Source organism: Juglans microcarpa x Juglans regia, chromosome 7D, assembly GCF_004785595.1.
Source record: "Juglans microcarpa x Juglans regia isolate MS1-56 chromosome 7D, Jm3101_v1.0, whole genome shotgun sequence".
NCBI classification, from domain to species: Eukaryota; Viridiplantae; Streptophyta; class Magnoliopsida; order Fagales; family Juglandaceae; genus Juglans; species Juglans microcarpa x Juglans regia.
In genome coordinates, this window is record NC_054606.1 from 13,287,009 (window position 1) to 13,359,097 (window position 72,089).

The 72,089-nt window shown below is 38.8% G+C and overlaps 3 protein-coding genes across 13 annotated transcripts; 1 reads left to right on the forward strand and 2 right to left on the reverse strand.

The window, feature by feature from the left end:
- Positions 1-7,678: 7,678 nt before the first annotated feature.
- Positions 7,679-8,179, reverse strand: LOC121238139. Its single transcript, XM_041134982.1, has one exon. The coding sequence runs from the start codon at positions 8,177-8,179 to the stop codon at positions 7,679-7,681; it is 501 nt and encodes a 166-aa protein (XP_040990916.1).
- A 16,633-nt stretch (positions 8,180-24,812) lies between these two features.
- Positions 24,813-25,731, reverse strand: LOC121238140. Its single transcript, XM_041134983.1, has 2 exons — positions 25,602-25,731; positions 24,813-25,369 (listed from the first exon to the last, which is right to left on the reverse strand). Exons 1-2 carry the CDS (start codon positions 25,729-25,731, stop codon positions 24,813-24,815), a joined length of 687 nt encoding a protein of 228 aa, XP_040990917.1.
- Positions 25,732-37,983: 12,252 nt separating this feature from the next.
- On the forward strand, positions 37,984-58,981 carry LOC121239218 (OVARIAN TUMOR DOMAIN-containing deubiquitinating enzyme 12-like). Of its 11 annotated transcripts, none has more exons than XM_041136382.1 (13): positions 37,984-38,142; positions 38,297-38,408; positions 38,728-38,792; positions 38,881-39,359; positions 39,460-39,632; positions 40,310-40,383; positions 40,540-40,594; positions 41,583-41,657; positions 41,767-41,840; positions 41,921-41,969; positions 42,432-42,516; positions 43,659-43,715; positions 47,091-47,389. In XM_041136382.1, the coding sequence occupies exons 4-13, from the start codon at positions 39,032-39,034 to the stop codon at positions 47,171-47,173; spliced, it is 1,053 nt and encodes a 350-aa protein (XP_040992316.1). In that variant the 5' UTR covers positions 37,984-38,142; positions 38,297-38,408; positions 38,728-38,792; positions 38,881-39,031; the 3' UTR covers positions 47,174-47,389. The 11 variants fall into 11 exon arrangements, 10 of the variants coding, with proteins under 10 accessions (XP_040992316.1, XP_040992323.1, XP_040992317.1 ...); XM_041136390.1 differs by lacking the exon at positions 37,984-38,142 and having other exon boundaries at positions 38,151-38,408; positions 38,881-39,134; positions 39,258-39,359; XM_041136391.1 differs by lacking the exon at positions 37,984-38,142 and having other exon boundaries at positions 38,151-38,408; positions 38,881-39,134; positions 39,258-39,332.
- The last annotated feature ends 13,108 nt before the right edge of the window (positions 58,982-72,089 follow it).

A 72,089-nucleotide genomic window follows, 5' to 3' on the forward strand; every position in this document is an offset into this window, starting at 1 on the left:
CCTATATTATTCACCAAATGTAGCTAAGATCTTGCCAAGTATTCAAATAAAACTTTCTAACCTAATTTGGATATTTCACACTGTGATTTTGAAAACACTACACTTAGTGTTACTATAGAGGTTACTATTCACTCCGAAAAAGTGAAAAATAAATTTTGCACTGAAAAATCCTAAATAATCATACTTATCTGATAGTGCAAATATTTCATTAAAAATCAATTCCGAAATGCGTCGAAATAATCAAAATACGTTTTCCAACGAACGTTTCATCCAAAAACATAAAATGAATTTATTGCGTCATAAAATCCTAAATATTCAAACAAAACTAATGACATAGACCTTATCCAATTCTGACACTTCTAAATATCTCAAATAAATAAAAATCGCTCTTTTGGCACTAAAGTAAGTGGTAACACCTACGCGATTAATCGATTTGTGAAAACTTACGGAGTTTTTATGAGGTTCCTAAAGCCTATAGAAATTCCTCCATTGAATTTCTAGTAGGCTATTATAGCTTTGATTTTTTTTTCTTTTATTTTTCATTGAGTGATTGAAACATTTAATTGAACAGCATAATCTATTGCATGTAGGTGAATTATTTGAACACTGTATTTCCACGATTCCATCTCAAATCAAAATCTAAACTTTTTTTTTTTCACTTGACTGACAAAATCTATAATGCCCATTTCATAAACCTCTTTTTTTTTCTTTTTTTTCTTTTTTTTTTGCACTTGTAAGTTGTATTTTAATTTGTGATTTTCTATAAAACAATAAATATCCCAATTACTGTGAGAATTAAAAAAATATAAATAAAACTAGAAAATAATTTTTTAATGAAATAGAGATCATGTAACAGCTCGGTAGAAATTCTCTGGTGGAATTTCTATTGGCTGTAAGAATATTGTGGAAATCCCATAAGTTTTCACGAATCGACGAATCACATAAGTTTTAGTCTGTCAACGAAGTTAGTGTTATCACTCACTATGATGCCAGAAGTGCGATTTTAATTATTTGAGCTAGTTAGAAGTGTCAGAATGTATTATAGTCTATGCCACCAAACTTAGTTGATCATTTAGAATTTTGTGGCATAATAAGTCCATTTTCATATTTTCGGACGAAAAGCTTATTCGAAACTGTGAAATTATTTTTTAGGGGCACTTTGGTATTAAATTTTGGTAAAATATTCTCACTATAGGTTAATATGAATATTTATGATTTTTCAATACTAAGTTTATTATGTACTTTTTTAGAGTGAATAGTAATCTCAATAAGCGCATCAAGTGTAGTGTTTTCAAAATAACAGTGTGAAATGTCCAAATTAGGTTAGAGAAGTTTTATTTGGATACTTGGAAAGATCTCAGCCACACATAGTGAATAGTATTAGACACTTGACATCATGAGGAACGTTTGATAGACTTAAAGGAATCACGGTGTGAGATCATGCCACATAAGCAAAAACTCTATTCCATCGACCAATCAAATTGTACCAAACCAAAGAGGATTTACGCCCTAGTAAGACCCTATATGGTTGGAATCCAACTGAAAGTCCAAAAGCATGGTTGAAACCGAAATTCTAAACAATTTTATCCAATCCCTAAAGTTGACTTCCAAATCCTAATTGAATCGATTTCTAGCATTGTGTTTAATCACTTTATTTAATTTCTTCCACATGCTATTAATCCTTCAAATTTATGTTATGTCATCATTATCCAACCTTTTTAACCTTGGATATTTTGATTGGGCCAAGAGAAAGTGGATTTGGGCTTAATAGCAACCAAAACCCTCTTAAAACCCGAAATTGAGGCTCATTCGGTTTAGGCTCATTAAGGCCCACGAATTTCGCCACCTTAGCATTTCTTCTTGGCTAAGTAAATGCACCCCCACATGGTTGATCAGATTTGCTCAAGAGAGCCTAGAGGGTACTTGAACTGAATGGGTACAAGGCCACCTCACTCTTTTCATTCTACACTCCACCTAGAGGAAATATCTTGGGTTGATTTTTGTATATTTTATTGGGTAGAAAAGACAACCACTCAAGTTTCATTTCAGCCTTATCATCTTCCATAACTTGTGTAAGAAGCCCTCCAGCCCACTTTCCACGCAAATCATCTCTTCTTTACACTTTTTTTTTTGAAAGAACACAAAAAAAACTCTCGGGTAGCTTTTTGAGATCTTTTGCACACCTAATTCAAAGCTCTTGTAAGTATTTTCTCACAAATGTTCCTTCATGATAGTTGTTCCTAAGTGAGTCTAGTTTACATTGACACCTTATGTGTTCCATTTGAAGATCTTTTGGTTGGTAAGATGTTGTTTAAACTCCAGAAAGGTCAATCTGGATGATAAGCTGAAAAATGTGTTATATTTTTAAGTTTTGGGCCAAGCTAATAGATAGATCTTCATCTGAAATTTTTATGGAGTCCTGTTAACATATGTATATGATTATTGGTTGAGAATTTGTTGCATGATTAAAGTTTTTGATGAAAGATTTGCTTAGATCTAGAAACTTAGAAACTGGAAAAGGAAAAACAGTTTCTATTTTAAGAAAATTTGGATCTTTTATGATTTAAATGTATTCCAATGACCTTGATAATTTTATTGGAAGCTCCTAATCCTCTTATATACATGTTATAATATTATTTTGAATATATTCTATGTTTTATTCAAAGATATGAATTTTTATGTAAGGAGATAGTCAGATAGGTCAAAGAATTGATGTCCTTAGCTAAGTCCATGTTTTGGTTGATTTTTAGCCATATGATCTTGAGTTTAAAGCTTAAATATTTTTTAGGACACCTTTTTAAACCATGTAATATTTTGGTTTGAAGATCACATCTTTATAAGTCATGGATCAAAAAGTTGATCATTACTAGTTTAGAAACAAAAATCTATTTTTGAACTTAGAAAGAAACCGAAAATTTCAAGTATTGTTTTTAAGTGATTTTGATATTTTTGTTCATGATTTAAAATATTATTATTCTTAGGAATATGTTATGAGTATATTAGAAGAAAATTTTTGGTTGAATCATGAGTTTTGAAATTTGAATGAATTGCAACAAAAATAAGGGAAATAGCCTATATAAGTCTCAACCCCTATAGAGTTTTCACGGTTGTATTTAGTTTTAGATATTTTTTGAATTTATATTTGAGTTTAGAACAAAATTTTCATACCTCGAGTAAATTTTGATGATTTTTAGCGTTAGGATGAAAAATCCTTAAGTTAGGGTAAAATGGTCATTTTCCTACTTATAGAGGGTAAAATGGTAATTTTACTCTAAGTTAATATTTTTTCATATTTCTAATTATTATTGATTAAGTTTTAATTTTTAGAAATCATTATTTTCAGTTCCTCGTTATCGTGCTTGAGTTTTGCTTTGGAATACAAAGATCGAGGTAAGTTAGCTTTTAACTTATTATCAATTTAATGTATATGTGTGATGAGTAAACGAACTACAATATATGTATGTATATTATAATATGCGTCATGCCAAATCATTACATATTCATCTGTTAAACATAATTTATTCTTTCACGAATTGTTCTTTAGTTACGAAAGATATTCTATCACATTTTGCTTTACATTGTAGGTACGCCATGTTAAGTATACCATATGTTACATGTATATCATGTCATGTAATATTCATTGCTGCAAGTATGTCCTGCTAACTATATTGCTTGTTATATATTATGTCATGTTATGAAATATTGTCTGTTACAAGTTATGTCATGTTACGAAATATTTCTATCTAAAGTAAGTCATGTCTTTCTAGTTACGTTCAAGTCATGTTATGTTACATCAAGGATTCTGTCTTTTTGTATTCCAGTCACGTTTCATCTCGAATATAATTTGTGTATTTTGAGAACAGTCATATCAAGTTATTCATGTTAATCACAACCCTAAGTGTTCGTCTGATGATTGATGTGCTTAAACATCATTAGCAGCAACAAGTGCACATATCTAGACCTGAAGTTAGGGGTTGTCCGTATGAGAAGTTTTTTATTCACCATTACCCGAATGTTTTTGGTAATGAAGGGTCACTGAGAGCCGAGAAATGGATTATGGATCTTAAGAGGACGTACGAGATTTGTGGATGTACATAGGACCAGAAGGTCCTTTATGCTGGATACATATTTCAAGGAGAAACTGGAATATGGGAGCATACACGTAGGCAGCTTCTAGTTGGGGAACTAGGAAGTCTGGCTACATTGACTTGGGAGAGGTTCAAGGAAGAGCCAGATTCTATCAAATAGCTGAACGCGCAGGAGTGCGCATCTTTAACTCAAGGTAGTTTGATCGTAGGGCAGTATGCTGCTAAGTTTATGGTTTTAGGAAGGTTTGCACCACACTTGATTTCTACTCAAATAATGGAGGCACAAACGTTTCAAGCAGGACTGCAGCCTAGGATCCATACTCAAGTAGCTTGCCTAAGAATAGAGAATTACTAAGAGTTGGTAAATGTGGTCGCAATAGCAGAGACTGAGTAGAGAGGTTGGGCGATTCATAACATTATTGAACAGAAAAGGGCCATGTCATTTACTATAAGCATTAGTGCCGAGAAGAAGAGGTCATTTTCCACCCTGGCAAAAGGTAAGGGAATAGTGATCAGAGGGCAGATGCTGTCTTTTTATTCGACGTGCCTTAAGTGTGGAAGGTAGCATCCCAGAGAATGTCCTAGTGGTCTTGGAGCTGTTACCAATGCGGGAAACTTGGACATATGGTCAAAGACTGACCCAACGCCGTGCAAGGTAGTGTGGAGTTGGTGATCACAAGCCAAGGCCCCACATCTTGGCATGCGTATATGCAGTAACACCAAGTGATATCGATGCTGATGCATCTCAAATTGATGAAGCTAGCGTCATCCCTGGTATTTTCCTTTTAATGGTTATGCCCTTGTATTTAACAGGAATGTTAGAATTAGTATGTACTAATACTAGTCTTGTCTTTTACATTTTACTAGGAAACGTCAATCTGTTAAGGTTCATAGCTTGTGCACTATTCAATTTAGGTGCATCGTAGTCCTTTGTGTCTAAACCATTTGCACGAATTTGTAATTTGCAAACTAAGCTATTACCATGACGGGTTGAAGTGTTAATTCCTATCAGGAATACAATAGCTTGTACCTGCTTAGTTAAGGATTGTCATGTAGAGCTGGAAGGAAGGACGATGAAGGCTGACTTGCTAGTATTCGGTCAAGTGGAGTTTGACTTGATTTTGGGAATGGACTGGCTATTCAAGCACTACGCTAAGATAGATTATCAGAAACTAGAAATTGTGTTTGAACCCCCAAGTGGAAACATTATGAGTTATGCAGGACCATCAGTTAAAACCACCCCACAAGTGATTTCGGCTTTACAAGCCAGGAAGTGTATCGAGGATGGAGCCTCAACTTTTCTTTTGATGAATGTAGAGATGATAGTAAAAAAATGTAGGAATTCGGGGGATACCTGTGGTTGAAGACTTTCTCGAAGTTTTCTTCAACAAATTACCTGGTTTACCACTAGATTGAGAAGCAGAATTCGAGATAGAGTTGAAACCAGAGATAGCTCCGACTCACAAGGCATTGTATCGTACAGCCCCTAAGAAATTGAAGAAGCTTAAAGATTAGTTGGAGGAACTTTTGGAAAAGGATTTTATTTGCCCCAATTCTTTGCCATGGGGAGGGAGCACTTGTGCTACTTATGAAGAAAAAAGATGGATCTTTGAGGATGTGCATAGATTATAGAGAGTTAAACAAGGTGACTATTAAGAATAAGTATCCGTTACCTAGGATCGACGATTTGTTGGAGCAACTGCAAGGAGCAGTAGTGTTTTCAAAGATTAACTAAGATTCGGATATCAAATGCTGAAAGTCAAGGAACAGGATGTGCCGAAAACTATCTTTAGGACAAGGTACGACCACTTCGATTTTTTGGTGATACCTTTTGGGTTAACCAATGCTCCAGCCGCATTCATGGACATGATGAATAGAATATTCAGGCCCTATCTAGATATTTTTGTTATTGTATTCATAGATGACATCCTAATTTACTCAAGAAGCGAGGAGGAATACATAAATCGTCTAAGTATAGCTTTGACTATACTTAAGGACAAAAAGCTTTATGCCAAACTTAATAAGTGCGGTTCTGGCCTGAAGAACATAAGCTTTTAGGTCACATGATCTCTAGTGGAGGTGTAGCAGTGGACTCAAGCAAGATTGAAGCCGTAACGAACTGGCAGAGATCGACCAGTGTGCATGAGGTTTAAAGTTTCTTAGGACTGGATGGTTATTATAAGAGGTTTGTGGAAGGATTCTCTAGTTTTTCTGGAGCACTCACCGCCTTGACTAAGAAGAAGGTGAAGTTCTTTTGGAGCGATAAGTGCGAAATAAGTTTTATTGAGTAGAAGAAAAGACTTAAGACTGCATCGGTACTTATACTGCTGAAGCCTCTTAAGCCTTTTGTGGTGTATACTGACACATCTAAAGCAGGACTCTGATGTGTAAGAAGGGAAAATAGTTACTTATGCTTCACTAACAATGTGGAGAGCTACCTACAGTAGTTTTTGCTCTTAAGATTTGGGGACACTACTTGTACGACAAGAAGTGTAAAGTTTTAAGGATCACAAAAGCCTCAAGTATCTGTTTAAGCAGAAGAACCTTAATATGAGGCAGAGACGATGGTTGGAATTAATCAGTGACAAATGTCTTACCAACCTACTGTCCATCACTGGACGCCTCGTCACTGGTCGGATCTGGTGGTGGTGCATCGATGTCTATCGGCATGTGTTGCGGCGGCAAGTAGTAGAATGCATCCTCCTCTAAATCGTACGCCATATTGCCGTAGTAACCTGGGTTAGGAAGCTGCACGACTTCTTCATAGTCGTCGACTAATTCCAACCACCTTCTTTGCCTCATATTAAGATTCTTCCGCTTAAACAGATACTTAAGGCTTTTGTGATCCATGAAAACTTCACACTTCTCGCCATACAAGTAGTGTCTCCAAATCATAAGAGCAAAAACTACTGCAGCTAGCTTCAAATCGTGAGTAGGATAATTCTGCTCATGATCCTTCAAGTGACGTGAAGCATAAGCAACTACTTCCCCTTCTTGCATCAGCACACATCAGAGTCCTGCTTTAGATGTGTCGTTATAGACCACAAAAGGCTTAAGAGGCTTCGACAGTGTAAATACCGATGCAGTTGTAAGTCTTTTCTTCAACTCAATAAAATTTATTTCTCACTTATCACTCCAAATGAACTTCACCTTCTTCTTAGTCAAGGCGGTAAGTGCTCCAGAAAAACTAGAGAATCCTTCCACAAACCTCTTATAATAACCATCTAGTCCTAAGAAACTTTAAACCTCATGCACACTGGTCGATCTCTGCCAGTTCGTTATGGCTTCAATCTTGCTCGGGTCCACTGCTACTCCTCCATTAGAGATCATGTGACCTTAAAACTTCTATTCTTCAAGCTAGAACCGAACTTACTAAGTTTGGCATAAAGCTTTTGGTCCTTAAGTATAGTCAAAGCTATACTTAGACAATTTATGTAGTGCTCCTTGCTTTTTGAGTAAATTAGGATGTCATCTATGAATACGACAACAAAACTATCCAAGTAGGATCTGAATATTCTGTTCATCATGTCTATGAATGCGGCTGGAGCATTGGTTAACCCAAAAGGCATCAACAAAAACTCGAAGTGGTTCTACCTTGTCCTAAAGGCAATTTTCAGCACATCCTGTTCCTGCGTAACACATCCTGTCTTCTCTACATTCATCAAAAGAAAAGTCGAGGCTCCATCCTCGATACACTTCCTGGCTTGTAAAGTCGAAATCACTAGCGGGGTGGCTTTAACTGATGGTCCTGCGTAACTCATCCTGTTTTCACTTGGGGGTTTAAATACAACTTCTCGTTTCCGACAATCTATCTCAGCGTAATGCTTGAATAGCCAGTCCATCCCCAAAATCAGGTCAAACTCCATCTGACCAAATACTAGCAAGTTAGCCTTCAGCGCCCTTCCTTCCAGCTCTATAGGACAATTCTTAACCAAGCGGGTACAAGCTACTGTATTCCCGTCAGGAATTAACACTACAACTCGTCGTGGTAATAGCTCAGTTTGCAAACTACAAATTTGTGCAAACGCTGCAGGCATAAAGGACTGCAACGCCCCCGAATTGAATAATGCACAAGCAGTGAACCTTAACATATTAACGTTTCCTAATAAAATGTAAAATACAAGACTAGTATTAGTACTAATTCTAACATTCCTATTAAGTACAAGGGCATAACCACTAAAAGGAAAATACCAGTAATGATGCTAGCTTCATCAGTTTCAGGTGCGTCAGCATTGATATCACCTGGGGTTACTGCATATACGCGTGCCAAGATGCAGGGCCTTGGCTTATGATCACCAGCTCCACTACCTTGCGTGGCACTGGGCTAATCTCTGACCATATGTCCAGGTTTCCTGCATCGGTAACAGCCTCCAAGACCAGTGCAACATTCTTTGGGATGCTGCCTTCCATACATAGGGCATGGTAAATAAAAAGATGACATATGCTCTCTGGTCACTATTCCCTTGACTTTCGCCAGGCTGGAAAAAGACCTCTTCTTCTAGGCACTACCGCTTGCAGTTAACAGCATGGCCCTTTTCCGTTCAGTAAGGTTATGAATTTCCAAACCTCTCTGCTATCGCAACCGCATTTACCAACTCTTGGTAATTCTCTATTCTTAGGCAAGCTACTTGAGTACAAATCCTAGGCTACAGTCCTACTTGAAACTTATGTGCTTGCATCCTTTGAGTAGAAGTCAAGTGTGGTGCAAACCTTCCTAAAACCATAAACTTAGCGACGTACTGCCTTACGGTTGAACTGCCTTAAGTTAAAGACGTGAACTCCTACGCCTTTAGCTGTTTGACAGAATCTGGGTAGAATCTGTTGTTGAACTCTTCCCTGAACCTCTCCCATGTCAGTGCAACCAGACCTCCTAGTTCCCTAGCTAGAAGCTGCATACGTGTATCCCACCATATTTCAGCTTCTCCTTGGAATTGGTATCTAGCATAAAGGACCTTCTGGTCCTATATACATCTACAAATCTTGTACGTCCTCTTGAGATCCATAATCCATTTCTCGGCTCTCAGTGACCCTTCATTACAAGAAAAATTTGGGTAGCAGTGAATCAAAAACTTCTCATACAGACAACCCCTAACTTTAGGTCTGGGTATGTGCGCTTGTTGCTGCTGATGATGTCTAAGCACATCAGTCATCAGACGAATAACTTTAGTAAATCCTCCATCCATCGAGGGATTTTGATTCCCCTGATTGGTGCCTCCCTCAAGGTTCTAAGATATCCTACCACGAGCTATGTGTCCCTTCTTGAAACACACGACTACAAGTATTATAACCTCATACTACCTCTCATACTTCTAGAAATTCAAGCCTAATGAAGACTGAAATTTCAAACCTAACATTTGGTACATTTCCTAAGGGCATATGGAATTATAACCTAGAGACATTGTTCTTATATCACCCTATGACGCCCCCAAATTTCGTTTGAGATCGAACAGACATTTGAAGCGTAGAGACATGCAAAACAAGGCTACCTGCTCCCATTCAAGACATATAAGATGCAATATTCCTAATATACATTTAGCATTATGTAATATTTGCAACGGATAACTTTTTTCTTTAACAATACTATGCACCAAACTGAAAATTTCTCAAATACTTAAAACATACTTCATATATAATGACATACTAAACAACTGAGATTATAACGCTACTCCAAAATGACTGTGATCAAAAGAGTATTGGAGATTCAACTCCATAGTACAAGTAGTAATTTAAATTAACTACTATATTTTCATCGAAGTCACACTATCGCTTAGTCGACCATTTTCAGTTGGTCGATTCCTGGCTCTCCTTCAGATCCTGTAACAAGATCTACCAATCGGAGCGAATGGTAGTTGGGACTACCACAGTGAGATTTGATTACAAATCTCAGCAAATTAACAGAAAACCTCCACACAGGTTAATGATGCATGCATAGTAGTAAAAACATGAATGCATAATCAAATTCATAAGTAAGCATATCATAACTTGACATATAAGAGAGCATAACTGACATAACTTAAAGATGAACTGAACTTGACTTGCTTGACATGGACTTGATTTGAGACTTGACTTAACAGGAACTTGGAATCTTGTTCTTTAACTGACTAAACTTAACTTTATGGGTACTACATGGGTCCCCTAGAGCCACGTGTCCCTGTTGATTACAGCATCATAACATAGATATTAGAGCCAGCTATGAGTGCGTTGTATGTGTCACATTGACTGTGGATCCCACTTCGTGTGCCACACTGACTGTGGGCCCTACTAGAACTAAAATGTGGCTCTATCAGCGTTAGTACCTTACGTGCTCTGATGACCAACTAGTTAGGCCCTGCTCGCTATCCGTTGACAGTATTTTGTCAACTCAAGAAAGTTCACACCTATTTAGATACTCCAGCGTGAATAAAAGTGTTTTACTAGGATATTATCCCATCCTAGATCTTAGGGTTGTGATTGACATAAATAACTTGATATGACTGTTCTCGAGATACACAAATTGTATTCGAGATGAAATGTGACTGGAATACGAAAGGATAGAAGCCCTGACATAATACAACATTACTTGAATGTAAATCGGAAGACATGACTTACTTGAGATAGAAACATTTCGTAACATGATATAACATGTAACATACAATATTTCGTAACATGGCATAACATATAACAGACAAATACTTAACATGACATACTTACAACAATGAATATTACATGACATGACATACATGTAACATAGGACATACTTAATATGATGTACTTGCAATGTATAGCAATACGTGATAGAATATCTTGCATAACAGATGAACAATTTGTGACAAAATAAATTTTGTGTAATAAATGAATAAGTATTTTGTGTAATAAATGAATAAGTAATGACTTGGCATGTTACAAACTATAGATAAATTCTGTAGTTCCTTTACTCATCACACAAACATATTAAACTGATAGTAAGTTAAAAGCTAACTTACCTCGGTCTTCATGTTTCTAAGCAAAACTCAAGCGCGATCACGAGGAACTAAAAGTTTTGATTTCTAAAAGTTAGAACTTAATTGCTAATAGTTAGAAATATGGAAAATATTAACTTATAGTAAAATTACCATTTTACCCTCTACATGTGGAAAAATGACCATTTTATCTCTAACTTAAAGATTTTGCATCCTAATTTCAAAAATCATCAAAATTTACATGAGGTACGTAAATTTTGTCCTAATCTCAAATATCAATTCAGAAAAATTTAAAACCATAAAAACTCTATAGGGGCCGAAGCTTACATAGGCTATTTCCTTTTATTTTTGTTGCAATTCTTTTAAATTTCAAAACTCATGACTAAACCAAAAATTTTCTTCTAATGTACTCATAACATATTCCTAAAAATAATAATTTTTTGAATCATGAACAAAAATAATCAAAATCACTTAAAACGATACTTGAAATTTTCGGTTTCTTTCTAAGTTCAAAACCTATTTTTGTTTCTAAACTAGTTTTGATCAACCTTTTGATCCATGACTTATAAAGATTTGATCTTGAAAATAAAACATCACATGGTTTAAAAATGTGTCTTAAAAAATATCTAAGCTTTAAGTTCAAGATCACATGGTTACAAATCAGCCAAAACATAGATTTAGCTAAGGACATCAATTCTTTGACTTATCCGAATATCTCCTTGCATAAAAAAAGCATATCTTTGAATATAACATCAAATATCTTCAAACTAATATTCTAACATATATATAAGAGGTTTAGGATCCTCCAATAAAATTATCAAAGTCATTGGAATAGGTTTAAATCACAAAATATCCAAACTTTCTTAAAACATAAATTGTTTTTCCTCTTCCAGCTTCTAGTTCTAAGAAAATCTTTCATCAAAACCTTTAATCATGTAACAAATCCTCAAATAATAATCATATACACGTGTTAAAAGTACTCCATAAAAATTTTGAACCAAAATCTATCCATTAGCTACTCCAAAATATAACACTCTAGTTTATCGCCAAGAATGATGTTTCTGGGGTTTAAACATCATTTGACTGATTAAACGATCTTCAAATGGAACAATTAAGGTATCCATATAAACTAGACTCATAAAAGAACAACTTTCATGAAAGCAACTTTGTGAGAAAATACTTACAAGAACTTTGAATCAAATGTGTAAAAGAGCTCAAAAAAGCTGCTCAAGAGTGTCTTTTGTGTTCTTTCAAAGAAAAGTGTAAAGAAGAGATGGTTTACGTGAAAAGTGGGCTGGAGGGCTTCTTACACAAGTTATGGAAGATGATAAGGCTGAAATGAAACATGAGTGTTTGTCTTTTCTACCCAATACAATATACAAAAAATTAGCCCAAGATGTTTCCTCTAGGTGGAGTGTAGAATGAAAAGAGTGATGTGGCATGATCTCACACCTTATTTCCTTTAAATCCATCAAATGTTCCTCATGGTGCTAAGTGTCTAATACTATTCACTGTGTGTGCTAAGATTTTGCCAAATGTCTAAATAAAACCTTTCAAACCCAATTTGGATATTCCATACTATGATTTTGAAAACATTGCACTTGGTACGCTTATTGAGGTTACCATTCACTCTAAAAAGGTGCATAATAAACTTAGTACTGAAAAATTTCAAATATTCATATTAATTTACAGTGAAAATCGTTTATTAAAATTCAACCCTGAAGTGCTCCTAAAAAATAATTTCATAGTTTCGTCTGAAAAATATGAAAATGAATTTCTTGGCCATAAAATTCTAAATGATCAACTAAGTCTAATGGCGTAGACCATAATGCATTCTGACACTTCTAACTACCTAAAATAATTAAAATCACACTAATTACAGTTTGAGGTAGTTAAAAAAATTGATCGCAAAAAATTAGAGTTAAAAAAAGGACACCAAACTAGAGTTAAAAAAATGGAGTAAAAATCGAATCAAATTACAATCCGATTATCCGGATCTAAAATCATATACCTGTCGGGGTTGTAACCGATTTTACCTAATTGGATATCCGCCCAATTTTAAAAATCTGGATATGAATCCGAATAGTCCTAGATATTTGGATCCGTGTCAGAATGCATAGCCCTACAAACTCATGGACAGTCCCCACTTATGGTCATAGGACCTCCCATGAATTTGAAGGGGGTGTTAAGATAAGTGATCAAATTACTACAGATCAATTGCCACTTGAGTAGTAAGAGTTCTTGTCCAAGATTGTTGTTGGTTCTACTGCTTGTACTAATCGAATGTTGAAGCGTAGGAATGCTTTATGCAGAACACTTTAGTTAGCTCTTTTAATTTTCTCGGTTTTCTATTTGTGTTCAAGTATCTATCTCTTTGTAACAAAGTCCAAATATATACTATGATGACTGTCTGTCTTTTTGTAATATGGTCCAAGTATACTATGATGCCTATAAGAGTTGGTTTTGATAATAAGATGAGATGAGATGGTTTTAGGTGAGTTGAATAAAATATTATTAGAATATTATTTTTTAATATTATTATTATTTTAGAATTTGAAAAGAATGAATTGTTTATTACATTTTGTATGAGAATTTCAAAAAATTGAATTGTTTATTATGTTTTGTATGAGAATTTTAAAAAATTGTAATAATGAGATGAGGTGAGATGAGATTGGTTGAGAGTGTTTATGTATTCAAACGTGGCCTAAATCTTCTTAATGTCCTCACGTATCAAATTCTATAAATACAATTACAGGTAGGTAGATTTGGTATCGTTTTCATTTTCTTTCTCATCGAACAAAATAGGGAGACTTCCCAAAACATGCCAATCAAAACGACCAAAAACCGCTCTTCCATTCACAGGCTCTTTGCATAGCCAAGGCATTTTAGACAAAAATGACTTACAAAGAAAATTATATTCATCATCTCCAAACACCACACATTTTTTTTTTATTTTTTTTATTTTTAGTGCTTACCAAATGTGTGATATATGGATGACAAATAGAAGAATTCAACAAGTTTAAGAAGAATAAAACCAAAAAAAAAAAAAGAATTAAAAAAAATATGGTGTGTGGGAATGATAAATAGCAAAGCTCACTTACAAAAGATGCACGTAAGGTCGATACTTGCTCTTATATTACAGTTAATAGATAGAAGTAGGAAACTAGAATCTTCGGTCAACGTCCTCCATTAACCACAGTCCCTCGCCATCCAACAAGAGCATCCTCATTCGCATATCACCAACATCCATTGTCACCACCAAAGCTTCGAGTGTATACATCTTTCTATGCAATGGTATTGAAGTCTATGTTGGTTTTTTGGGTGTTTTTTTGTGAAAATTGTCGCTCTTCCTTTACTCTCAATAATGATTTATGAAAAGAGAGTTGTTGGGGAAATCAACACAGCGGAAGGAATAAAAGCGGAAATAAAAAAGTACACCCACGTACTCAGTGACACCAAGAATTTAACGTGGTTCAGCAACTGCCTACATCCACAAAAAAGAGCTTCACTAATAAATAGTAAAACACAAGAAAATATTACAGAGGATGAGGATTACACTCGACTCAACTCAACTCTCTTCTTTTCTCTCAGAGCCCTCTCGGCTCTCTCTCTTTTCTTTTCTTCCTTGGATGTGTCTTAGACTCTCACTGGGAGCCTCAATTTATAGGCGAATATCAGTATCGCCTCACATATGAATGCATTTATTTGCATTCAATAGGTAACTGCTGGGCGTTGGACACTGAGTGCTGAGCAGTCAACAATGACTACTCAGGGCATGGACTTCAACAATTCTTCCCCTCCATGCCCATTTACCTAGATGCTATCCATCACAGCTATGTCTCTGCATAGCTCAAGCTTCTCACTTGTAACCACCTTCATCAGCATGTCTGCTGGATTCTCTTTCGTATGGATCTTCACAAGCTTCAACAACTATTGTTCTATCACTTCACATATCCAATTATAGTGGATGTCAATATGCTTGGTGCCGGAATGATAGAATTCTTGCTCAAGTCTAGAGCACTTTGACTATCACAATGTACCTTGTAGTCTTCTTGACTAACCCCTAGTTCTTGGAGAAAATGCTTCATCTACAACATTTCCCAGCTTCCGCTGCGGCAATGTATTCTGCCTCTGTTGTAGATAAAGCAACACACTTTTACAATTTGGACTGCCAAGAGACAACTCCTCCTGCGAAGGTGAAGAGAAATCCCGAAGTAGATTTCCTGCTATCCATTTCTCCTATCATATATGAATCTATATAGCCTTCCAAAATTGGTTTAGCTCCCCTAAAACACAAGTACATCTTCGATGTACCTTTTTAGGTACTTGAGAATCTACTTGACTGCTTCCCAATGATCATTTCCTGGATTTGAAAGGAATATGCTCATCATGCCTACAACATGAGCAATATCTGGTCTGGTACAAACCATTGCATACATCAGGCTTCCTACTGCTGAAGAGTAGGGACTGCTTCCATTTCTTCAATCTATTTCTTTGAAGAAGGACATGAACTCTTACTCAACTTGAAGTGGTTAGCAAGTAGAGTATTGATTGGCTTAGCATCTCCCATGTTGAAACGTCTGATAACCCGTTCAACATATTTTTATTGAGATAGCCACATCCTTTTGGCTTTTCTATCATGAACAATCTTCATGCCCAAAATTTGTTGTGTTGGGCATAAGTCCTTCATGTCAAATGACTTGGATAGTTCCTTATTTAATTTGTTAATCATGGACCTATCCTCACCAACAATTAACATATCATCAACGTAAAGAATGAGTATGACAAACTTGTCATCCTGGAATCTTCTAATATAGACACACTGATCTGCAACAAGTCTCTTGTAACCATGACTCATCATGAATGAGTCAAACTTCTTGTACCATTGTCTCGACGCTTGCTTGAGGCCATAGAGACTCTTTTTTAGCTTGCAAACTAAGTGATCTTTCCCTGGAGGTTCAAACCCTTCTGTTGCTCCATATAGATTTCCTCCTCCAAATCTCCATGGAGAAAGGTTGTCTTCACATCCATCTATTTGAATTTCAAATTCAAGTTGGCTACCAATCAGACTCGGATTGACATCATTTTCACCACCAGAGAAAATATCTAGTAAAAGTCGATTCCCTTCTTCTGCTGGAATCATTTGACAACCAATCTGGCCTTCTACTTTATCAGCTTTCCTTGGCCATCTTTCTTCAACTTGAACACCCATTTATTCTTTAGGGCTTTCTTTCCTTCAGGAAATTTTACCAACTCATATGTCTGATTTTTCTGCAAAGAACTCATATTTTCTTGCATTGCCTGCACCCATAGGCTTCTATCAACATGAGTTTGAACTTCCTGGAAGCTCTCCGGCTCCCCTTCATCAGTAAGCAGAATATAGTCTGATTCAGAATATCTCCTCGACGGAATCAATAGGCGGCCTCTTGCCGATCTTTTTGGTTGAGCTTCATCAACCAAAGGAGGTTCATCAACATCTAACCCTTGTGGAAGTACACCAGCTATCGGTGGAGAGGGTTCTTGCTCCCTTTACTTGACACCCTAAGCTTCTTCTTTTGCTTCTGGATCTCGATCCTGCATATCTTCATTATCTGTGGCAAACTATAATGGTGCAGGATGTGGAGTATAGGAACTAAGCTCTACTGACATCGAGGAAGCTTCAGTTCCTATATGTTGGTTTTCATAAAACACAACGTCCCTACTTCTAACAATTCTCTTTGTCACTGGATCCCATAGCTTTATCCGAATTCTTCATCTCCATATCCAACAAAGATACATAGAGTTGACTTGACATCGAGCTTCTGTCTCAGCTCCTTGGATACGTGTGCAAAGGCTTTACATCCAAACACTCTCAGGTGAGAGTAAGAGACATCTTTTCTAGACCAAACCTTCCAAGGAACTTCAAATTCTAGTGTTGCATAAGGTAATCTGTTAATCAGGTAATAGGCAGCACGAACAGCTTCACCCCAGAACGGTTTTGGTAACTTGGTCATACTGAGCATGCATCTTGTTCTTTTAATAATGGTCCAATTCATTCTTTCGGCTACAACATTGTGCTGAGGGGTATAAGGGATCGTTTTCTCATGTCGAATTCCGCAATTAGCGAAATATGTAACGAACCTTTTGGAAATATATTCTCCTACATTGTCCGTTCGCATGCACTTCAACTTTTTTCCCGTCTCTCTTTCCACTAGGGTGTGGAAATTCTTGAAGTGCTTGAAGACCTGATCCTTTGATTTCAAAACATATACCTAGACCTTTCGTGAAGCATCATCAGTGAATGTCATGAAATATCTGTTACCTCCCAATGACTCTTCTTCTATGGGACCCAATACATCAGAGTGTACTAGACTCAACAACTCTGATCTTTTCTTCGTAGAGGAATTAAAAGAGACTCTGCATTGTTTGCCCAACAAACAGTACTCACAAGGTTTAACGCTGTTCATTAGGCAACTTTGATGAGTGCCTTCTTCACAAGCGTATCCAACCCTTTTTCACCCATGTGTCCGAGTCTCTTGTACCACAGATTCGGTCATGCCTCATCTTCCACTGCATTGAGGCTATCAGAACCAATCTTCACATGGGTCTTGTACAACGTACCGCAAATATGTCCTCAGGCGACAACCGTGATACCTTGTGACAGTTTCCAAGTACCTTTGCTGAAGTAACTATCATAGCCTTGTCGATCAAGGGCTGCTCCCGAAATCAGGTTGAGTCGAAGGTCAGGAATGTGTCAAACATTTTTCAATACCATGGTGCAACCAACGATGGTTTTTATATGCACTTCGCCAACTCCCACGATCTTCGAGGAACTGACATTCCCCATCCTTACCGTACCAAAGTTTTCTACTTTGTACATAATGAAGAATTCACTATGGGAAATGGCATGTATGATCCTATTGTGTCTACCACCCATTCAACATCATGGCTTGTAATGTGCAGACACGTCTCTTCACTGGTGGAGAGTATTGCCACATCTCTCGAAAGAGTAATAAGGGTTTTACCATATTCTTTCTTCAGCTTACTGCTTTGACCTTACTCCCTTAAAAACTTGAGGTAGTTTTTCCTCATGTGGCCTTCTTTGCCACAATGGTAACACTTCATGTTACCCGTCTGCTGGTTCTTGCTACTGCAGGACCTTCCACATGGTTGAGACTTCTCTCTGTTTCTGCCTCCACTTCTCCCTCTATCATTACCTTGAGGCCTTTCTCTACTCTCGGTGACAAGCGCATGATATTGATTCATGCTCGTCTCTTTCGTCTGGCCTCCTCATTAAACAGGGTATCCTTAACCATCGTCATGGTAAGTTTGCCATCTAGAGCAAAGTTACTTAGGGAGACCACTAGTGTCTCCCAACTGTTTGGTAATGAACTGAGAAGTAGCAGGGCTTGTTCTTCATCACCAAGATTCAGCTTGACGGACCCGAGCTGGTTAACTAGGTTTTGAAACTGGCTATTGTGCTCGGCAACAGAGGTGTCACTCTTCAACATCAAGTTAACATGTCGTCTCATCAAGAAGGCCTTGTTTCGAGCAGTCTTAGCTTGATACATATCCTGTAACTTTTTTCAAAGGTTATATGTATCTGTCTCTTGGGCCACGTGGTGAAAGACACTATGGTCAATCCATTGCCTGATCTAACTGATAGTCTTCTTGTGCATCTTTTTCCACACTTGATCCGTAAATTCATCTGGCTTCTTCCCTTCATTTTCTAAGGGATCAGACAAATCTTTACAGGTCAAGAGATCCTCCATCCGAGGTCTCCAAAGACTGTAGTTTGAGGTAGTCAGCTTTATCATATCGCCTGATGCTAAATCCTTCATGGATTTAGACTAATTCCAAATACAAAATGCAAGTACAAGATCTTCAAGGTGGAATATCGCAAAACGGACATCACTGTTGTATCCGGAATGCCTGATTTTGTTGGAAACAAGTCTTATTTTGTCAAAATCAGACTCAGATAGCACAAGGAATAAGAAAAAGAACCAAAACAGGAACTCTGTTGCGCATGCGACATGAAGCCAAACATCTCTGGAACGCGTGGGATTCACGTGCTAGAACCTCTGGAGTGCGTGCGGCACGTGGGTGCTCGTGGTTTTCATGCGCTAAGCACCTCTGGAGCGCGTACGGCGCGAGGGGGAACTTGGAGGCATGTAATGAGTGCCGAGTGGGCTCACTCTCCGATCTTCAGGAGGCGTGTGGAGGCGCATGCAGCCTCCGTTGGGCCTCTAGTTTTCACCGCTTTCCTTGTCTCGATGAGACGAACATAGTAGTATGCTCAAATTTACAAACTGAGCAGTACACTAAAAACGAGTTTTCTGTAAAAAAAAAAAAAAAAAAAAAAAAAAAAAAAAAAAAAAAAAAAAAAAAAAAAAAAACTCCTTCCAACAACCGCTCTGATACCACTTGTTGGGGAAATCAAGACAGTGGAAAGAATAAAAGTGAAAATAAAATAGTGCACCCTAGCACTCAGTGACACCAAGAATTTAACGTGGTTCGACAACTGTCTACATCTACAGAAAAGAGTTTCACTAATAAATAGTAGAACACAAGAAAATATTACAGAGGAGGAGGATTACACTCAACTCAACTCAACTATCTTTTTTTTTTCTCTTAGAGCTCTCTCGGTTCTCTCTATTTTCTTTTCTTCCTTGGGTGTGTCTGAAACTCTCGTTGGGAGCCTCAATTTATAGGTGAATATCAGTATCGCCTCACGTATGAAAGTATTTATTTGCATTCAATAGGTAACTGTTGGGTGTTGGGCGCTAAGCGCTGAGAGCTGAGCGCTGAGTAGTCAACAATGATTGCTCAGGGCATGGACATCAACAAAAGTATGGGTTCACCATGAGCGTTTTCATAACTTAAATAGGTGTTGGTTGAAATTGAAATTGAAATTCAGTTTTATTAAAGTGACGTGTCTCGATTGGTTGATTGTAAAATAATTATAGGTATATCATTACCTTAAAAAAAAAAAGTCAATGTCAATTTCAATGGAAGAGTTAGTATATCATTATGTTAGAAAAATAGTCAATGTGAATTGCAATGGAGGAGTTTATGGGTAGGGAAGCATTTGATGATACAAAGAGAGACATAGGAACATTCAGAAATTTGGCCCAGAGCGATGCAAGATGAGACAAAGAAAAGATAGCATCTGATGAACTGGCAATACATCACTTTGATACTTCTGAAATTTGGAACGTAAAACGTGTGGCAGCACTCATAACCCACATTTCTTTCCCAAATCATTTCTTTTCTAACGAGCAGCTTATGCCAAGTATCTTAGCTTTTGAGGCACAGGTTAGTTTGGATGTGATGATGTTGTGTTTTGCAGCCCAAACAGTTCCACAAAGCCCAAGCTTCCAGGTACCTGCTACTAAGAAGAAGATGAGGCTCTTGTGGCCTCCGATATCACTATGATTTCTAAGTCAGTGATTGTTCTGTGGAGAAGGAAAAATGTAATGCAGAATAAGAGTTGCACAAATTGAATCGAGGTTCTCCCGTAAGAAGGTTACCCTCTATTTGTACCTGAGTCAGGTCCCTCAGTCGCGGGAGATCGTGGCGCGTCAGATGCCAGGCCTGCCACCATTCATTCTTCGTCGCCTTAGTGGGGCCTAGTCTGCGGCCTTGCGAGGGATCGCACGGTGTCTACTATCCTACGTCTGTGCGGCCACCACCTCTCTGTCATGCCAGGAGATGTCAGTTTACGGGTGAGCCGTCCTTGGCTAGTGGGACACTCCATTGTTCGTCGGATTTCTTGACATTGATCTGGGTTGGCTCGTGCCTAGGATTTGATACCATGGGGTCTGGGGTATGATGATGCGTTGTCCGCGGGGCCCGGTAACTCAATTTTACAGACCCCGATCCTCCCAAACCCTGAATGAACAGGCCCGGATAGGTCGGATGGATAGGCCCAGATAGACCGGTCCTGTGCTTATTCGACTTCCCAACCCTCTTGTCCTAGGTCTTTGGCCCCTACTCGGGCCTGGACTTCGCGGTTCAACCTTCCTAGGCCTGGACCCTTCAGGAATGGGCCTCGGCTTTCTTAGGCATGGCCCCCCCTGGGAGCGGGCTTTCCCTCATAGTACCCCACGAATTCCTACTACGGACATGTGGTGGGAATTCCATCTTTCCTCATCCCGGTCGATTCCTCTGGTTCCCGTCACTTCGGGTCTTCTGAAGCCCTTCTCCCACTATTTCTTGGAGACAACTCGGTGTCTGCCGAATCCTCTTCTCGAGGTTGGTGGAAAGGTGCGGGTGGCTCGTCATTCCTGAGGGTTAGTAAATGTGCCTCTTCGCCTCTGTAACCGTTTCGCTTCTCAAGGCTCGATGAGACGTGCGGACTGCGCCTCTAACGGCCCTAACACCTTTTTGGTGCGTGTCTGGTATCCCTTCGCCCCTCCGACTGCCGTTTATGCCGCGTGGCGCTATCGAAAGTACTGACCCTGGTGTTGTTTCGCTTCCCTAACTTCCTCCCACTTGTTTCTTCGCTATTTAAGCCGCTCTTCCTCCCCCAGTCTCCCTTCCTTCTACTCTTGCCTTCCCGCCCGCTACTTCTTCTTCTTCCTTCGCTCTTAGTTTCCCAGCCACTCTCTCCTTCTTCTTATTCCTTTTGTTCGACAACTTCTCCTCACACACTCGATGGCTTCCATGGACGTCGCTACTTCGCTCTTAGGGGGGAGACATTGGGTATCCTCCACCACTGGCTCTGACCTTAGGGTGTTTCGCTCTAAGTACGGGATTCCCTCCTCCGTGGTTTTGGAGATGCCACGGAGTGAACACGTAGTGGGTTCCAACGACACTGCAATGAGGGTTGCTTTGTTCCAGTTGATGTTCGCCAATGGTCTCCACCTCCCATTCTGCCGCCCTGTGCGGGAAGTTTTGAACTTCATTGGGTTGGCCCCAGCGCAGCTGCACCCCAATGCGTGGTGCCTCTTGATCTCAAGTTGCATCATCTACAGGATGGTGCTGAGCAAGACCCCTAAGAGTATCCCAATTTGATGCCGATGGAATTCTTCTATGTGTACCGGCTCGTCACCGCCTTGGCAACAAATTCAGCTTCCAAGCCCCTTTCGCTCACAGCTTCACTCGAGCAACGTCACTCGAGAATCAAAGAGTGGTCGTGTAAGTTCTTTCTCGTGTCTGGACCAGGCTGGGAGTACCCTGAAGGAGAAGCCCTTCACAAAGAGTTCCATGTTCAGGCATGTTGGGGGTACCCTCCATCAGCCGAGAGTTTGGAGCTTACCCTCAATTGAAAGGAGGAGGCCCAGTACGAGTTGGTCATAGCCTGGGTGAGGGCCCATCCCGGAGAATCGAACACTGATGTCATTCTCTCTGACTAAAACATCCGTGGGTACTTGTTGTCCCCCAACCGTTTGTACGCCGTAAGAAGGAATTTTTTGGGCAGTGTCCCTCCTCCAGACACCTGCCCCTGGCCAAGCGGCCGCGGGTGCAGCATAACTCTCCCCCGCCGAGCAGCATTGCCAGGGGTTCTACTCAATCCTCGAGTTGGGGGTGCGCGCCCGCTCATCTCAAAGGTAGGGATCTACCCTAGCAGGTTGATCCTCCAGTCATCGATCTTAGTGATGACGAGGAGTCCCCGATTTTGACTCCAGTGGCGCCCGGGCCCTGCAATGAGACTTGGGAATCTCTTCCCAATTTTTCTTGGCAATTGGTGACTGCCAGCCCCTCATCCACTTATGGAGCGGAAGGCTCTTTGCCTCTACCCTCAGGTCTGGATCAAGCCCAGGCCGAGGCTACCGAGCGAGTTAGCCACATGCTGAGGTCTTTACTTGCCCAGGTACACTTGTTCTTTGCAAATTTGCTTCATTGCTGGCTACATTTATGATGTCTTGTGACTGAGTCCCCCCCCCCCCCCCTTTTTTTATGTTTCCTGTCTTCGTAGGTTGCTGACCAACTTGCTGGCTTGATCGGCAGCGAGCTGGGGGAGCTAGAAGAGGCCAACCGAGGCCTCTGTTCCTTGGGTCACTTCGTTACTTTAAGCTGAAGTAGGCAACCCGGCAGATAAAGGAGCTAAAAACAGAGCGGAAGGACTTGCTGAAGGAGATAATGCTCCTTAAGGACTATAACTGGGACTTGGAGGTCGTTGTCGAAAGGCAGAAGGACAAAAAGATGAGGTTGAAAGGCCTCATTCACGACGCCGAGCTGGAACTGTCTCACGAGACTTCAGAGAAAAAAGGACTTGAGGAGGCCCGCCTCTCCTCCGAAGACGCCCTGATCACCCAGGAAGCTGAGCTAAGTGCTTCCCAAGCTCAACTGGGGTCGGTTCGGGAAGAGCTATTGAAGACTAGGGATGAGGCAGAATCCCTTCAGAATGAGGTCAAAAAGTTTCGCCAGGCTCGAGCCTTAACGGTCAAGCAACGTTTGAGGTTGATGTTCGAGACCTTTAGGCATTCTCACGAAGCCCGACACCTGAGAGATCAGTTGCGACGGGCGACAGCTCGGGTCGGTGAGCTAGCACAGTCCAGGATCCAGAAGAATCTCGACTTTTTGTAGCACGACAAGGAGATTGCCAACTTAAAGTCTCAGCTAGGGGACGTCGACCTGTTTTCCAAAGAGATCTGGTCCTGGATCGCGAATACTAAAGCCATTCGTGACGTCCCTTGGTCCTACGGTTACAGCGACAGCTTGAAGAGAATGCAGCAACATTTGCTACAACATCCCGAGCTGGACCTACGCACCTTATCCTTGGCGTCTTTCCCTCCCGGTCTTGAGGAGCAGGCATTCGTTAGGAATTTCAAGAAGCCAGAATACCCTCCGTTCCTCCCCGGGTTCCCTCAGACCCTCCATCTTAGCGATTAGGCTTTCCGAGCATCTCTTGTAATAGTTAAATATGTACTCTTTTTTGTTTTTTGTTTGACGGGCACAACCCTTGTACTCTGTATATTTTGATAATGCAAAGGACTTTGTGATCCATTTCTTTTATACTTTTTTCGTATTTCCTTTTTCCTTGTAAGGACTCGACTTAGCTAGGACGGGGTCTAGTTTCGAGTCCTGGGACACAGAAGTTACCTCGCCGCTTTTACCGAGTCAAGGGACCTGTCTTCTTGCGAGTGTAAGGACTCAACTTTTTATCGAGTCAAGAAACCCATCTTCTTGCGAGTGTAAGGACTCGGCTTAGTTGGGGCAGGGTCCCGTTCCCAGTCCTTAGACTCAGAAGGTATCTCGCAGCTTTATCGAGTCAGGGGACCCGTCTTCTTGCGAGTGTAAGGACTCGACTTATTATCGAGTCAAGGGACCCGTCTTTTTGCGAGTGTAAAGACTCGACTTTTTATCGAGTCAAAGGACCCGTCTTCTTGCGAGTGTAAGGACTCGACTTTTTATCGAGTCAAGGGACCCGTCTTCTTGCGAGTGTAAGGACTCGGCTTAGTTGGGGCGGGGTCTGGTTCCGAGTCCTTGGACTCGGAAGGTACCCCGCAGTTTTATCGAGTCAAAGGACCCATCTTCTTGGAGTGTAAGGACTCAACTTTTTATTGAGTTAAGGGACCTGTCTTCTTGCAAGTGTAAGAACTCGATTTTTTATTGAGTCAAGGGACTCATCTTCTTGCAAGTGTAAGGACTGGGCTTAGTCGGGGCAAGGTTTGGTTTCGAGTCCTGGGACTCGGAAGGTACCCCGCAGCTTTACCGAGTCAAGGGACCCGTCTTCTTGCGAGTGTTAGGACTCATCTTTTTTGTTTGTACAATAGGAGTTTTGCAAAAGGAACATTTCATCATTTTCATTCATTAGCAATTGCCCGTACATGTTGTCGCCATATATGGGGCGTGGTAAAGTCTATATATAGAACTTTTTCAAGTGTTCAGCGTTCCAGGGGTGAGGCAGGTCACGTCCTTCACTGTCTTTAAGGCGGTAGGAACCGGGTCGGTTACTTGCCATGACTACATAAGGCCCCTCCCATCGGGCTCCCAACTTCCCTTCTTCCGGGGTGATTACTCCCGCCTCTCGTAACACCATGTCACCTACTTTAAAGGACCGTGGCCTGACCCGTTTGTTGAAATATTGCTCTACCTTTCGTTTGTTGTTTGTCGTCTGGATAGCCGCTTCCTCCTTTCTCTCTTCTAGGATATCCAGGTTCTCTGCTACCTTTTCATCGTTCGTGACTGGGTCGAAATGCTGGACACGGAAGGTGGGCATCCCGACCTCTACAAGAATCACAGCTTCACTCTCGTAAGTGAGAGCAAAGGGTGTTTCGCCAGTGAGGGTTCGGACAATGGTTCGATATGCCCAAAGCCCGCTCGGGAGTTCTTTAGCCCATGCCCTTTGTGTGCCCCGATCCTTTTCTTGAGGGTGGAGAGGAGAGTCTTGTTGGTTGCCTCGGCCTGTCCGTTGGCCTGGGGGTGACCCGGGGAGGAGTATTTTACCTTAATCCCAAGTTCTGCACATCACTCTCGGTAGTATGTGCAATCGAACTGTTTCCCATTGTCTGAGATAAAGCTTTGTGGTATGCCAAATCGACAGACTACCAACTTCCACAAGAACTTCGTTATGACCCCGGAGGTGATGCTTGCGAGTGCTTCCACCTCCACCCATTTGGTGAAGTAGTCGACCGAGACCATGACAAACCTGCCCCTCCCCTCTTACCACCGGGAAGGGGCCAATCAGGTCCAGGCCCCATTGGGCGAAAGGCCACGGGGCCGTGATTGAGGTCAATTCCTATGCAAAACAGTGTAGGATCGACATGTGCTCTTGGCATTTTTTACATTTTCTGGCGAATTCCTCAGCATCTCTGAGGGCACGGGGCCAGTAATATCCGGCTCGAGTCACTCTTGCAGCTAGCGCTCTTCCTTCCGAATGGCTACCACAAATACCTTCGTGGATTTCGGCCAATACATACTAGGCTTCGTCGGGTGAGATGTACCTAAGGAATGGCTTGGAGAAAACCCTTTTGTACAGTACTCCTTCGAACAGCATGAATCGGGCTACCCGGTTCTTGACCTTCGACGCTTCCTCTGGGTTGCCGGGCAATTGTCCTTCTTGTAAGAATCTTTGGATGTCTGTTGCCCATTCGGGGGAAGGGGGTTGGGGTCGTAACTGATACTTCTTTTCCAATGGATGGAGCTTCGACCATCTTGGTCACGATGTGCTCCGGCAGTTGGAGTTCCTCTTGCCCTGACGCAGCCCTGGCCAGACGGTCTGCTTCCTGATTCTCCGTTCTTGGAATCTGCCGGAGGTTAAAGTAGCAAAAATGATCCCGCTCGTTACCGACCAACTGGAGATATTTCTTCAACCTTTCCCCCTTGGAAGCGAACTACCCTAGGACCTAGCTGACCACAACTTGGGAATTAGCTCTAACTTCTATCTCTTCGGCCCTAAATAGCAGTGCAACTGTCATTCCAGTCAGAAGTGCCTCATATTTAGCTTCATTATTTGTTACCTTGAAGGCCAGCTTGATCGCATAACTGTGTTCCTTTCCCTGTTTGGTGACGATGTGCACTCCTGTTCCCTCTCCAGACCGGCAGGACGACCCATCAACATAGACCTACTAGGGTTTTCCTCATGGTGCACTCGAGACAAAATCTGCCAATATATGTCCTTTGGTCGCCACCCTGGGTTGGTACTCTATGTCGAACTCATTGAGCTTGATTGCCCACTTGGCTAGTCGTCCCGACGTGTCTGGTTTTTGGGGTACCTATTTGAGGGGGTGGTCAGTAAGTACTCTGATCGGGTATGCTTGAAAATACAGCCTTAATCTCCGGGCTACAACAATAAGGCAGAATAACAGTATTTCCATTCGGGGATATCTCACTTCTACGCCTCAGAAGGTTCTTCTCATGTAGTATACATGACGCTGCCCTCCTCCTATTTCTTGAGCCAATGCTGTCGATGCTGCATGTGGCGACACCGCCAAGTACACCGTCAAGGTCTCTTTTTGTCTCGTCTGACTTAACACAGTCGGTGAATGCTTCCTCACACGCCTCATCCCATTTTTGTGCCTTCCTCAGTACCTTGAAGAAAGGTAAGCATCGGTCGGTGGATCGGGCAATGAACCGGTTCAAGGCCGCCACCCTCCTAGCTAACTTCTAGACTTCATGGACACTACGTGGTGAAGGCATTGTCATCACCTCTTCTATTTTTTCAGGATTCACTTTGGTCCCTCTTTCTGAGACCATATATCCAAAAAATGTACCTGTCTCCACCCCGGACGGGCACTTCAGCTGGTTAAGCTTCATCCGGTATTGTCAGAGGACGGAGAACGCTTCTCGCAGATCGGCCAAATGCTTCTCGGTTTCTTTGCTCTTTACCAGTAGGTCGTCCACGTATACTTCCATGTTGCGGCCAATTTGTTGTTTAAACATTCGGTTGACCAGCCGTTGGTAGGTGGCCCCGACGTTTTTTAGTCCAAAGAGCATTGCCCTGTAGCAGTAGAGCCCTCGATCGGTGATGAACCTTGTTTTCTCTTCATCGTCCGGGTTCATCCTGATTTGATTGTATCCAGAATACGCATCCATAAAGTTGAGGAGTGGATGTCCTGCCATTGAATCCACTGTCAGATCCATGCACGGCAAAGGGAAGCTATCTTTTGGATAGACCTTGTTTAGGTCAGTGAAGTCTACACACATTCACCACTTGCCATTGAGCTTTTTCACCAGAACCACATTCGACAGCCATTCTGGGTATTGGACTTCCTGGATAAATCCCGCAGCGAGGAGTCTGTCCACTTCTTCTGCTATTGCCCCGTATTTCTCAGTGTTGAAGCTGCGGCGTTTCTGTTTTACTCTCTGGGCAGTCGGGTTGACACAAAGTTGGTGCTCGATGATGGAGTTGTCAATCCTGGGCATGTCCTCGTGGCTCCAAGCGAACACATCTCGGTGTTCGACCAGGAGAGATATTAGCGTTGCCCTCATACCTAGGCCCATCCTAGTGCCGGTTTGGACTTGCCGCCCGGGCTCCTATTAGTCTACTACTACAAGTTCAAGTGGTTCGTAGGGCGTGGCTTGTCTGAGAGCCTGCTAGTCATAGATTTTCCCGTCCCACTCGGTTAGGACCAGGGGTAACCCAGGTGTAGGGGCCTCCTTTGGTGCTTCTATGGCAGCTATGACTCGCGCCTCATGTCTCATCTCCCTGTCCTAGCATTCCCAGGCTAGGACCTGTTCACTGCAGATTTTGCCGACCACCGAGTCGGTGGGGAACTTCACCTTTAGGTGAAAGGTAGATGACACCCTTCGGGTGAACGACATCTCCCGTGAAACCCTTGAGTGGCATCGAGGCCGGGCGCAACCGATCTGGATCGATACCCATCTTGATGAAAGCGTTCCAAAACAGGATGTCAGTCGAACTGCCGTTGTCTATCAAGATTCTCCGAGTCCGAAAGTTCACAATCTGCATCGTCACCACCAATGCATCATCGTGAGGGTGGAGAATGCCTTCCACATCTCTTTCGTCGAAGGTTATCACGACACTTCTGGTACGTCGTTGTGGTTTGCTTACTCCCTTTACCGCACTGAAGACTTCCTTGTAACGTGCCTTTCGGGCATGCGCCCTTCGAGTCGACGAGGTGACTCCTCCTCCTGCGTACCCTATGTGATAGTGCTTATTTCTCTAAGCGGCCTATCCTCCAAGGTGGGGCTTCTTCGCCTGCCATCCCTCACATCCTGTCTTCTCGGGACTTCCCCCTGTTGGAAGTTTGGGCACCTTTCTTCGGTTCAATTCTTCTGCTCTTCTTCTTTAATCTTCTTTAGGGTGTAGCAGTCGCGCGTGCTGTGTCAGTTGTTCATGTGATACTCACAACACCGGTGGCCCTCCACCCCATGGGGGTGCTCTCCTTGGTGTTCCGCACGAGCGTTTCCCTCTACTGCCAAGTTTGCGTGGGCGCGGCTCTCTCCCTGAGTCCGAGTCGGTGCTTCTCTCTTTCTCTTCACATCTGGTGGTCCTCGCCACTCTCCTCCACGGTTATCACGGTTAAGACGTTGCGCCGGTGCCTTTATCTCGGCTCGTTCCATCTCAGCCTCCAAAGTATCTTCCGCATTAATAAACTCATCTGCCCGGTCCATAAATTCTCTCAACATAATGGGGGTCTTCCGTGCTATCTCGGTCATGAATGGATTCAGTGGCCAGATACCCCTCCAGTAGTGTTGCTAATGTGATCTTCTCATCCTAGTCGTCAGTGGTCATGTGTTCCCAATTGAACCGCGAGAGATACGAGTTCAAATTCTCGCCGTCTTGCTTCTTGACCGTTAGGGGGTAGGCCGCTGGGAGTCTCCTCTTGCGGCTAGCCAGAAATTGTGTCATGAAGAGGCACGCAAGCTCCTCAAAGGTTCCTATCGTTCCTAACGTCAGCCCCCCGAACCAGGTCCGGGCCGCTCCCTTCAGTGTTAGGGGGAAGGCCCGGCAGGCGACCTCTCCCGTGAAGTCATGTAAAGTCATATGGGCCTTGAAAGTTTTTAGGTGTTCCAATGGATCTTTGGACCCGTCATAGGCTTCCATCTGGGGAACTTTGAATTTGGGAGGAAGGGGCATAGCCAAGATTTCTTCACTGTAAGAGGTGTCCATCTTCTTTTCCATTTCTGTACATTTGTCTCCCAACTCTCGAATTTTGAGGTGCATTTCGTGCCTTTCTTCTTCCGCCTCAGTGTCCGCCGGGATTCTTAGCGAACCCTCTTGCTCGTTGCCACTCGGCTCTGCGCCTCCCACCAGTTCCTCACAAAGTTGAGGCCCGCGTTTTCTTGGTGAAGCGTTTCGGCCTCCTCAGTTAGCTTCCTGATGGCCTCCTCAAGTCGTGTTTCTTCCTCGCGGTCTTCCCTTCTCGTAGCCTGGGACCACATTGATGCCGGCATGCGAAGTACACGTCGTTATGGAAAACTTATCCCACAGACGGCGCCACTGTTAATGTCGTGTTTCGCAGCCCAAACAGTTCCACAAAGCCCAAGCTTCCAAGTACCTACAACTAAGAAGAAGATGAGGCTCTCGTGGCCTTCGAGATCACTCTGATGCCTAAGTCAGTGATTATTCTGTGGAGAAGGAAAAATGTAATGCAGAATAAGAGTTGTACAAATTGAATCGAGGTTCTCCCGTAAGAAATTTACCCCCTATATATACTTGAGTCGGGTCCCCCAGTCGCGGGAGATTGTGGCACGTCAGATGCCAGGTCTGCCACCACTCATTCGTTGTCACCTTAGTGGGGGCTAGTCTGCGGCCTTGCGAGGGATCACACTGTGTCTACTGTCCTACGTCTGTGCGGTCGCCACCTCTCTGTCATGCTAGGAGATGTCAGATTGCGGGTGAGCCATTCTTGGCTCGTGGGATGCTCCACTGTGCACCAGATTTCCTGACATTGATCTGGGTTGGCTTGTGCCTGGGATTTGATACCCTGGGGTCGGGGGTATGACGATGCATTGCCCGCTGGGCCTCATAACTCGATTTTGCATACCCCAATCCTCCTGAATCCTGAATGAATAGGCCCATATAGGCCGGATGGACAAGCCCGAATAGACCGGTCCCGTGCTTACTTGACTTCCTGACCCTCTTGCCCCGAGTCTTCAGCCCCTACTCAGGCCCGAACTTCGCAGTTCAGCCTTCCTAGGCTTGGACCCTTCAGGAATGGGCCTCGGCTTTCTTAGGCATGGCCCCCACGGGAGCGGGCTTTCCCTCACAGGATGCTAAGGTGATTTCAAATCATCTTAATTTAGATAGTTTAGTACCGATGAATATACTTTTAGGAAAAATATTTATTGCAGCCTACTGTGTGCTGTAGCCGCAGCACACCATGTGTTGAGTTTTAAAAAAAAAAAAATCTCACATAAAGTGTGCGGAGAGAGTGCGGCTGATGAGCAAATTACCTCATACTTTTAATTCAAATACACAATTTATTTTATCTGCAATAACCTCATTTTTTAATCTTAATTCAGCACTGTTCAATGATAAGCTTTTTATCATGCAAAATAATATTATGTCGCCTAAGTTTGGCCTTTCAATTTGACCATTTATGTATTTTATTTTATTATTATTTTTTTACTTAATGATTAAGGAAGTGATTATTAATCTATGAGAAATTATATTTATAGTCATAGAGTGAGCAAGTATCACGTATTCTTTTTGGAAAAAATTAGTAAATATGAGATTGATATGAAAAAATTAATTTTTTAATAGTGGACCAGATTCTTTTTTAAAAAGAGTGCACATTACTTACACAATCTATAATTGTATTTAGCATTATTAAAAAAAATAGAATTTGTACTACCGGCACACCAAGTGGACAAACTTGGATGGCTTAATATTACTACATTTTTATTATTATTTAATTACTATAATAACAAACCAATCATTAATAAGATCTATTACTTTTTTAATTTCTTATAAAAAATTAAATATATTTTAATATATTTTATACATTCAAATACATCTCAATTTAATCTATAAAATTTACTCAAATATCTTAACATTTAAATAATATGAGCAAGTTTTGACTTTTCAAACAAGCCATGCAGGCTGATTGAGAAGTGAAGGGTGAAGGGATGGTAAATAAATTGATTCCTTTTTATAAATGAAAAAAATTCCATAATCAATATGGTGTTAATCAAGCCCTTTACATCCTTAAATGAAGAGCTGAGACATCATCTTCTCGTTATAGGGTACAATGAGCTCACTCGTATCAGATTAGAAATTCTAAAAATTAAAATAAATAAATTTTAAAAAATAAAAAAAATAGTAAATCGCATGGGTGATTCAGCCAGCCCACATGAGGTGGCCGGCAGCCATCTCCGACACTGAGAAGGTGTCTAATCTGCAGTATTCGACTCCAAAAGGCACTAATTCAGTGCCAATGGCCCAATACAGATCCAGTGCCTCCCCATTGTCGAATGGCAGAAAATTTCCAAATCGTCAGACATGGTGGCGGCGACCACCAATGCTGGTGGCTGCTTAATTGGAAGGTGCAAAATTTAAGCATTATACAAAGTGCTGGCAGCAGCTACACCCTTTTTTAATTGTTAGCCATGGCCGGACAAAGATCATCCCCATCATGTGAATCACTTAGGCCTGCTATAGATAGTGAGATGAGATGAGATGATCTGTAAATAATAATAAAATAGTTTAAATTAATATGTTTTATGAGATTTTGGTATGGGAGAGAAAAAATTGAATAAAATTATTATCAAATCAAAATATTATTATAATATAATTTTTTTAATATAATTTTTATTTTAAAATTTGAAAAAATTGATTTATTTTTTGTATTTTGTTTGAAAGTTTAGAAAAATTGTAATGATTAGATGAAAAAATTAAAAATTGTAAAATATTTATATTTATAGTGTTTAAATATTAAGATGAGATGTGATAAGTTGGGAGAACTTTATTATCTTAAAAAGATATAAGATTTGAGATTTCTTCTATTTAACACTAAATGGATACCATCCATTTCACTTAAAATGGAGAAGTTCCTATACCACTATGATCAAAATAAAGTTTTTTTTTTTAGTTCACTGTACGAAATTAAAAAAAAAAATCTAGATCCATCAAAATTATAATTCATCATCATATGGTTGACAAATTGCTAAAAAAATTTAACTTATTTAACTTAGATCTATTTATTATTATATACTACGTACGAAAAATAAAATAGAGTAGTGTTATATATACTTACAATTTTTACTTATACTTTTATTTATGAGACTCATTTTATCAGTTTTGTTTTGAAATTTAAATTTTGAATTTCAAATTTCATAATTTTCAGCATATCAATAACTGACACTTGAAAAAGTAATTTTTTCTTAAATGCAAATAGCATTTTTCAATAAAATAATTAGACTAGTGTTTACTCTGGAACAATCTTTTTTACTTAGCCTTCTTCTCCAATGAATTTTAATCCTATTAAACTGTTTTTGTTCTAGTTTATTCTTAATACAGTTGGATCTAGACACTTAAAATGTGAGTTGATTTCGTATTTGTGCTCTTTGGAGTTTTGGACTCGATCGGCTTAAAAATATACATATTTTATGTTGTTTTTAATAAAATGCAAATATTGTTTATATTTTTTTAAGAAACTTGTCACCATTCATTCATTAGAGAAACTTACATCTAGGGGTATAATCCGTCCGGTCCGGTCCGGTTTTAGACAAAATTAAGATTGAACCGGAATGTACCAATTTTATATTTTTCAAAATCGATTACGCACCGGTTATCCTCCTAAACTGATACCTCTGGTTTGATCGGTTTCTGGTCTGATCCGGTTTGCTCCAATTTTCTGGTTTTAACAACATGCAAATTTCTCATAAAAAATCTGTTTATAAACAAAAATTGCTTTAAAAAAATATTTTTATTAAAAATATGTTACTATTTATAAAATCTACTTTATAAAAAAAATCTGTTATGTAAAAGAAACTTTGCTATAAAAAATCTGGTTTATAAAAAAAATCTGTTATGTAAAAAAAAAAAGTATTCTATAAAAAAACTGCTATAAAACAAAAATTGAAACAAGAAATCTGCTTAATAAAACAAATATGCTATAAGTCTATAAATATAATTACTACAAAAATTGGAAAAAAAAAAGATCTGCAATAAAAAGAAAATTCTACTATGAAATAAAATAAATTCAAAAGTGTAAATTACAAGTCTAAAAGTCTAACAAATTATAAGTACAATACTATATACTATACATTATGGAATATATATTATATATTATATATAATAATACATTGATACTAAATTATTACTAATACTATATACTATACTAATAATGATATTAATACTATATAATAATATATGGTCATAGCGATAATATATAATAACTTATAATATATAATTATAATTTATATTATTATATATAATTAAAATTTATATTATTTTATGTGGTATAAAAATATTATATATAATATTAAATAAATTAATTTAAATATACATTATAGTAAACCGGTCCGGTCCGGTCCTAAAAATCATAGAATTGGAACTGGACTGGTTTCAACTGGTTTTGTCATTTTAGAAATCGGTTTCAGACCAGACAGGACCGAACCGAGTTTTCAGTTAAAATTTACACCCTTACTTACATCTATGAGCGAATATATTCTGAGATGTCTGTATATCAAATATGACATCATAAATCAAAATGATGTATTTGGAGCTTCACCAATACACTATTTCTTTTTGTGACTGATCTGATATTCACTATTGTTGATACTTTATATAGACAAACATCCAAGAGACAGCACTCTCTGTCGAAACAGAAACTCAACCTTACTCTTCATAAAGAGAGAGGACTTACCTCTATAGACAAACGTCCCAGAGACGAACTATTTTTTTTTATTTTAATTAATAATAAGGAAACAAAAAAGGAAAGCAGTAAGATAAATGAGAAAATTGACGAATTACAGTTTGAACCAACTCTAATAGACTTTGGAATCTGTGATGGTCCATAAAGGCAATACACTTATCTCTTTTCAGCTACAAATGTCAGATTTGAAAATACTGATGGTGGCGAGTTCGGTGATTTGGTGCGTATATCGGGAAGAGTTTCCAGAAAGGGTGGCATGTGATGACCACAAGCAGATGTGGGCGGCCCGTGAGAACCACGACGGTGATTTTCGCAAAATCACCACTTTCCTCCGAACGATTTTCAATTTGTGAATTTGTTTGTACTGCACGTGTCTCTTGGAAGTTATTAGAAAGTTGTAGACTTGTCCTTCTCAGCCTTGAAGAAAACAAAATAAAACTAAATACAAGAAATCTTGATAGACAAGGCAGGTGGATGGAAGAAGAAGGGAATGAAAGGGAGGAAGAGGAGGAGGAGGAAGTCCTCCTCTGACAAAAATTAGATTTGGAGCCATTGATTTTTTACAAGAGAAAGGGGGAAGGGGGCGCATATGATTTTTTTTATGTAGTCATCTTTATTAAATATTGTTTATAGTTTAAAACTTGTAAAGAGAAACTAGATAATAGTTTCATCTTCAAAGATAAATATTCTCACCCAAATTTAGACACTATTATTTCCTACTTTTTTATTTTTCGACTCGAAATAGGGTAATAGATTGTTGGTCTCAACCCCATTTCGCCTCCAGAACAAGAAATTCTGGTTTTGTCCCTAGCAGCGTTAGTAAATTGAACAAAAAATTGATGGAATGATAGTGTAATACGATTGTGAAAGTTTGGAAATCGAAGGAGTAAAACATTAAAAAGTTAGAAATTGATAGATACTTCTTGTATAAGTTGTGTATAAAATTAATTAGATATTTATTTTACAGTTAACCCTAAAAATAATAGCACGACACGATCAATAATTTACAGCTTTGATCCCCATGTTGTGTCGGGATATCAGTTATAGGAGTCATGTCTATTGATGTCGGTTAAAAACTCATTCCACACAATACAAAACACCGTTACCATCAATGAAAGACTCACAACAAAGGTTTCGAGCTCATTGCACTTGCGCAACATGTTTAGATGTTGAGAAGTAGAGAAAAAGTTTTATTTTTGTATTATTATTATTATTTTTTTTTTAATATTGAGATGAAGCTTATGATTTTTTTTTAAATTTATTTAAATTTGAAGTTTCAAAGGAGCAAAAGTTCGAAAATCAAAGGAGTAAGACATTAAATGGTTTAATTTATAGAGTTTTACATTTAATCTTTTGAGCCAGCCCACCAAAAAATTCCACCTCAATTCCCCTATACTAGATCCATGAATTCCGAACACCTACAATAGCAACAAGGATGAGACCTTTATGGTATTCTTTGTTGGACTAACTCGCCCTAATCAATGTGCGGGGGAGGGGCAAAGAAACTCAAATCAACTACTAGAGATAGTCGGAGATGAGCAATGGACGAGCAAGAGCTAGGGATGTACTCGACGATTAAAGGCATTTTCAAAACTACTAAAAACCTCTCTTCGTAGCCCATCTAGCCAAAACCGTGATAACCCATTTATCTCTATCTAGAGTTTTTTTCGCGATTATTTATATTGTTTTCTGACTATAGAACGAAGATGGGCTGGTTTATTACCTTCCAGCCACTCACGACTAATACGTGCTGGTCCACAAGATTCCCCGACAGCTAACCCTTCGACCTGTAAGAGAAGATGATAAAAAAGAGCAGCACATGTGGCTTACACGTGGCTTAAACCGTGTGTGCCATCCATACACTGCTTAATTAAGAGATTTTTGCCGCCATGCACGTCACTGGTGTAATTAGCAGCCTTGGGTCTTTGAGATTAGGTTAAACTCCTCTCTCCCCCATTGGCGCGTGGCCTCCAATTGGCGTCAATACAACTACTGACAGTCGTTTGCCGGCAATTTATACAGTATGTCGCATGCTATTTTTCTATATTCTCACTTTTATTCATATATAGAGAGAAAAAAGAAATGATACTCACATTCAATCAATCCATACCAACAAACTGCAATACAAATCAATCCATCACGACTTTTGGTTGTGGTACCACATTTTGACATCCGGAATGTATCAGAAGTGCTCCAAGTCCAAGTGGCTCTCCCTTGTAAGTAATGGAGATGAATGCCAAGTCATTGGGCCAAAACCCCACATTTTTATTTTTAATTTTTATGTTGTATTAGCTGAATTGAAATTATTGTTGGGACCTCTAATCTATTTGACTATATCCTCTAATCTATTTGACTATATCATCTTGTAACTATTATATATATATTTATATTGTAATATGCTCACTTAAAAAAGGGAAATTTTAGCTTTCATATTCTTTAAAAAAATAAATTAGAGCCTATGCTTTGTTGGTATATCTGGTTAAATGAGTCATGTCCGTTGATATTTGTTAAAGGGCGGTGCTACTCCCACTGCTAGGAGTTCTACTGAGGCTCTCGCTAGTGGTTTTGAGATTTTTTTTAATTTTTTTATATGTATTTTTTTAATACATTTCAATATTTTTTTTAAAATAAAAAAATTCATAATATTATTAAAAAATACTTTCTTAATTATTAAGTAAAAAATAATAATAATAAAAAAATAAAAAAACTCACGACAGTAAAAATTAATTGTAGAAACAAATGATAAAAATGATATTTTCCTTTATTAAAAAACCACCATCATCTTTCAAAGGTTGATCTCCACTATTTGGTTGATATTCTTTAATATGGTCGTCTCGTGTATGTTGCGTTTAAATGTTAAATTGAGTTAAGTTGAGATGATAAAATATTGTTAAAATATTATTTTTTAATATTATTATTATTTTAAAATTTAAAAAAATTAAATTATTTATTATATTTTATGTTAAGATTTAAAAAAATTATAATAATAAATTTAGATAAATTAAGATAAATTTAACTCCCGAATCTATTTTAACTATTACAGTCCCATAAAATCACTTCACTTTTTTTCACTTAATTTTTTTTTTTTTTTTGGGGTTTTGGAGTCACATTATTCGTACGAATATTTTGCACAGATTTGCTTGCAGGTTTTTGGAAGTTGTTGTGTACTGCGTACAGTTCATGCACATGGCGTTTTGAAAGTATCTATGATAATTGGAGTACTTTTTATTCTCCATTGATAGGGCCTTCCCGCCGTAGCAGTCCCAGAGAGAGAGAGAGCGAAAACCGGACGGCGAATCTCTCTGTCTTGTGTATATTTGTAAGTTTGTGAATCGGTCAACGTCAGGGTCTTCAAGATTCGCTCCCCAGACTCTCTGAAACACTGATCGAAACCTCGTGACGTTCGTCACTTTTGCCGTTTTGGCCCTTTTCACTCGTTCGCTACCGACGAATACTCGGTGCTTAAAAATATTCTCCCTATTGATGGATTATTCCGTGGCGTCTCGAACCCGCTTTCCCAAATTATTCATATAATATAACCAAATTCTCTTTAATTATAAAATATTTTTGTTAAGCTTGATCTTAATTAAATAATTCTCTCTGTTTTGTTTTTGTTTTTTTGTAAGAAAAAAAATAATGTTATTGTTTCTTTCTTCAACATTTGGATCTTTTCTTGCTGGGTCTCGATCAGCGTTACAGACATGATCTGGATGTTATTCGATTCGGATAGATAGAAGGTGAATCGCTTCTTCATTAATTGAGATTCCATTGGATTGAACTCTATTTGTTTTTTTCTCTCTTTTTTATTTGCGATGTGGAGTGAAGATTTGTTTGACGAAATGCAATGTGAAGTTGAAGATTCCTTTGATGAAAAGTAATGCTGTGTTTGCTTGCCGAGAACTTGTAGGAAAGAAGATGAATTATATATTTGCTATTGATTTTTTCAGTATTTATTTTTATTTCAGTTTGATAACTCAGGACTTAATCTCTTTTACGTTCGTATTGAAGATCATTTATGTTTTGGTTTTGATTTTGTTCTTACTTTTACTTTGTTAAGGGCATTCCGATAGAGATATTTGGAAAGCTCCATTTCGATCCCGTGACCAGTAACTTGTTTTAGTGGTTACTTCAACTCGACCGGCTTTCTGGAACCCGGCGGATCTATATAGGTATGACCATTTTATATACCAATGAGCTGCTTTGAATACTTAGATCCTGTGGTTTCTTTCTTGTTCTTTCCTTTTATTTGTTTATGCCCGTCACTATGCATGCTCAAGTGCATGTAAGGATTATAACTTATCAAGTGGAATACTTTGGCGGAAACTTTTTACCTGATGAATCTTGGGATGCAAGTCTCTGCCTTTGTGATGTGCCTTTTTGCCTCGCACAAACAGATGATATACTTACTGGTTTCGTACAATTCTCTTCATTGCCATTCTTGATGGACAGAAATTTTATTCTGAACGTGTATCTGATAACATCTTGCAGGTAAAAGGGCATCTTGTATTTCCCAGTACACCAAAAGAAAAGAATTGTGGATGACCATAGAATCTGTTGGTAAATATTTTTATTCTTTTATATTTGTTAAAGCAATTCTTTTGATTTCTTGCTGTAAAAAGTGTTTTGTGATGTTTGTTTCAGAGGAAAATGTCTATGACGCAACTTACAATGGATTACCATTGCCTATAAGTAAAGGTTACGCTATTAACCTCTAATTTCGAGGTTGTTTTTGGGATTAGACCTTTCTGGTTGGTTTGACACAATCGGAGCTAAGAGCCTACATACATTGCATATGACAACATACGAGCAAGATCCTGATGTTCTTCAGTGGGGTCTACAGCTCTTTGACAGTGATCCATACTCTAGTTGTGGATATTATGGCACCATTATTCAAGGTGATGTGGATCATTATCATGGACATTATTTTGAGGAAGATAATTATGATACAGAATGTAGCAATATAGAAAATGATGAGCTTATTGCCCAAGCTCTTCAAGAAGAACTATCACAACTTGCAGTTGTAGAAGCACCTGGATCTCCAGATGAAGAATTGGAGCGTTTGCAATTATCTTCTATCTCACAGGATTGGCTTGGTCAGTCTATGAAAAACTGTGGCTCTGGTATTGCTAAGTTCAATCATTTGAAGCTAATTATCTGATTCGTTTGTGGGTTGTGTGCCTTGCTGTTGTATATTGTGCTTATATTATTTGGGAATTTTAGGTCACGAATGTGGCCAGGAAGAGGATGATACTATGAGACCTTCTACTTCATGTTCTAGCCCTGATGAAAACTCATACTGTGGGGATGAGCGGTCATATTCACTAGAGTTGATGGATGAGTATGCTTTTGATGGAGAAGTGGGAAAAAGGTTGACTCTGATGGTTCCTGTTCCTGTAAGTGTAGCATATATAGGAGTTGTAGTTATCTTTTTCTTCCTGCCGAATATTTGAGGGCTTTATGAGACTTGCAATTTATGCTACTGCTGCTATTTTGATTTACATAGTTAGCTTCTATGTCATATGAAGAATCCTTTGGTCTTGCATGTTGATTTTGTAAAGCTACTAAGTTCTGACCAGTTGTAATACAGGTTTTTTGCACGTGTTGAGTTAGACACTGTCTGGGAATAATATATTCTGCTGTTTCATATCTCTTAATTTCAGTGACCATATAGTGGAATGATGACTATTGACCCCTTACAAATGAATGCACTAAGGTTATATTTATTTGTCATTATGACCAAATGACATCTTCCCCCCAAAGCAAGGGTTTGACAGTGAGGTCACGAATTCAATCCCTTAAAATTTTTCAGGGGTATTTACATAATAAAAATTGCTACTGGATGTATCAACTGCATATATATGCAGACTTTTCTCTCTCTCTTTTTTTTTTTTTTTGGGGGGGGTAGGGGGGGGGGTTGGTTATTGCATATAAGATTAAATCGAAGACTCCTTCATGGTGACATACTTCTTTTTTCCAGCCTGAAGGTAGGCAATGGGTACATACTAAAACAGGCCGTATATAGTTTATACTCTTAAATCTTGTCTTTATTCTTTATTTTTTATTTTTGCAGCATGTACCAAGAATTAATGGGGAAATACCCTCAGTTGATGAAGAAACATTAGATCATCAAAGGCTACTGGACAGGTATTCTGTGTTTATTATATATATGGGTGCTTTCTTCTTCTATCTCCCCCCCTCCCCCCCTAAATTTATAGGAGCTTCTTGCGTCTGGTTTTGCAGATAAGTTTTCTATGCGAAACTAATCTGGAAATATTTTCCACCTCCTCCCCTTTTTTTTAGATTGCAGTTATATGATTTGGTTGAGCATAAAGTTCAAGGTGATGGTAACTGTCAGGTTAGCTTGTTCTGCCATGGCAAGCATGCTTTAGTTTGTATGTTATTGTGATGTCTTATGTCTGATTTTACCAAAGGCTTTGTTTACATTACCTTAGAAAGTAGAGTGGTGAGTTATGGTTCTGAATTTCTATTTCTTTTTACATTTGTTTTGGAATTTTATGAGAACATGTTACGAAATTTACTTCAACTGTCTTGGATAAGTATAATCTAATATGTTGAGTTCTGTTTTACTTTCATTCTCATCATTGACCTGTATACTGGTGTTTTTACATTTCTTTTTGCAAATTGATGATTTGGCTTTTATTCTTCACTACCGATGTTTATACAAATAATTATATGTGTAAAAACTAATTGCTTGTGTCTTGTCTTACAAAAGAACTGATTTATTTTATATGGTTTTTGTTGGTATCAATATAAAGTCCTAAATGATATTAATATGCTGGACTTTGTTATTACGGACTGATAGAATCCATGGTGTCTCTAGAAGTTCACATGATAAAAGGAAAGATTACCTGTCTATCCAAACTTTTGCATTAGTTGCATCTTGTCCTTGCTCTATGAGTTTGCTTACCATAAAAAAAGTGCTTCTGGATTTTTAAATTCCTTCGTACTTCATTCATATGAATTCCAGTTTAAAACTGAATGAAAATATTTTATGTTTTCTGTTAGCACGGCAGTAAATGATGCGATTTTTGTGCCCAATTATATTTGCTGTCTTTTTTATTCATGTATAGGCCTTCAAGTGGGCTGATGATTTATTAGCTTTATTGCACTACGATTCACTTCTAATATATTGAGCCCCATCAGTGATTTACGAACCAAATTTGACAAGTATCAATTCAGAACGTCTACCAAAATGCATGTCTCATTTTACACTTGCTTGTTCTTTAGTTCATTTTAAGCCTATTATAGTCAAACCTGAATACTTATTTATTATGGTGGCTGATTACTTAGATGATGTCCCTTACATTCCTTGATATTTCCAGTTCCGAGCTTTATCGGATCAATTTTATCGAACTCCTGAGCACCACAAATTTGTGAGAGAGCAAGTTATAAATCAGGTTGGCCATTATAGTAGTTAATTGGTTTTGAAAGCATGAGTTAGAGTTTATTGGGTTAAACTATTGTTGCGATACATATTTATGTTGTGATATATTTTGAATGATACAGCTTAAATCTTACCTGGAGATTTATGAGGGATATGTTCCCATGGCTTATGATGACTATCTGGAGAAGATGTCCAAGTATTTTCTTCTCCTTTAAGTTGACTTTCTGATTTGTTCTAGAATATATTTTGACATTCCTTTCACTTGGATGAAAATAGGAGTGGTGAATGGGGTGATCATGTAACTTTGCAGGCTGCTGCAGATTCGGTATGCTTGAATGACTTAACATTTATTGTAGTTATGATGGATTTGTCTTTTTTTTTTTTTTTTTTTTTTTGCCGTTTCTTCTTATTCCTTCGCCTTCCTTTCCTTATAGATGTTACAATTGATCTAGCTTGCATTGTTTTGCTTTTGTCTTTCAACTTTATTCCAACCTAATATTGTAAACTGGTATGTTGAAATTTGCCTTGGGTCCATTATGGAGGTCAATTTACCCCATGTACTTGTTGTATCTGGAAATCCTATTTCTCCCTGCTAAACAAATTACACTTCAATTTCTTTTGATTATATGAAATTGTATGCCTTTTATTAGTTACTTTAAATCTTTAAACATTGAGTCCGTTGGGCTTTAAATTGTTTCTGCTTGTTTTAGAATTTCAATTATGGGCATAGTGCTCACCGTTTGAGTAGATATGCTTCTGTCTAATGCATTTAGTGATCTACTTGCAGTATGGTGTTAAAATATTTGTGATAACATCTTTCAAGGACACCTGCTACATTGAGATTCTTCCTAATGTTGAGAGATCAAAGCGAGGTACCCTTCATGGAGTTTTCAAATTCCAATTGTAAATATTAGAAAGTAGGAATAAATCTATATTGGTGCACTGCTTCAATGATAAAGTGGACAAATGGTGATAGATATCTAACAGTACGTATAATGTTTCGAAGTAATGTATAATAATGTCACTGTAGTCGAGAATGATATTTGCTGGACCAACCTGAGATCCTAGTATGTTCCTATGACCTCCCCTTGCCATAGACCTTTCTAGATAATTATTAGCAATGCCGACCATGAATTTTTATTTTCCATTCTGTTTTCCCATTAAAAGGAAACGGATGTGGTATCTCCCTAATTACTAAAATTTTCAAACTGTTTCGGGCACCATGTGTTGGAGTCCATGGTTTGCTTTTGGTATGAAGGTAAAACAAATTTCTTTGGGACACCATACCTTGTTGGAACACTGACTTTGCATTTGTGACTTGCCTCCCTTCAGCCATACACATGGGCAATGCTCACCCCAGTGGGAATTATGTTGTCAATGCCCTATGCCTTGTGCACTTCCATTGCTCATTCATGGGCTCCTTGCCATATGTCAGCCCTTTTGCTCTACAGGAAAAGATATTTCATCATTTCAATTGTATATTCTCTGAAGGAATGCTAACTGAGAAGGATGTGGATGGGTTTAGGCTCCATTTTAGCAGTGTGGAAGTAATTTCTCGAGAGATTTTCTTAACTAAGAAAACTTACTACTATACAATGGTGTATTAACCTTTTTTTCTAATGAACCTTTCCTTCGAGTCAAAGGAATATTGTAAACAGAAGCAGGTGTGTCAATATAGTTATCATCATTTCATCCAATGATTTATCATGTTTTCCTAACAGAAAACTATATCCAATGCTGCAAATAGATTCTTTGTTTGATGGACCAGCCATATTTTTTTTTTGTTTCTTTCTCCCGACTTCTCAATTGCCGAGTTTAATTTCATGTGCGAGAAACCCTTCTGAGCAGTTTTCGCATTCTTTTGATTTTTCCCTTTTTATTTTTGTTTCAACTTAGAATTTCCAAATGGCTAAAAAATTAAAGAAAAAAAAATCTCCTCCTCGTTTAATCTTGTTGCTTAGTGATGTGCATTGAGATGAGGATGATTCTTATTTATTTTTTTATTTTTTTGCAGTAATTTGTTTGAGCTTTTGGGCAGAGGTGCACTATAACTCAATATATCCTGAGGGAGGTAAAGATTAAATGATCTGCGGTTTTTAAGGCTTTTTTTTATTGCATAGAGATTATTTATGAATAAACTAGATACATTTAAATTTTTCTTCCTCTGGATACAACTTGCCATATTCCATTAACTCGAGATTAATCCAACTATTCTGACCCGTTGGTCTATGTTCTGAAAAAAGGTGGGTTGAGTTGGGAAGCTACAGTTTTTTCAACTTGCATCAGGTTCATATTTGTTGACCAAACTTGATTAAATGATCACAATGCCCTATTGGTTTTTGAAGAAACTTGAAAGAACTGATAACCCAGATCTTCAAATGTCAGTAGATTCAATTAGGATGAAACAAAATTGGAACTTGTTTGATTAGGTTAGCTATGAAGAGTAGTGCTATGAATTGGCTTGCCAAACGGAGATGACAACCACTTCTTTCGTTTGACGGAAAAAAATTAGGATTGTATTCGAATTTAGTAATGCTGAATTTGAACAAGATTGCTCAAGCTCGAATAACTTATTTAGTAGTCCGAACATGGCTTGAACTCCAATAATGATTGAATATTCTTGTTTGAATTCGGCTTCGTAATATTAGTTATGTTTGCATTCAAAGAAAAGCAAACAAATGAGATTGAGCTTGATGTTTATTTTTTTCCCGAAAAATTCGATTTTTTTATTTAATTGATGTAAAAAGTATAAAAAGTCCGCAATAAATTTTAACTATTTATACATTTAAACAAATAGTTTTGATAAAAAAATTATAATAAAACGAATTTATAATATAAATTAAGTTTTAAACTTTTAAATTAAAAGAAAAAGTTAGTAAAAGAATTTTTACAGTTGTTGTGTATAAATTATTATATATTGTAGTGTCAGTAGATAATATGTAACTACAAGTTATAAGTGATAGTTATAACTTTCAACATATGTTATCATTGGTCTAACGTTTAGTATAAGTTATCATTGTATTTCACATAGTAAATTTTTTTACAGGTGAAATAAAACTTTATTGAAAAAGGAAAATAGATGTAGCCCAAGTACAAAGGAGATTTACAATGAGAACACCTAGTTACAAGTAACGACTAGAAATGGATACGAGGAAATCATGAAACTAGCCCCATCAAAAAAAATGACAGTAGCCCATAAAAATTTAGTGTTGAAGAGGAATCTTTTGATCTCATCAAGGAATGTTCCCAATCTTTTAAGCACTGATCATTTCTCCATCCAAAGGCATCACATTAGATGTAGAGGAATCATTTTCCATATAAGGGCAATTTGGGGGTTGCCCTGAAGTCTTCTTCGACACACCAAAATGGCCCACCACCCTTTTGAGCATTATCAATGCCAATCCCTAGCCACCTCACAATGTGATAATAAATGATCCATGGTTTCACATTTTTCTTACACATATAACACCAATCAATAACAAAATGTCCACATATTTCCTTTGAATATAGATGGTAAGGATTTTCCCAAGGAAAGCAGTCCGGCCAAAGAAAGCTACCTTGGGGCACTTTACATCTCCAAATGCACTTCTAAGGAAAAAGTGGTTTTGAACCGACAGAGCTTTGTACAAAGAGTGAACTGTGAGTCTCCTACTCCTAACTTGAGTCCAGATCATCCCATCCATCTCAGCATTACCTACGATAATGGTGCAGAACAAGCTGAAAAAATCGGATATGGAACCAAGTTCCCAATCCTTAGCTGTTCTAATAAAAAAAACATTCATTGAAATGAGCTACTAGAGTTATCCGTAGTCGTTGCTTGAAGTGTCCTTATCACGAGCAGTCTGGTAGTGTAGGGGATGCAATCCTGAGAGCCCTATCTCCACACCAAGTACCGTGCCAAAAGCACACTCTTGAACCCATACTGACCTCAAATCTGCAATATCTAGAAAAATCCCCCATCCATTTCTAATATTCTCCCACAACTCCACTCCATGCGTGCTCCTAATTTCATTAGAACGCCACCCCCCTTTCGCTCCCATACATAAGAGTAAGTAATGACCCTCCACAAAGCCTCCTTTTGATGATACCGCCGCAACCACTTTTCAAGGAGGCTGTTATTAAATAACCTCAAATTACGGACCCCCAACCCTCCACTAGAAACCGGGAAGCAAACCTTGTCTCAACTAACAAGATGGAACTTGGCCTCATCTCCAGTTCCTCCCCACAAAAAAGCACATAAAATCTTTTCAATACGACCTACCACACTAGCAGGTATGGGAAATAAAGATAGGAGATATGTTGGGAGATTAGAGAGTGCTTTTGATTAAACTAATTCTGCTCCTTTTGACAAGTAGACCCTTTGCCAACCTGCCAACCTTCTCTCAATTGTTTCAATAAACTTATAATACATGAATAAATATATAAAATACAGTTATCATCTAATACATATAATGCGTATGAATATAATATATACATATATATATTTATATATTATGAGCTTTAAAACGAGATCCGATGAGATGAGTCAAGCTTATATGAACTTTGTTAATGAGTCTAAAATGAGTTGAGCCAAACATATATAGATTTGACTCATTATATATTGGACTGATATTAGTGTTCATGAACAATTCATTTATTAAATGAATCGAGCTTGAACTGAGTACATACAAGCCAAGTTTGAGCCGGTCATGAATGGCTATGCTCATTTACAGCCCTAGAAGAAATAAAACATTATTGAAAACAATCAAGTAAAAGAAACAAAATAAAAAGGAGGTAGTAAGGTAAAAGGGTAACGGTTTAAGGTAAAGTTAATACATTGAAGGAATTCTTAGAAAATTGTATTTACCATTGGGGAGGATTGATTTAACACCCTAGCTTTTTGCAAAAAGTTGCTATTGTTTACTGTCTTCTCTAACTTGGGTTTAAGTAGTACTTGATGCAAATGTCCACCTAATAAAAGTCAAAAAAGCTCTATTATCACATTAACAACTACCACAAAGACAAAAGCTGAGGTTGTCCTTCAAGTGAAATAAGAAAGGGTTCTAATTATGTACGTACTATGGCCACAAGAAAACCTTCAGATTTCCATTTTAGATACTGGTATGTCACGGCGCTCTTGCCTGCTAAATGCAGTATCATATGAGAATAGACACTGATTTTTTTATGAACACACCGATGTGGAGCCTTGTATTTAGCTTAGTTGAACAATTTCTTGAATATAGCCTTTGCTAGGCAGCCCTAGATAGTTACTGCAATAAGTTTGATTAATGTTGCCATTGCAAGATGCAGCTAAAGCTTTATTTCGTAATTGGAGTCTTTTATGTTATACTCCAGTGTGGGATTATAGCAGGCTTTGTTTACGGAGTTGATTGTTAGTTGTGGTAAGCTTTATTGTCCCATCAAGATGGTTTTCAGATCACGTCATCTTTCTGTATTGGTCATCCAGATGTGCCAGCATCCATGATTAAGAAGAAGAAAAGAAGGTGGATGCTAAGAAATAAGCATTTGGAATCACCAGATCAAGGCTGAATGATAATAATAGACTTTGCGCTATTACGTTCTGGTTGATACCTTTCTCTCAGTTGCGCCCTAATGATTTTCCAGCCATCTTACCGTACTTTTTGGCTGGGTTCCTTCCAGATTGATTTGAAGGCATGAATGGTGCCATGCCTAGGCCTTATCTGTATGCTGCTGATGCGACTCCATACCTGCATTTTTTTAAAAAAAATCGTTTTTATTGTGAAACTCTCCTTTTTGTTTTGTTACCAATGCAGTTGCCCTGCTACTTTTGCCTTCTGCTTTTTCAAATCTGTTCCAGCTTGTGCACAAAATTCTTAGAAGCTTGCGTGTGCCATTTTTTTAGGTCACATTTACGGTTTGAGAATTGATAATGACAGGTAAAAGCGTATTTCTGGGTTTATTAAGAGAAACCAGTAATGAAAGAAAACATTTATAGAAGTTGAAGTTAATTGGTTGATTAACTATGTATGTATGTACGTTGGGTGCAAGCTGACTTGCTTCTACAGCTTTCTTACTTAGGAACAATAAGATCGAAATGCCTGAAACCAAAGTTTACAACTGAAAATAGTGTTCAGTGGTAATATGGAACAAGGTCAATATTAAGGAAATTTTGGGGAAATTGACTTAGGAATGATTAAGAAAGTAAAGAATTTATTAGATTGGATCAGGAATAAAAATTGGAATTGTTCATTAATTCATTTTTTTGGAACTGCTTGCCTCTTCGAAGTTTTTATTTTGATGGGTAAGATTAGTTTCGTTAAAATGTCGAAGTACATAGGGAGTATACAAAAGAAAACATCTAGTTACATTCTAGAAGCCAGAAAATAAAACAAGAAAATCATGAACACTAGGTCCATTAAGGATGATAGCAGAAAACCAAAGAAATAGTGTGCACGAAGAGGTTTCTGAGTTCATCCAAAGTGCATTCCCTATATTCAAAACTTCTATAATTCCTTTCAAGGCATATGCATCACATAAGACATAAGGGAATCATTCTCCAAACTGCGGCCACTTGGGGACTACCTTGGAGATCATTCCAAGAAGCTTAGACATCTACCACCCTCATAGGTATCATTCATGCAATTCTAGTCCTTTTGAATATCTCATCACCTTTGTCACCTCACAATGCAATAATAAATGATTCATGGATTCACAGTTTGTTTATTTTACATAGCTAACACCAATCACTAAATTAAGTGAAATAATAGACGAGATGCCCAACCATGAGATTCTATTGTTGTTATGTAGAACTGTACAAAGTAAAGAAAGGAAATACAATTTTGGAATATGCATGGAATTTCAAGAGAGTATCTTTACAATAAATAACTGCTATAATTGCTATATTGCTTAGGATTCTATCAATCAATAGGATTGCAGATCTGCTATGAAGAGGAAGGTGTTGACTCAAGTGCGTAATCTTCCATATGTGACTTCCTCTGTATCAGGTGGTTGCCCATCATGGGCTGTATAATTCATAGTTCCTATATTAGACCCAAGTGCAAGAATCTTGGCTGAGGGATTCACATTAACAGCCCCACTCAAGTTGAGGGGGGCTAGACACACCCTGAGTTTGGACTTCAAATTCAGGAAGAGAGAGGAAGAGAGTCCTATTGTAAATAAATTAAGAAGTTGTTCCTTAGTAGAAATGAATTTGAGAGCAATATCTTCATTTAAAAAATCACCCGGAATAAAATGATAGTTTACCTCTGTATGTTTAGTGTGGACATGAAAAATTGGATTTGAGTCTAAGGCAAGTGCACTAATGTTGTCAACACCAAATGATAGATGGAGAATGTTATGCAATTCGAAGTTCTTTAAACAACATCTGCAACCAGAATAGTTCGATAGTTTCGACTGCCATTGAGTGATTTTCCCTTCAGGACTTGATCTTGAAGCAACCGATTGCTTCTCAACACCCTATGAAATTAGAGAGGAGTCAAAAAAATACACCAAAGCTAGAGGTGGAGCAGCAATCATCTAGGCTACCAGCCTAATCGGAGTCATGATAAGCTACGAGAAGAAGGTTGATACTCATACGGATTAGATAAGGCTCACCATCGAGGCTCGACAATTTAGCACCACTAGCACATGGTGACTTGGAAGGCTTGGTGCCAAGCATGTGCACACAATGAAGTAAGTCTGAGATGTATTTGACCTAATAGAGATGGAAACTATCATGAGCCCCAAGTAACTTGAATTCCCAGAAAAATGAAACTAAATTGAGTAAAATGATTAGGCCGAGATGCAAAGATGGGTCCTAGTTTCCTTAAGCAGGACTCGGGCGTGATTGACTCTCTTCCTCTAGCGTTATGCCAGAGTTTGTACCTGCATCAAAGCTTATGGTCTCGAGAATGAAATCATAGGTAGGTTAGGTGGTTATGATAAGACTGCTAATGAGAGATAATGCTATCGAAGATGCTGTGAAAACCTTTTATGAAAATACTAGAAAAAAACGTATATGCTTGGATAGGAATCACCCTCCCTTTTATAGCTATGTGCATCCTCAAAATTTGGCAAGGAATTACCCTTTCGGGATGTTACCCTCTCTTTATGCAAAATAGATAGAACATATTAGTAATATTATGGCAAGAAGTAACCCATCTGCAGATAAGTAGCAAACCTGTAAAAAATCAATATTTGGTCTATTTAAGCCAAGTAATATTCTTTTACCACACAAGTGCTCATTACATAGATAATTGCTCATAGGCATTCATTCGTCACATAGGCTCTCATTTGTCACACATGTGCGCACACACAAATACTTGTTGTATCGGGGATACTGCTCTACTTGGCCAACCAACTCGAAGACAATAGCACGTGAGATGCCGAGGGATCCCACATCCCGACTATCAGGTGAGGCTAAATACGACATCGTTCCACCCCACTCCCCACAAGGCATTCTCCTTGTGTGATGTACGTGGTAATGTGTCACAGAATGGTCATGGAGAACTCTTCGTCCGGTACCATGAATAGAGACTCGTGCCATCTACTACTCACACACACACACCCCGATATCCAGGGTTCCCACATAGGGTCTCAACGTCAGGTATAGAAAACAATGAAAATATCGAAAACATTGATTTCTGATGAGGGAGAAGTTACATTGTAGAATGAGAGAGAAGTTGTAGAAATAATGCAATGCCTCTTACACACAACATTTACCACACATTACCCAGTACTGTCTTAGAAGCTAACTTGCATTCCTACGTCGGAAGTTCTCTCGTTGCTTCTCTGCTCCTTGCTTTTTGCATCAGTTGACTTCTCGAGTTTTTTAGTGAATAAGGTCTTAAAAGTAAGATCTTGTCCCACGTCTAGGTCCTTTAAATAGAGTGAGATTGTTAGATGTCCTTTCTGACATATCTCTGACCCCAGGTATGCTTGGATAGGAGTCCATCATCCTTATCTTGTCATGCTATAGGATGACAGAGATAGATGACCAGGGTATGATTTGCACACCCTTATGGTATGCCAACTTCTCAGTCCTTCCTCGAATGAGGGTTCTCCACGTGGTGTTGAGCCATACTTCTAAGTTCAGATGATACGACTTGCCATGCCTTCAGCTTTCATTGTAGGCTCACTCCAGATGTGACCTTTCAAATGGAGCGTGGGCTTCCATGCACAACATTGACACTTTTTTGAGCCCTTCCGTATTATCTTGGAAAGTTCCCATGTCTGGGTTGGTCTGTCTTTGGCTATTGCTCCTTTTGGGTAAGTGATCATTTCTCGTCTTGGGTGGGTAACTCTTCATTTAAGTTTACCAGCCACTTCAACTCCTCGTTCTTGCCCTCATAGTAGGCAGTTTTCCTAGCTTGCTACCATGGGCGAGACACTCATCTCTACCTAGCTATGGAACATGTCAGTCGGCCTTCCATAAGGTGCTTGCTTGCTCAGATGTTGGACTAGATGCATTCTGTGTCTCCCGCTGCTGATTCCTTAGACCATTGGAGTGTTCCTCATCTTTGCATTTCCTTCAACTCCACAAATGCTCTATCCCCTTTCGCATTAGGCGGGACCCTCACAACCGTGCCCTGCCAATGTCTCTATCATCCTGCATGGCAGCTAGTGCCGTAGAGGCAAATTGACATCCCTACGTTGATCATGTCTTAACGGTTCTGCAACCTATACCTGAGATGTCCGTGCCTCATCGTGGGCCAAAGTATGTGGATGGAGAACTCTGTTTCTAGTTTTCTAAAGAGGAGATTGCGAGATTTGCAGAACCATTTCCTTTTTCCATCATTCTAAAGTTTCTACGGGAGAGGCCCTCGTTGGATCCTATTCGGTGTTTCATTCATAACCATTGGGGCTTATCGTGCATGCTGGTTGTTTCTACCATGAGGAGAACATGAAATGTTTTCGTCCGAATTTCAAATGAACCAGATTTCCTGAAAGCTCTCTCTCGTGAAACCTGTGAGGTGAATGGTGTTCAATATCGGGCTTTTCACTGGAAGCCAGATTTCAATGAAGATGAAGAACCATCGATGGTACCTATTTGGATAGTGCTGCCAGGGCTTCCTCCAAATTTTTATCATGAATCTTTTCTAAAGATCCTTGCTACATCGATTGGTCGTTACATTCGAAGGGATAATTCTATGAAATGTGCAACTCGCACGAATGGTGCACGTTTATGTTTGGAGATGGATGCTGTGAAAGATCCGATTCCTTTTTTCTGAATTGTGATGCCAAGGATGGGACTCAAATAGGAAGCGATTTATGAGACTCTCCCGACATTTTGCTCAAAGTGTAAGTTGCAAGGGCACAACGTAGGAACGTGTAGATTGAAGACATAATAATGGAGAAAAAACTTGGGTATGTAAGAATGCGAAAGGTATGGATTCTGAAAAAGCAGATCAAGTCCTTGTCCCAAACGATGAGATAGATAAAGGCAAAGGCTTGATGGTTGTTTCAAGCACTAAACAAGGAATTACGAGTGAAAATGTGGTTACACAGATTGAGGAATCTGAGGATCATGTCTTAATTCAAAATGAAGATAGGACAAAGGATGGACAATCAGTACTAAACCAAGACACAGTGGAGATAAGCAGAAGTGATGACAAGCCGAGTGAAGAACATATTTTAAAGGAGAGGGAGTATCAAGTGGAGGAGGTTGAAGATGATACAATATAAGGACCTGTACCTGTGGAAAATAATATTGTAGTTCTAGAATTAGCTGCCATGCCTGATGAGAACGTTGTTGAAAACATTAATATGGTAGACTCTGTTTCTGAACCTGACATGGAATCAAATGTCGAAAACTTTTTGAAGCATAGAGATTATGTCACTGAAAATGAGGGAGTGGAGGTGAAGAAAAAAGGAGTTCGGAAAACTTTTGAAAAAGTTCGTAGCTCGACCCGAGTGTTAGTCTGGCCAAATAAATTTTCTTTATGATTGGTCTGGTTTTAACATGGAATATTTGAGGTCTTGGAACCTCTCGAGGTAGATTAAAGAGATTGGTTATGAAAATGAAACCGAAAATAGTTGCTTTAATGGAATCTTTTGCCTCATTTGATAAGATGCAAGACTTACTTCATTTGTTACATATGGGTAAGTTTATTACTAATGAAAGGGAGGCTGGTAAAATTTGGGTGTTATGGCAGGATGATATTTCAGTTCAACTTGTTCTAAGTAGTGAGCATTTCATTTTACTTTGAATAGAAGATGGCATTACAAATTTCCTATGCTGTTTTGTATATGCCAAGTGCACTATGGTGGAGAGAAGGGATCTTTGGGAGCAATTGAATGGCTAGGTTCTAGGAACTGAACCTTGTATTATTGTAGGTGATTTTAATATTATAAGAGAGGATTCAAAATGCCAGGGTGGAAGACCTCGTCTGAGAGCAGCAATGGAGGATTTTAATTCCAGGATTTATCATTGTGGATTGATTGAAATGAATTCTTTGGGAAGGAGGTTCTCTTGGTGTAATGGGCAGAGTGGTCTTTCGAGAAGTTGGGCAAAACTAGATAGGTGCTTCTTGAATGCTAGCTGCTTGACAAGATTTCCTAATGCGACAATCAGTTATTTACTGAGATCTACATCGGATCATTCGCACATGTTCATGGAATTTCAGTCAGATCCTTTCTCTTATGGCCTTTCTCCTTTTCAGTTCCAGCAAATGTGGATAGAACACCTAGAATTTCAGCCATTTGTGGAAAAATCTGGTAGGAGGATATGGGTGGTACGAATCTTTTGAAATTGGCTCTCAAACTGAAAAAATTAAGGTGAGCTTTGAGAGAATGGAATAAGTGGATTTTTGGAAGGAGTGAGGGTCATTTACAAGAGTTAGAAACTCAAGTAGAAACATTGGAGTCAGTTTTACAGCATGAATGGGATTCGGGGACTGAACAAGAACTTGCGCTGAAACATGTGGAGTTAGCTGGTTGGAGGCATCGGGAAGAGAGTAGACTGGCTCAAATGGAGAAAGTTAGGTGGCGTGCTGAAGGAGATCAAAACTCAAAATTCTTCCATGCTTATTTATCCTACAAGAGGAAAAAGAGAGTCATGGATATGAAACTTCAAGATGACACTTATTTGAGTTCACCTGAGGAAATCCATTTAGGAGCGGTTAATTATTTTTCAAACTTTCTGCAAAAGGAAACATATGGGAGTTCACCAGATTTATCTCATCTCATTTTGCCCGTTATAACAATGGAGGAGAGTGAAGCAACCTGTGCCATTCCATCGATTGAAGAAGTGAAAAGTGCCTTGGATTCTATACCTTCTAATAGTGCTCCGGGTCCGTCCAGATGGTTTTGGATCGGGTTTATTTAAAAGTGTTTGGGATATCATCAAGCTGGATATCATGGCAGCAACTGCAGAATTTTTTAGAGGTGGTAAATGGCCTAGATTTTATTCTTCTTCTTATGTGGTGTTAAGATCGAAGATGGATATGCCAACTGGGTTTGATAAATTTAGACCCATAAGTCTTTGTTCGGTATTTTATAAACTTTGCTCGAAGGTGATTGTGAACTGTTTGGCATCTCTCCTCCCAAAAATGATATCTCTTGAACAAAGTGCATTTATTCATGGTAGAAGTATTTTTGAAAATATTAGTCTTATACAGGAAATGGTTCACTCTATTAATAAGAAGATACATGGTGGGAATGTGGTGTTAAAGCTGGACATGACCAAAGCATATGACCGTGTTGATTGGTATTTCTTTCTGAAGGTGCTTCAAACCTTTGGTTTTTCTAACACAGTTTGTGGCTTGATTGGCGAGTGCATCTCTACGCCTTGGTATTCTATTTTGATGAATGGTACTACAAAAGGCTTCTTTTAGGGTGGTCGAGGATTGAGACAAGGGGACTATTTATCCCCTTATTTGTTCATTATTTTGCAAGAAATTTTATCACGACTTATAAAGTAAAGTGTGGAGGAGAAGAGTTTTGGCCAGTTTTCACAAGCCCGAGGTACTAGTTTGATCTCTCATATAATGTATGTGGATAATGTGGTCATTTTCACTAATGGAAGTCGTAACTCAATTCGATGCATTTAAGAATTTTGGCTACATATGAAAATTAGACTGGTCAGTTGATCAACAAAGAGAAAACCGCTATATTTTTCTCTAATAAAATTTCCATAGCTAGAAGAAGAAATCTCAAAAGATTGACAGCTTTCTCGGAAGGTAAATTCCTTTCTAAATATTTGGGGTTTCCATTGTTTCCAGAAAACTTAAAATTGCGGACTTGGAGGAGTTGGTGAGTAAGGTTTAAAAAAAATAAGCGGGTGGAAAATGAGACTGTTATCAGTGAGGGGGAGAGTGATTTTACTGAGGCATGTCCTTTCGAGCATGGCTTTGCATCTACTTGCGGTTTTGCAGGTTCCTAAACATATTATTTATTCATTAAATCGGCTAATGAGTTCCTTCTTTTAGGGAGAAAGTGATGGAAGAGGAAAGAAAAAATGGGTTGCTTGGAGGAACATATGTAGGCCAACTGCAGAAGGAGGTTTGGGCATTGGACCTTTTGATGAGATGCAAAGAGCACTTCAGTTAATATTTGCATGAAAATTGATGCATAAGAACTCTCTTTGGGCAAATTTTTTTCGTAAGAAATACGTTAGAAATAAACCTTTCATGTTACTTGGTCCTCAAAAGGGTACAAGTTTTTGGCGTAAGATTATTAAAAATTTTCCTACTGTCTTGAGTAATTCCAAATGGAAACTTGAAGATGGAAATGTATTTTTCTGGTATGATAAGTGGCTGGAACATGGGTCTATTGTTGAAACTTTTCTAGTGATCGAGCAACATCTATTAAAAGTCAATGAATGCAATCTTAAAAGTGGATTGGATGTGGCTCTTTTAAAAAGGCTGGTGGCTATTGAAACAACATAGAGTACTCTCAATGTGCTTGCAAAATGTAAAGAGGGAGGAGACATGCTAATTTGGACCAAAGTTGAAAGTGGCATTTTTACCACTAAATTAGCTTGGGAATGTATTCAGGTAAGAGGTCCTACCTTGGAGGGGCATAAATGAATATGGAATAACATGCTTCCTAAAAAATTCTCAGTGCTAATGTGGAAGGCATGGCATGGTGCTCTAGCAGTGGATGACATAATTAGGCAGATTGGCATTTCTCTGGTTTCAAAATGTAACTACTGTAGGCAAGGTAAGTATGAAGATCTAAACCATGTTTTATTTGATGGGGAGGTTGCAGATGAGGTTTGGAAAAAATGTGGTTCTCTTCTTGGCCTGCAGATTGGAAGAACATGGCGTGAAACATGCTTTAGTTGGTTTCGGAGAGCCTCAAATTCCTCTCAAATAGGTGTCATTATGGGCTCATTACCTACTCTTATTTCTTGGAAACTATGGGGCAGAAGATGCCTTGCACGTATGGAAGGCAAGGCTGAGTCAGTTCGGGTTGTATGGCATTCCATCAAACACTGGATAATCGTGCTCTGTTAAGGAATTTCTAAGATTAAAAAGTTCACTCAAGCCAGTTCTTACATTCTTAACAGCCTAAATATTTCTCCAATTCCTATTTAACAACAGCCATCTCAACTAATATCTTGGTCTAAGCCATCACAGGGTAGAGTCAAATTAAACATAGACGGGAGTAGTCTGGGAAACCAAGGATCTTCGGAGGCTAGGGGAGTGATTCGGGATATGCAAAGCTCTGTTGGTGTTTTCAACGAATCTGGATATGGTGATAGTACCTGAGTAGAATTGAGGGCATTACTGGAGGGTGTTAAACACTATAAAAAATTAGATCTGTCATTAGTAGATATTGAAATGGACTCAAAGGTTGTCCTGTCGTGGTTGTAGAAAACTTAATGCGGCATCTAGCGTTTGGAGGATTATTGGGAGGAACTTCAAGAGTTGCTTCCAACAATGGACTACAAGATATCTCATATTTTTAGAGTAGGAAATGCTGTTGCAGATTGGTTAGCTCGACGGGGTGCAAGTGATGGAGATGCGGAATGGAGAAACATGCGTGAGTTACCTCCTTTGCTGTGGGGCTTGATCAGAATCGATAAATGAGGTCTTCCTTCATTACGGTGCAAGAGTCATGGTGCATGGTTTTAATGATGAGGTGTATTGCGGGGTTTGAGCAGAGTATATACAGGGGTCTTTCTTCATTTTGGTGCAAGAGGCATGATGCAATTCTCTAATGTTAAGGTACAGTGTTTTATTCTTTTACATTTTCTACGGGTCAGTTAGTGGATTGTATAGGTTGGTTTTGGTTTTCTTTTTAATTGATTTTGATACTTGGGTTGGTTTATTTTTTCTAGTTTATTTGTAAATCCTAAGTGTTTGTTTTGTTACCACAGTATTACTCTGCCATAAGTGAGACGATCGAGACTAAATGACTTTTATTCAAGCACGCCTAAAGTCAGAAGGACACTTAACGAACCCGTACTATAAAAGGTTTATGGTAAAAGCCAAAATCTCACTTTTGAGATCAAAGACACTTGAGAACCCTTGGAGTCAAATTCTTAGAAAAAAACAAGTGTAACAACTCGACCCAATAATTCTGATTTCGGAATATTGATAATTTTTGTTGGGCCTAAATTATATTTAATGAGCCATATTGGATATGCCCACGAGTAATAAATTATTTAGGTTGATTAGGAGTTTTAATTATGTTCAATAACTGTTAAATTCCATTTTTTATTTATTGAATGAGTTATACTCCTTTTAGAATTTAAATATCGGTCATTAAAAATTTATTTTAATTTATGTTTACTGTATGATGTGTTGCTTATTGAGTATTCGACTCATTTTTTTATGTTTTTATATTTTAACCTTCCCAGGTGAGGATTTTTATGAGGATGAAGGTGCAAGACAGGACTTAGCCCATGGAGGTGAGGCAGAGGTGTAAATAGTTTATGTTATGCTAGCTTTATGATTTCTAGTTTAATAAGTTATTTTGTTAAGTACATGAGACCCTATTGGTTTTAAATAATGCTTCTGTAGACTTTCTTTTGGATTTTAAGAATTTAATAAAGCTTGACTTTATTTAATTATAGAATCTTTTGTATCTAGCGTTTCATTAACAAGAAAAGTTTTTAAGTCAAAGTTTAGTAGTACACCGGTTCCTTGAGAACTCTAAAAATAACTTTATTGGGGAATATGTTGTTACAACAAGTGATTTTAAAGGAGACGAAGAAAGGAGCAGCATAGTGTTGCTATAATTCTAAGGCAGTGAGATAGGTTAGTTTCTAAGACAATGCCAAGGAATGGAGAATAAATGTTGTGTAAGGTTGTTATGGAATTTTGGCATAAGCATACTTTGTAATCTCCCCAATTTCTCATCATGAAATATTAAATGTTTCACCTTTATGTTTATGAATATTTTTACTTCGTGTTTTCTAATATTTGAATGCATTTATTTTTGGTGCTATCTGTATGTGAATATTTATATAACTGTATGAGTAACCGTATTGTGTCAATCATTATGGATGAGATGGAGCTCGGACCATTCCTGTGGTGCATCACCATGAGCTTCATATGGGTAGAAAGAGTCCCCCGTGAATGATTGGGGTGGGAGGTATCGCGTTGGCCTCACCTAATAGATGAGATGAAAAATCCTTCTCGCGTATCATGTGTAGACATTTTCCAATTCAACATGTATATTTCTGTGTGGGAGTCAACTTGTGCTGGGGACAGACGAGTTGACTTGCACCATATTGGTCAAGTGGGAGAGATTCCCTGATTTTGAACGGTGGAGCGACTTGATCCCTATTGGCCCATCAGGCGACGAATGTTTGTGTTACGAATATTTATGTGAGAATTGTGAACGGCTATGTGATTGGTGTGACGGGTTTTACGTGCTTGAGAAGAGGGTGTTTCCTTATCTTAGCGACATTTACAATTGTATATGTATTAAGTTTTGCGCAGAGGGTAATTCTTTAGAGGGTGATTCATTACCATGCTTATATAAATATGTTTTACTAAGAGGTTAATTTCTTGCCATGTTTACGAATACATGTGTTTTTGCCTGAGAGGAAGATTCCTTGCATTGCACTAATACATGCGTTCACCTACTTACATGAAAATGTTCATTACATATTCACGAGTATTGTTTCTCATTAGCAATTTTGTCATAGCTTTCTAACTGCCTATGGTTTCGGTATACATAGACTTTGATGCAGATTTAGATCCCGGAGTGATACTTAAGGAGGAAGAGCCAACCCTGCCTGAGCAATAAGTGTGTCATTCTATTTCTGGTGTAGGACCTACCATTTATGGGAGCTGTATTTGTAACTATTAGCCAGGCGACCATATACGTTCGGTCGACCTCATTCTAAGTGTACGAATCAATCAGCTGGACATGTGTAAAGTTATTTAAGGAATGAAGTGAGTTGTGGATGTTGTGAGAATATATTTATGTTTTCTGATAGATTTCTGTTACTATAATGTTTAGCCTTCAGACTAAACCTTTACTTTTTTGTTGCCTACCAGATATCTATTTCCTTACATGTACACTTCCTAGTGAATATTGCATGCCTAACCCGATTTAAACTTTGGGTGTTGTTGTTTGTTTGGTACCTTTGGCACCACGATCCTTGCCAAGTCTTTTACTTTGACGCCCCTAAACCTTGTTTGGGATTAGAAGGAGACTGGAGCGTTAGAACATGTAACTAAAGCCTATATTCCTCTCGTTCATAACAGTTAACATGCAATGCACTTAACATGTTATTAGTAGTATGCAATAATTGTAGCAGAAAAATGTTCAAGTCTATGTAAACATAGAGAAATTTATGTATGGTACCAAATAAAGTTAAAATCCCAAAATACTTGTTTAGAAACTTCTAAAATACAAAATAAGGATTTTAAACCACAATCCTCATTACTTAGTTCACCAAAAATCCAAAACATGGTTTATGAAGGAATCCCAAAAACACATCCGAATTGGGCTTGTCTTTTGCTATGATCTTCTGCAAGCCCTAAAAAAGCTTTAGTATTTCGCTAATGAACTTATCGGCTGCCTCTAGCCTTTCCTCTGCTGTCGGCTCCGCAGGATGCTCGAGGCTCCTGTGGTCATCCTTAATTGTTGGGGGACCCTCCTGCTTGTGTTTCCCCATTGTCCTCTTTTAATTTTGTCACAATTTCTATCATTCTCTCGTGAGATTTCGAGAAATCTCAGCAAGTTAACCAAAAACATATAAAAAGATAATATAAGCATGTAAAGGCAAACTATAAGTATGAATGCATGGACATGAACTTGACAAATAACTCATTTCGTTCTTGGACTTATTCCAACAATATTGACCATGTAATCATGTAACATGATTGCAAAATAGTCATGCAAAAGTTCTATTTCCATATCGTATTAACCATTTATAGCCATTTAATCCAATAACAATGTAGGTGGACACCTCAGGGCTTCCCTACGTACCGTGGGCTCCCTGCTAGTTACTGCATTACATAGCCGACCCTTTTGATCAGGTGTGAATACGTCGGAGTTCATATAATATAGCAATTTGCAATTCGCCTTCACCACATTTTCAATGTGTTGCACCCACTAGTGTTAGATGCTGCTTTGTTCCGGAATCCTTTAAAAAGAATCCATTTGAAATCTGTTGACTGTATTTCGTCAATCCAAGGGTTACCACCCTGATTTACTAGTGTTAGATGCTGCTTCGTTCCGGAATCCTTTAAAAAGAATCCATTTGAAATCTGTTGACTGTATTTCGTCAATCCAAGGGTTACCACCCTGATTTAAGTACTCCAGAGTGGACAAAAGAGTTTCACTAGGATATTCCCCCATCTAGAGGTCATACAAAAACTGTTTTTCTTTCCTTTTCAAAAAAATGCACTACTTGAAATGTATTTGACATGTACTTGTGACAAAAACTTATTTTTTCTTCAATGCATGACCTGAACATCTATAGCATGAACCATGTGACTCTTATACAACGAAATCATGTGCTTGTGCCATATATAGAAAAGCATCACGTTTACGGCTTGAAAGAATTAGAACATGCAATATATTTGTGCTAGAGAACAACATGTGGAAGTTCAACCAAGCATAACATTAGTCGAAATCAAAAGATGTCATTTAAATCAATAAGCAACATTTGAGCATGGCAAGTATGTTCAAGGCCGAAAGCATAGCATGTGACACGCAACAGTTCCAATCCAATTTGATAAAAAAAAAATGCACAATTTACATGCTACATAAGTATATTATCCAACAGCAAGTTAGAGTCTAACTTACAAATATCCGATGTAAAGAAGTTGCCAACAATGAAGCAAGCTGAAAGTGTATTGTTTAAATTATTAGACTTAGTGAAATCAATGGTACTTCAATCCGAGGGTGTGTGTCGTGTTCAAGGGTTCACCCTATTCGGTTCTAGGGTATCTTTCTTACTTTGTGGCCATTCATGAACTCAGTCTTGAGGAAATGCCTTAGGCTGAATGGAGGTTACAGTTCCCCTTCTTGATAAAGCTCCCAATGGTTAGATCCTTGTAACCCTAGTGGTTACTAGTGTGTGTGGTGTGTGTAAGGAGTACACTTTGTACATTTCCATCTACTCTTATGGTCGAGAGCTTCATTAGAAGGGAGGCCCTTCTTCGAAACACTAGTGGTGGCTGTGTATCACCTAGCCTTCAAAGGTTCATTCACTCCCATTCTTTGCTAGTGGTGGTTTGGCTTCCTTGAGAGGAAAATCCTAGACTCTCATACTTAACAACATCCATCATGATTGAACCAACATTCCCATTCATCCTCACAACTCAAGACATGGGGGTGTTACTCACCTTTTACTCACCCAAACCGAATTCCCTTAAACCAAAGAAAATCCTTGTGCTCAAGGAAAATAATTGGAGTAGAAGGTTTGGTGATCCTTACTGTGCAATTCTTTCCAACATGGGGTTCCTTGCTCTCCTCCCCAAGCCGTGTGTGTGGAGTATGTTTGGATGAAAAGAAGAGTACGGTATGTGTCTTGTTCTTCCTAGAATGGACGATGGACGAGTTTGAGAGAGAAGAGGGAGGTGAAAATATGAAACTTTAGACAAAATGATCTTTGGGCATCCTTTTGGGAGTGTAGGGCACCGGCCCTTTAATGAAGCCCTTAGATATCCCTCAATTCCCCACACACACTCTCTCTCTCTCATCATTACCATGATTGTGGAAACCGAAGGGTCCTTGCGCATGGGTGTCATGTGGCATGTTGCTTCTTCTTTTGGCCTAAGTCTCCCCTTTTCCTTCTCATCATTGCCTTTCTCGGTAATTCCAAGGGGTTCTTCTAACATGGATGACTGAAACCCTAAATGGCCCTTGCCATTCCCCTTTGTGGTCTAGGTTCATTGAACTCACACTAAAGACAAAGGGTGTGTAGATATTTATGGCCAAAACCTAAGTGTGTCTCATCATATCTTGGATCTTATGGTTGTGCATGGATGCCATTTGGCATGTGGCGCGCGTGTGTGTGTGTGTGTTTGCCCTAGCTGAAATCCTCTTTTCCCTTCTTACTCAAGATTCTTCTAAAGCCTTTAGGGTGGCGTGTGGTTCCTTCCCAAAGCCCCCTCTTCACCTTCCTCATCATTCCCTTTTCTAGAAACTCAAAAGGCTTGTGCATGTGTGACAATTGGAAAAAGAAGATTGGCCTTCAATGGGTTAGGCGTGCTTCTCTCCTTAGCAGAATCCCTAAGATCTCTTAGAGGCTTGTGTCTTCAAATTTTGATTTACCCCATGCGCCTCTTACAATTCCTCATCATTGCAAATCTCCTAGGTACTCCCATGCATTAATGCTAGTGGTGGGTGGCGTGTGACTTTTGGATAACCGGAACCCACCCTCTCTCTTTCCTTCTTCCAACTTTAAGTCCAGATTCAACAAATCTTGATAACAAGATTGCATGTTGGCCATGTGGCAGGGTGGTTGGTGGAGTGGGCATGTGCCCTAGGTGAGCTGACGCCTTGTCTTCCCTCCATTTCTTTCACTTCCTCTAAAAGCTTTCTTGCATGCTTGCCAAGTGGCAAGTTGCTTTGTCCAACCGTCCATTCCATAGGTCACAAATGATTGAGCTTAGGGAATCTAAAAGTCACTATCTCCTTTTTGGCACCTCCCTCCATTATCGGAACCCTAATTAGGGTTTCTAAACCCTAAATCTTCTAGTGGCCGAGTGTTACTAGTTCTTTGAGCCTCTTTGTGGGCTTGGGCGCCTAATGCACTAGCAATAGGATGAGGCCCATGGTCCTTACTAAATCTCACCTTACCAAATCCCTTTGGGCCAATTTCTAATTGGGCTAAGACTAAAAGTAATGAAAGTAATGGGTGAGGACTTGGCTAAGTTTGGGTCGTCACATTTACCGAGGAACGAGGCACCAAAATTGATCTTCTAAAACAGAGCAACATGCATGAAGCTCAGCCAATATCATCACCAATGTGCTATTCTCATCCTATCTATGCCTGTGATGGAGATCGATTTGAGGACCCCACTCTATTTTGCAACTGTGCTAGCTTACTACAATATTTGTATCTCACAAGGTTAAACCTTCCTTTGCTGTCAGTTTATGCATCATTTAACAAAACTCCAATGGTAAGCCATAAAGCTTGTTTTATGATACCTCAATCACATCTTTACTCATGGTTTCCTTCTCACAAAGTAGCCATAGCTATACCTTGAGGCATTCTTAGATGCTGATTGGGTGGGCTGCCCGAATGACCGTCGCTCAATTGGGGCCTATCACATCTTCCTCATCTCTCAGAGGTCTAGCAAACATCCAATTATCTATTTGTCCAGCATAGAGGTAGAATACAAGGCTCTAGTGAATACAATAGTTGAATTACTATGGATCCAATACCTCATTCGTGATCTTGGCATAATTCTCTCATCTCCTACTGAACTGTGGTGAGATAACATTGGCACCACTAACCTCTTAGCTAACCCTGTCATGCATGCACGTACAAAACATGTGGAAGTTAATTCCCACTTTGTCCAAGATTGCGTTGCTGCTAAAGCTCTTCATGCGTGCTTCGTCTCTAACTGGGATCAACCATCTAATATACTTATGAAGCCAGTTGTCTCAACTCATGTTCATCACATGTGCACCAAACTCAACTTTCATGCCTCCCCATTAACCTTGTAAGCGGATTTTAAGAATAAGGGTGTAAAACAAAACCAGGAAACCGAAAAACCGGTCTAGACCGGTTCGAACCGGTCGAATTGGTCTGGAATCGGTTTTCGTAATAGCAAAATCGGTCGATACCGGTCCCGTTCCAGTTCTAGGCTTTTTAGACTCTGACCGACTTCGTATAATATATATTTTAAATTATTTTTTAATATTATATATAATATATATAATAATATAAATTATAATTTGTAAAATGAAATAATTTGTAAAATTATGCACTATTATAGATCAATTTCACTGGACTGTTTCTTTTAAGACTGCTACAAGCCTGTAATACTCAACCAGTGTGTGCATGTGCTGTTGATAGAGCTCAAGCAGTGATGTTAATGATACGTGCACAAACCAAATAAACTCCTAATTTAGATGGTATATACCTGAGTGGAAGTTTTTCATGATCATGATCAATTAATCATAGGAAGCAGTACTGTTAATATGAAACTAGAATAGGAGTTCTTGGACTATATATCAATCAATCCACTTTTATATGCACTGTTTTTTTTTTTTAAAACAGATTTTGCAATAAAACATATTTTTTTTAAAGCAGTTTATTTTTTTAAAAAACATTTTTTTTTTAGAAATTTGCATTTTATTAAAATCGAAAAACCCAACCGAATCAGACCGGAACTGGTAAAATCAAAAGTACCGGTTTAGGGGAATAACCGATGCGTAATCGCTTTTCGAAAATGTAAAACAGGTACATACCGGTTCGGTCCTAAATTTTATCCAAAACTGGACCAAACTAGACCGGTTACACCCCTAGTTAAGGATAAGGACCCTGCCCAATCCAAGTCCAACCAGTTTGAATTGGATACTACTTTTTTATACAAGTAAGATGATATTTCACTAATATTGAAATAGACATAGCCTAAGTACAAAGGATATATACAAGAGATTACACATAGTTAGAACTAGAAATAGATACAAGAAGATCATGAAAGTTAAGACCATTAAAATCTATAAGTATAGACCACATAAATAAAGTCTTCAAGAAAAAATTCTTAAATTCTTCCAAAGTGCTTTTTTGATCCTCAAAACTTTTGTCATTCCTTTTCCAAATGCACCAAAGTAGACAAATAGGAGCCATCTTCCACATAGTTGCAATATAAGGTATCTCCTTAATCCCTCTCCAACTAGTCAGTAGATCAAACACCCTCATAGGCATAATCCATGCTAAACCCACTTTGTTGAAAAAGTAATTCCATGAGGCCCTAGCAAATTCACAATGTAGAAGTAGATGATCAATTGTTTCACCACTATTTTTTACATACAACACTAGTCAACAAGGATAAGCCCATGTTTACTTAGGTTGTCAATAGTTAGGATCTTCCCTAAGGATGCAACCCAAGCTAAAAAAAAAAAAATCTTAAAGAGGCGCTTTACTCCTTTGCTCTTCCAAGGAAAATGGTTACTAGCATGACTAGTAAGTACTAGCATGAGTAGTAAGGACCTCATCTCCATAATAATAGACCTTAGAGCATTCGTATCGGTTTCTTTAAAGTGTATTTCATCTTCAAATTTAAATAATTTTATAAAAAGTTGACCCACATTGAATTAGCCAAGTCCTTTTCAAATGAATTTTGATCTACAGTATTTTCATCTTTCTTTCCAAAGATGAAAGGAACTGTTTCAAGTCTAAACGAATTATTTATTGTTTTCGGCTCCCTCTCCCGCGATTTCTTTCTTTCTTCTTCTTCCCTCTTTCTCTCTCGCGTCTCCTCTTCCCTCTGTCTCTCGCGTCTCTGCCTTCTTCTTCCCTCCCTCTCCCGCGATTTCTTTCTCTTTTTTTTTTTCTCTCTTCTTTCTCTTCTTCTTCCCTTTCTTCTTCCCTCTCTCGCGTCTCTGCCTTCTTCTTCCCTCTTTCTCTCCCACGATTTTTTTTTCTCTTCTTTCTCTTCTTCTTCCCTCTCTCGCGTATCTACCTTCCTCTTCCTTCTTTCTCTTCTTCTAGGTTGTTCTTTTTCTTTTTCTTTTTTTATTTTTATCTCTTCTTTCTCTTCTTCTTCCCCTTTCTCTCCCGCGGCTAAAAAAGCTTGCATTTTGTCTCTAGCACGGCACCGCAACAGCTTCTCTCCAGCACGACAAACAACTCGGTAAAATTAGAAACCCTAGCCTTGATTTTATTGTTTGGGTTTGATTTTATTGATATTGTTTGGGTTTGATTTTTTTTTCAGTAAGAGTTTTTCAATTTCTAGTTTTGATTTGAACACGATAGGGCTTAATTTCATTCATATTTTCTAGTTATGCTACTTGTTTTCAGCAGCTTCTGTAAACTGCTGTGAGTGTTGGTTTGAACTCGTGTGTTAGTGTTTTGATAAAAAAGAAAAGAAAAAAGTCTGGGCATTTTGTATGTAGTAGCAGACTAGCAGTGGTATAAACTTACAGCGTGTTGGCATGTTGTATATCCGCTTCAAGAGCTTTGAGAGATTCTCTGAAACAAGATCTTTTGGATTGTTTTTGCCACATTTGTCTTGCTTTCTATTCCTTGAGTAAAAGATGGAACAAAGGGAGAAAGAATTACAAAAAAACTCGCTTTTTGGGAGTGGTTTTGTTCTGGAATGGAATACTGGAGAGGAGAGATTAGATGAAGATGGGAGTGGTTTTCCCAGTAGCTCATGATCCCCAGAATATGAATGAAACCTTGTGATGATGAATTTCCCAAAGTTGAATGCTACAATTGTAGAGGATATATTCTGCATTACTCTTCTACAAAATGGCTCATGTAAATCTGTCTTTATTTATTTCCCTCCTCATTTGACTTGACAAGCATTTGAAAGGGAAAAGAATAATATATATGAGATAGCATTTTCTATGGCTGCTGTTTGTATGTGGCTGCTGTTTCAGTAGCATTGTTTCAGTAGCTTTGACTTGACAAGCATTTGTATGTTTCATTTGTTGGGTTATCTTAGATATTGCATATTTGTATGTGGCTGTTGTTTCAGTAGCATTGTTTCTGCCCGAGATTGTGTCTTATATGCATGCTTTGTTGTTGGGTTATCACATTTGATGTTGCATATTTGTATGTGGCTACTGCCCGAGACTTCTATTGTAGGTTCTTAATTTGACTTGAGATTGTGGCTGTTGTTTCAGTAGCACTGTATTGCTGTTTCATTTTGCATTAGTTGTTATCAAAACCTTGTATAGCCTTCAAATGATGGCAGCCAAGCATACTGGCAAAACCATTTGTGAGCATCCTGTTTGTGAGATTTGCTTGCAACCGGCAGTGGGATTTGCTTGCAACCTATTTGTAAGCATAATCTTCTTTACATTGAGTGATGATGTTTGTGAGAATTGGCTTGGTTGCATTGAAGATCGATGAAATTGTTTTGATAATATTGATATTGTGTGATGAAATTTTGTTTATTAGATTGTGAAAATGAATATGAATATGATTGTTGGAGATTGTAGAAGATTATAGGAGGTTATGAAAATAAAATTAATTAAAAAATAAAAATTAATTATAAAAATATAAAAATAAAAAATAATAATATTTTATTATTATAGAGAATGTGATAACTAATGCAATGTAGACTTTAAGTTTTGAATAATTAGTTAAAAGTGAAAAAGTTACATATTAGTCAAAATTTGAAGAATAAAATAGCCAATCCAATGCCAATGCTCTTAGGCACAAGGCACTGAACAACATCAGAAACAGAAACAAAAGCCATGTTTACCCCTATGGTATGGTTGTGCATATCTGCAGATAACCAAGTAGAACGTAAATCACTGTTTTGATACAAGGGAAACATCAAAACCGATTTCAAACAGTGGAATAATAAATTGCGGACAAAACTGAAATTAGACGAATTTGAAGAGAGAAAATACCTTGATGGCGAGAGGCACACGTCGACTCCGGTGGCTTCTGTCAGTCGCGACCCAAAACTAAGAGAGAGAATGTCGGCATCAGAGAGGGGAAAAAATGAAACAGAGACATGGACAGGGGCTTGGTATGGTGGGATTAAGCGGCGTATAGGCCTGCAATAGGTAGCCACTGTGAGGTGGTGATGCAGAAAGGCATCAGAGAGGGGAAAAAATGAAACAGAGACACAGACAGGGGCTTGGTATGGCTGGACTGAGTGACGTATAGGCCTTCAATAGGTACCCACTGTGAGGTGGTGATGCAGAAGACAAAATTGAGAGAGAGAGATTAACAGAGTTAGAGGGAGAGAGAACACGAGGGAGAGAGCGGGCGCGCGCGGAGAGTGATAGAGAACACGAGAGTAATGTACAGAGAGTTACCAACGTTGGCAACTAGGAGAGGGAGGCGGTGGCACCACAGTCTGGCGGCGATAGTTGGCAGCACAGAGAGGGACAGGGAGTGACAGAGAGTGGAGCATTGAGGAGGTTTTGTTCAGGAGAGATCGTGTTTGTGGGAAGGGGGGCTGGCACAGGATCGGAGGGAAAAAATGGGAGAAGTGAACAAATGTACGGTTTGGGACAGATCAGGCTTGGGCTTAAAAAAAATAATATGGGCTTGGGTTGGGGCTGGGTTATTACATTAAGAGCCTATCTTAAACCCAAACATCATGCCGAAAACCCCCATCATCAAGCTAGTATGTCTAGAAAAGGACCCCTAAACTTTCTGAATACTTTTCCATAACTCCACTCCATATGTCCCGTAACTTCATTAGAACACCAACCCTTGAGTACTCTCATACTTAGTATCAACCACCACCTTCTATAATGTTTCCTTCTCATAATTATATTTACACATCCATTTGCTTAAGAGAGCCATATTGAAGACTCTCAAATTGTGAACCCCCAACACGTGATCCCTCACTGGAAAACACACATTTTCCCAACCAACTATATGAACTTAAACTTCTCGCCTAGCCCATTCCACAAAAATCTCTTTGGCATGGGTTAAAACCTAGTAGGAAAACGAAATAATGATAAGAAGTATGTGTGAATGTTTGACCATGTGCTTTTTATTAAGGTAATCCGGTCCCTTTTTCACAAATACAACATTTTCCACCCAGCCAGCCTATGCTCTATCTTCTCTAACACCTCATCCCAAATAATCTTGGCTTTGGATTATGCTCCCAAAAGAAGAGAAGGCACTCCATAGGCAATGAAGAAACCTCTCAACCTAATAACTGGCTAGACTCCTTTTGTTGTGAATGTTACTCACAACAAGTAGCTCAGATTTAGAAAGATTTACTTTCAAACCAGATATAGCTTCAAAGTAAGGAAGATAGCCCTCAAGGACTGGATATGACCTTGGTCTGCATCACAAAATAATAACGTATCATCTAAAAACAAAAGATGAGAGATAATGATTGAGCCATAGTTAGTATCCCCAGCCAAGAAACCTGAAAAGAAAATCCTCAACTAAAGCCGACAACATTCTACTAAGAGCCTCTACGATAATAATAAGAGAGATGATAATGGATTGCTTTGTCTCAATCGACGCAAACTTGTAACGCCCGTCCTTGTGGTGGAACCTTTTATAAAATGATTTTAGAAAGGACGACGTCAATTATCGTTCAATTTAAAACTTTTTACTTCCATACCTAGGGTGCAAGGCTCTATGTTATAAAATAAAATGTGTTTTGAGAATAAAAAGGATTTACAGCGAAAAACATCAATTTTAAAATAAAAAGGCCTCTCATACATTTAGACACTCATGCCTAGACTTCCGTGCTCTTCCCATGGGCCGTGTTCATCCTGACGTGTGCTGCTCATTCGGTTCCTGTGGGGGGAGGGGCATGCATAAAAACTAAAATGAGTCAATAACTCGTAAGCATTACTTCATACAGTTAAAATATAGTAACATAGGTTTTCATTCATGCATTCATCATTTCGTACATACTATACATACATGCATGCGTTCGTTCGTTTGAAAATATTATTGGACGGGGTTTTTCTTTAAAAATGGGCTTTCTTTTCGTGAAACGTGTCTCTCGTCATTGCCTTCATTTCTTAAGAATTCGATGTATTCATGCATTCATACATTATTTCTTATTACTTTCATTGGCTAGTACACATTGTTACGCCCCGTGTGTTGGGGTTAGCGGTCTTCCTTTGGACCTGGACTCCTCCCGTGGCCATGGGTTGGGAATCCCTTTTCAGTCAGGGGCAACACTGGGTGCACTACCAGTACTACTTAATTGGCATTGCAATCTGCCCAGTCTTTTGGTACCATTTTCATTCATTCATGTGGCCATTATGTATTTTCATACATTAAACTTTCAATCATTTCTTTCAGTTCAGTTCAATCCTTTCAGTTCAGTCATTTCTTTTCAGTTCATTTCAGCTCTTTCTTTCATTTAACAATTCATTCATGGAAAAAGTCATTTAAAAGCATGCGCTTAAACATCATCTTTCATGGCATCCATAAAACATCGGTTCATGGCATCCTTAAAACATCAGTTCATAGGAACCTTTTAAAACACTATACTTTCTTCGTGTAGTTCAAAGCATCAATTAAAGCATCAGGCATCAGCCTCAACATTTATTTTCGTAGAAAATACATACAATAGATACAACGTATAGTCATCCATTCACATACGTACAATTAATACTTTTGGGTGCTTAAAAAGGGGCTGCCAAGGAGGACCGTACATATGTATACCTTTGAACACTTATACTTAGCACGTTTTTCGTAAAACATCTTTCGTGTTGTTTCGTAAGGCGTCGTAAAGGAAAATTGTTTTGTTTTCCTTTCGTGTATTTCAGAAAACTTTAGAAGAGTATGAACGTAATACTTACCTGGACTCCATGCTACTTTCATATCATGTAGTCCATTCATGTGCATGTTAGATGGCAACCTACATGCATACACATAACCTCGACGTCATTCTTTATCTAATGCATAAGTAATTAAACTTATAAGACATAAACTATAATTCACTTGGAACACTCTCCTTCTATCCCATGCTCTTACGTACCTTTTACTATGTTAAAACCTTTGGGGTCAACTTACGGTCACTACCTTTTCCAAACTCAAGGTCTTACCTTGAGTGCCCATCCACTAAAGTGAACCCATGATTCACCTTAGGATTAAGACACTAAGACCTTCATCTTACTTTTTCTATTGACCACATTCCGACGTATGATTTCGACCGACAGAGTCGTGCATCCCAATCCTAGACAATACACCCTTCACTACCTTCATACATCTGAGCTCACTCTAAATCCTCATTTCCACCCATACACGCCACACGGCTCTAAGCCGACTCTGAGGCTTAAGCACCGTGTGCCTGTGCTTAGGACATATTACCCATTACATATGGTGAATCCGTCCGACACATGTGTCTCACCAGATTACACATATACCTTACCCCTTCTTCACCTAAGACTAACATATAACACGTTGATCACATGCTCATGGGGATAAGCGGCATACTCCGAGACCAACCTTCTCTTAACCCGGCTAGCATGATTCTTCATACTATCCGTCCCTTTTGACAGTTCATCCTAACACTTAACACGACAAGACTCCATTCACAACTATGCATTATGTCACGTCATATAACTCAAGACTACTCTCAAGCTATACCGTGATCGTGTCACGTCACCTGACATCCCATTATGTCATTTCTATGCCAACTTCTAACTCATAATGAGTATGGTCCCTCACGTACTCCTGTCCCATCGTGACATCTCGTCACGTTCCTGCTACGCCATTCCTACACTAACTCCTCACCCATCACAAGCACGACTGCTAGTAACTATGTCACTTTGTGACATTCCCCAGTCATGCTTCTGCTGCGCATTCTTACACTTGTTCTGTCACTTCACACGTACTCCCAACCACAAGTCAATCACGGTGACACTTGTCACCTCAGACTACAGGCCACATCACATCTACTTTGGGACATTGTTTCACAGTTCCCGACACTACTCACCACGCTCTACCCCCATCAACCACACAACCATCCTTATTTTGCGACACGCCACACGGTGTATCGCTGTGCCTCATTGAGTACGCTCCATGTGTATTCCCTCCATACACGCTACGACCCATCACCACTACGACATACCCGCCATATGGTGCATCACTCTACCACATAGAGTAAACTCCATGTGCACTCCCTTCACACACGCTGCACCTCACAGAGTACACTCCATGTGTACTCTTCCCATTCCACCTTACGTCAGAGGATATATTTTATATATACTCTCTTTATCCCACACTATGCCACAAGAGTACACTTTACGTGTACTCTCTTCGCAATCTACACGACGCCACATCATCACTACAACACATACTTCACAGCACAATCCACAACACTACTAATCATAAAACACAGATAAGCCCAACACTTCACTGCAGGACACATCACAATTACTAACAGCACAGTCCACAACCTAACCAACAAACTAACATAAATAACAAGGGATATCCGGT

Coding starts and splice junctions, on each gene's coding strand:
- LOC121238139 (XM_041134982.1), bottom strand. CDS start 8,179: ATGTTAAGGTTCACTGCTTGTGCATTATTCAATTCGGGGGCGTTGCAG.
- LOC121238140 (XM_041134983.1), bottom strand. CDS start 25,731: ATGCCAAGAGCACATGTCGATCCTACACTGTTTTGCATAGGAATTGAC. Junction 25,370..25,601: donor TGGTAAGAGGGGAGGGGCAG/GTTTGTCATGGT, acceptor GGTCACCCCCAG/GCCAACGGACAGGCCGAGGC.
- LOC121239218 (XM_041136382.1), top strand. CDS start 39,032: ATGACAACATACGAGCAAGATCCTGATGTTCTTCAGTGGGGTCTACAG. Junction 39,633..40,309: donor CTCTGATGGTTCCTGTTCCT/GTAAGTGTAGCA, acceptor TTATTTTTGCAG/CATGTACCAAGAATTAATGG. Junction 42,517..43,658: donor TGTTGAGAGATCAAAGCGAG/GTACCCTTCATG, acceptor ATTTTTTTGCAG/TAATTTGTTTGAGCTTTTGG.